At 38.0% G+C, this 72,089-nt stretch overlaps 1 protein-coding gene across 4 annotated transcripts; it reads left to right on the top strand.

The window, feature by feature from the left end:
* The first annotated feature begins 32,754 nt into the window (after nucleotides 1-32,754).
* Nucleotides 32,755-70,176, top strand: Cr2 (complement C3d receptor 2). 4 transcript variants are annotated; one of them, XM_076941655.1, is made up of 26 exons: nucleotides 32,755-32,981; nucleotides 38,332-38,511; nucleotides 39,895-39,994; nucleotides 40,569-40,654; nucleotides 41,180-41,578; nucleotides 43,489-43,665; nucleotides 43,743-43,845; nucleotides 44,478-44,563; nucleotides 46,020-46,409; nucleotides 48,182-48,370; nucleotides 48,457-48,556; nucleotides 48,801-48,883; nucleotides 49,453-49,860; nucleotides 50,793-50,969; nucleotides 51,043-51,133; nucleotides 51,418-51,494; nucleotides 52,025-52,432; nucleotides 53,375-53,456; nucleotides 53,766-53,848; nucleotides 54,217-54,609; nucleotides 55,436-55,621; nucleotides 59,069-59,254; nucleotides 60,411-60,434; nucleotides 61,104-61,176; nucleotides 64,323-64,431; nucleotides 67,851-70,176. In XM_076941655.1, the coding sequence occupies exons 1-25, from the start codon at nucleotides 32,924-32,926 to the stop codon at nucleotides 64,414-64,416; spliced, it is 4,233 nt and encodes a 1,410-aa protein (XP_076797770.1). In that variant the 5' UTR covers nucleotides 32,755-32,923; the 3' UTR covers nucleotides 64,417-64,431; nucleotides 67,851-70,176. The 4 variants fall into 4 exon arrangements, with proteins under 4 accessions (XP_076797770.1, XP_076797769.1, XP_076797772.1 ...); XM_076941654.1 differs by having other exon boundaries at nucleotides 32,756-32,981; nucleotides 64,323-64,427; XM_076941656.1 differs by lacking the exons at nucleotides 32,755-32,981; nucleotides 38,332-38,511; nucleotides 40,569-40,654 and having other exon boundaries at nucleotides 39,906-39,994; nucleotides 64,323-64,427.
* Nucleotides 70,177-72,089: the final 1,913 nt, after the last annotated feature.

Below are 72,089 nucleotides of genomic sequence, written 5' to 3'. Positions count from 1 at the left end.
GATAATTCCACCTCTAATAACAAAAATAACAAGAAGCAACAATCACTGTACCTTAATATCTGTTAACATTAATGGACTCAATTCCCCAATTAAAAGACATAGGCTGATAGACTGGATACATAAACAGGACCCAGCATTTTGCTGCATACAGAAAACCCACCTCAGTGACAAAGACAGACTCTGCCTTAGAGTAAAAGACTGGAAAACAGTTTTTCAAGCAAATTATTTGGTCCTAAGAAACAAGCTGGAGTAGGCATTCTAAAATCTCCAGCCCAAGAACACAAAGGGAAGGACTCATGGCTCCACCTGTATAGGTAATTGAGGGTGGCCTTGCCAGGCATCAGTGGAAGTGGACGGCCTCATTGTCTGAAAGTTTAGATTCCCTATTGTTGGGGAATTTCAAGAGCAGGGAGGCGGGAATGGGAGTATGGTGGGAGCACACCCTCATAGTAATTGGAGGAGGGAGATGGGGTAAGGGGTTAGGCATCAGTGGAAGTGGAGGGCCTTGGTGTCTGAAAGTTTGGATTCCCCAGTGTTGGGGAATTTGACAGCAGGGAGGCAGAAATGGGAGGATGGTGGGAGCACACCCTCATAGCAACTCCCAGAATTATATGGATTAGACATGACAGAGGCAGGCCGCCAGAAAACTAGATTCCAGAATTCAAACAAAAAATTATCTTGATACTAAAATTTGTTTTGAGAATTGTATATTGCAGAATACACAGCCTTGGTGTATCTACTCATCAAGCAAGCTGAGCAGACCTGCTCAAACCTCTGATGTCCTGGAATTCCATCCGGATGCAGTGAAGACTTAGAGTCTCATAGCCAATCCTGGCTATTTACTTTGAGAGAAAAGATTTGAGAGGATGGTTTTCAGCTGACATTCATTCTAAAGCCAAGAAAAAAGCCAGGTTCAGAACTAAGTTTTAGTTAGGAGAGATGACAGAGGTTCTAGTTAGTCAATGACGAACTGGGTATTATGTCTATCTTGTACCTTACTGACACAACTTGGTATAGTTATGCTCTAATTATATTTTGAGAAAAATTTTTATTTTAACAGGAAGGGTGATATGTAGGAAGAGCTAACGTTGGAGGAGTACAGAGAGGAAGAGGAGGAATAAGGAGAGGAGGAGGAGGAGAGGAGGAGCTAGGTGACGAGAGAGAGAGAGAGAGAGAGAGAGAGAGAGAGAGAGAGAGAGAGAGAGAGAGAGAAACATGGAGGTGGATGTTTGCATGTCTCTGCCAGTCAAAGATAGTTGATATATCTAGGTTGGGTATTGGGTTATACTTCTGATTGATATTGAGTATTACCAAACTTATAATGCCTTTGATTAACATTTAAAAAATTGTATAAAAGCAAAAAGGGGAAGGGGGCATGGGATAGGGGTTTTCTCGGGAGAGGAAATGGGGAATGGGGAATGGGGATGGCATCTGAAATGTAAATAAAATATCCAATAAAAAAAGTTAAATTTAAATGATCAATAGAATAGGAAAGAAAATAGGAAAATTACCAGAAAGAAGTCATTTATACTTCAAAATAATATTCAGATAAATAATCATAGTTAAAATAAAGATGAAAATAAAAAAGTGATACATGATTGGGGAGAAAAATATAAAAATTATAAAGAAGATAAATACAAATTACTCATAATCCCACCACAAAATAAATATTTTTTAGCATTTACTTATTTGTGTGTGTGTATGTGTGTGTGTCTGTGTGTGTGTCTGTATGTGTGTGTGTATGTGTGTGTGTCTGTGTGTGTGTGTGTGTGTGTGTGTGTGTGTGTGTAGGTCAGTTGGTTTAACTGTGTGGGTCCCAGAATCAAATTCAAGTCATCAGAATTATTGATAAAGTGCCTCAACATGCTATTCTGTCTCATAGTCCCTGAAGGTAGTATTTTGACATGTGTTTTTTATAATCTTTTCTTATAAACACAGGCTATTCTTTCCAACTTTAAATTAATATAACATGTATGCGATTTGACTTTCAGTATTTCAGAGTTATTTTTTCTTACATAAGTGAGGTAAAGATTTTTAAGTTCATTTAATAGATCTTTAAAAAGCTTAGTGCTCTGTTTACAAGTTCTGAGTATTGTGACCATGACAGATCATGCTTGCCTCTGAGAGGCTCTGCCAGCAGCTGACTGAGACAGAGGCAGAAACACCCAATCATTAGACTGAAGTCAGGGATCCCTATGGTTGAATTAAGAGGACTGAAGAAGATGAAGGGGAGGGCAACCTCATAGGAAGACCAGCAGTCTCAACTAACCCGTACCCCAGGGAGCTCCTAGAGACTGAGCCACCATCCAGGCAGCATACATGGGCTGAGTGGTGCACCCCCACCCCCAAACATATATAGCAGAGGACTGCCTGGTCTGGTCTCAGTGTGAGAAAATGTGCCTAATCCTCCAGAGACTTGAGGATCCGGGAAGGGAGAGGCCTGGGAGTGGGAATCACCCTCTGGGAGGCAAGGAGTAATAGGATAAAGAACTGTGAGAAGGGGGACTGGGAATGGGGGCAATAGCTGGAACATAAATAAATAAAATGATTTAAAAAGAAAAAACAACCCAACAAACAAAAAATTGCCCAATCTCAGGCTATAAGAGATGGAGGATGTCATTACTTTGGGGGAATATGGGAAACAAGATCTTGACCCCATAAAATTGTCACCAACTGTCTGGTGCTACCTTAGGTCCCCAAGATGTGATTAATTCAGTATTAGTGTATAGTCAATGTATAAAAGAAGTTATGAGACCTAAAAAGTCTACTGAGAGCCAATAGTTAATTTTATGGCAACCCACAGATTGTAGTATTTCCAGTTAAAAAAAAAATACATAATCTTACTCTGCATGCCGAAGATCCCTAAACATGATTACTAAACTGAAAGGAACCTAGAGACGAATGCAGAGATAGAGATTATTAGCTCAGGCAAAAGAGATAGTTTCTAAAAATGGAGTTAATTCCCATCATCTAAAAGAAATCTGTCTCTTTTTCTTTTTTAATTCCTAGAAGAGTCCTTTTAGGAGTCACATCAGATGAGTGGGAGCCACAGTACTTATGGCCTGATAGTAAGCTTACATTTTATCAATAGCAGAACAAAAAGAAATAGCATGCAGAATTGGGCAGACTTATTTAATAACTCTAGTATAAGAAAACAAACTAGCTTGTATTTTCATGAGCTGAAGTGTTCTCGTTTTCCCAATGAATCAGTGTTGTATTTGCAGCAATTGTCCTCTAAGACAACATTAGTTTGGCCAAATTTTAAACAAAATTTTGAATTTTCCATTGTTTTTGTGGGAAATAACTTACAAAATGAAAAATTATTGGCGTGGACATTATTGGGGAGAGTTCTGTATTAGTTATATTTCTGTTGTGATAAAACAACAATACCAAAGCAATTTATAAAAGAAAGAGTTTATTTGGGCTTACTGTTTTTCTAAGTCATTGTTCTATTACTGTAAACAGATATCATGTCTAAGGCAACTCTTACAAAGGAAAGCATCTAACTGGGGACTTACACACAGTATTAGAGGCTTGGTCCATTACAATCATGACATAAAACATGTTGGCACACATGAAACTGGAGCAATGGCTGAGAGCTACATCCTGATATGAAGACCACAGGAAGAGAGAAAAGTGTGACTGACATGGGCTCTTAAAACCACAAAGACCATCCCCAGAGACACACTTCCTCCAACAAGGACACACCAACTTCAACAATGCCTCACCTCCTAATTCTTCTAATCCTTTCCAATAGTGTCACACCCTAATAACTAAACATTCAAATATATGGGTCTATGAAGGTCATTCTTATTTAAGCCACCAGGTTCCACTCCCTGCCCCCCATAGGTTTAGAGCCATATCATAATGCGAAATACATTTAGTCCAACTTCAAAAATCCCCATAGGCTTTCAGTCTCAACCTCATCTAAAATTCCAAAGTTTAACGTGTCTTCTGAGACTCATAGCATTCTCTTAACTCTAAGACCCAGTGAAATCAAAATCTAAAAGCAAATGATATACTTTCAACATACAACAGCACAAAATATACATTACCATTCAAAAAGGAAAAAAAGAACATAGTGAGGAAATACTGGACCAGAACAAGTCAGAAACCTGGCAGGGCAAATCCCACATCCTGCATCTCCATTATCTGATAAAGTGCTCTTCAGATCTCCAACTCCATTCAGCTTTGCTGACTGCAACACACTTCTCTCTTGGGCCGGCTCCACCCCTAATCTGCAGCTCTCTTCGGCAAGCATCCCATGACTCTGGCATCTCCAACATCATGGAGTCTCTAGTGAAATTCTGGTTTCGCCTTCTTGTGATGGCCTCATTGGGCCTCCATGCAAGGTCACTCTGAATACATACCTGGCCTCAGTGGCTTTCCTTAGCAGCAGAGGGAAGTTTCACGGCCCCTTTCTTGTATCCCTGACTCTAAAGCCAGAATCATGTGGCTGAAGCTGCCAAGTTCTGCTGCTTGATGCGGCTGGAAACTGGCCTCCTCCTTCGATTATGTTTGCACCAACTTTCTGTTGTTGATGGTTTCCAGCACTGCTTAAGCTTCTCTTTAATGCCTTTCACAAGTTGGAAGCTTAGCTGGATGGTGGCCTTTCTCTGAGGTCACTACTTCATTAATTCCATTTAGCACCAGTCTTTCCTTTAAATTTATTTCTAAGTACTGGATGTACCTCCATTACATCTCCTAGTGCTCCCTTTCTCCTCAAACTGTATATGTGTATAGCTTTTTGTTCTACTTGTTCCTTTTCAATTATGTGACAGTCAATATTAGGCTGTCTTGAAATCTCCTATGCCAGTTCCATTAATCCCAAACACTTCAATTTAGCCTAGGCAGATTTTTAGAACAAGGGAAAAAAGCATCCACACCCCCCTTTTTTCTTAGACCCCTTATTCCCGTTTTCTTAGAAGCCCCTTTCCCCTTTTTCTTAGAGAGCTTTCATGGGAAACTTTTTAGAAAGTAGAAATAAAAGCTAAAATCACTTTTCAAAGTGTCCCTTTTTCTTCCTGCAACTTCAGCTAGCAGGGTGGAAGTTAGAACTGCCCAGTTCTATCTCTGTAGGAACTTAAGATAGGTAAATGTTTTATTATTAAACAGCAACGCTAAATGTTAGATGGGCATTTTATTGTCTGAGGGCTGTGCAGAACTGGTCTCACCCCTCACCTGGGCACTGTGGGAGAGCTGGCCTTGAAGGTATGAAAACAGAGAACTAGCCCTGTCCCTCACCAGCTGCACCACTTGAGAAAGTGGGCCCTGTCACTTGTTTGCTGTGCGGTGACATGGGCAAAAGAGAGATGGCCACACCTCCTACACACACCCCTTGCACCTATGGCAGGCAGAAGAGCTGCCCCAGAGGTCATCAGAGTGGGAGAGCTGGTCCTGCCCCTCACCTGCTGTAGCACTCGGGAGAGTAGACCCTGTACCTCACGTAGGCAATACAGTGAAGCTGACCCTGGATGAGGGGGTTGTGGATGAGCTTGCCCTGAGGGCATGAATGTGGGAGAGCTGGCCTTGACTCTTACTTGCTGTGCAGTCTAGTCAGCAAGGGAGAGATCTCCTCCCTTCCCTTATGCCCTTGCCATTGGCAGTGGACAGGAGAGTTTGCTCCAACGGGGTCATCAGAGTGGGAGAGCTGGTCCTGCCCCTCACCTACTGTAGCACTTGGGAGAGCAGGCCCTGTACCTCACCTGGGCAGCACAGTAGAGCTGACCCTGATGGGAGCTATGTAGGTGAACTGGGCTCAAGTGTGTGAGCATGTGAGAGCTGGCCCTGTAACTTGTCTGCTGTGTGGCAGTGTGAACAGGGGAGAGATGCTCTCCCTAACCCTTGTCCGTTGTCACCTATGGCAGGCAGTAGAGCTGGCCCTGGAGTCGTGAGAGCAGGAAAGCATGAGAGCATGAGAACATGAGAGCTGGCCCTGCACCTTGTCTAAGCAGCACATTAGAGTTGGACCTGGATGTGGGGGTTGTAGATGAGCTGGCCCCAAGGGTGTCAGTGAATGAGAGATGGCCCCACCTCTTGTCTGCTGGGCAGTGGTGCAGACAAAAGAGAAACACCTTATTGTAGGGCTGTGAAACGCAACCTGGTTGCTGGTCCAGCACTGGCTGGAAATCGCCAGAGACCCCAGCTGATCCTAAGGAATGGCATGTGCTTCACCACGCTCCCAGACTCCAGGCTCCTGACACCAGGCTGCAGCCTTCCATAGATTTGGGTCTTTCAGTCACATAAGACAATGCCCCCTAGCCCCTCCACATGTAGAAGGCGTGACTACAGGCCACAGAGCTTCAAGACAGGTCTCCATATTAATGAGGTAACTAAAGGCCAGACAGGCGTAGCCAATTAAACATTCCTTCCCAGAGGCTCCTTCCTACAAAAGGTATTTAACCTCAAGCCTGCCCTGAGGAAACTGGGGTACAGTTTTCATCTTCTTTCTGGCATGACAATAAACATCTTAAAACCATGGACCTTTTCTCTTCAGCATCCGCTGTGGGGAACAGTGGAGCAGGCCTTCGTCTACAGAGCTGCTGTCTAATCTGTAGAAGACCTCTTTGCGTTCCCACCCATGGAGACCACCAACCCAACCCAAGCAGCCAAGCGAGCAGCCTCGACCAAGTCAAGAACTCTCATTCCAGGGGGACACAACCAGAGCTTCTTATCCTCTCTCACCTTCGGCTGTGGGCCAATCCAGCCCGTATGTCCCCACGTTGTTCTCTTCCGTGGCTTCTAGCAGCACTTAGAGGCCCAAGAGTCGAGAACCAGCAAGTCCCTGGCAGCCTTTTGGCCCCGGGAACCCCCAGCCAACTCTAGCAGTCACCAGGGTCCTCAGACTGTGCTATCCCACCACCAAAGGGGGTGGGGGGAGGCTTGTGGCTTCACATAGCCCTATACCGCCAACTTGGGGAGAGCAAAGTCAAACTTCCCACACCTCTGTCTCCATGAATGGCCCTAGCCCCAGGGTGAGACAGACGTGGGACCCACACTACAACCTAACACCTTATCTGTTGCAGTCTACGGCAGGAAAGAGGGCTAACCCTATTGTTATGAGAGCGGGGAAACTGGCCACATCTTTGACGAGATGCAACACTCTGGAGAGCAGGTCCTGCAGCAGCAGGGTAAAGTTGGTCGTGGTTGCAGGGATTGCTGGTAAGCTGGCCCCGAGGACATTAGAATGGGAGAGTCGGTGGGCTTGGCCACTCAGGCCAAGATTCAGGACTTTGAATTGGCCCACCCCAACATCTACCCATCAATGAACTGCTGAAGTGCATGAAGGGGCCGGTCCTACAGGATCTACATGACACAGATCAACCACAGGATATCCGAGAGGAGTACCAGTGAGGTTCTAGTATTGACAGTGTAACAGAAACCAGAGGCCTCGTACCAGACCAAGGAATCATTGGAATGAACATTTGCAATCAAAGAATTATGGGCAAAAGGGTATACTATGGGACACAGTACACATTACAGCTGTCACAATGAAATTTGTCCCCTCTGTTAGGTGGGGAAGGTTGCAAGGGTGGAGGGCAGGTATGAGGGGAGAGGGAGATGAGTAGGATTGGGGTACATGATGTGAAAGTCACCAAGAACCAATCAATTTCTTTAAAGAAGGAACCACAAGCTCCTTCTGCTCCAACTTCGTAAGTCCCTGAGTAGTGGGATTAAAGGATTACACTGCTACACTAACTTTGCCATGTGACTTTAAAAGGTAGAACTCTAGAACATAGAAAGTAGAGAATACTGTTGAACTTGATTTGGGGTTTTCAAAACACTGGTGATAAGTCAACAGAGGCAAAGGACCTTCTGCTGTTGGGAGGAATCTCCTTGAACTTGTGGTTTCTAGTTTCTAAAATGGTTGAAGAAGTTACTGAAGAATAGGAAGGTGGATGAGAGGAGTGAGAAAGAGAGACTCAGAAGTTCCCACAGAAGTCAAATGGGAATTAAATGATTTGTCCTTTGAATACATGTACGATGTTTAGAGTAGACTGCAGATTAAAGAACAACACTTGAATTAGTGATTTTGGAAGTGGTACAAAATTACATCACGGTCAGATGTAGAGTATCATCAAGAAGGTAGTTTGCAGATAGTACTTTTTCGAAACCATGTGAAAGCTGCACCTCCATCTTTAAAGCTAGTATAATACCAATTATAATATTTAACTCTGGCATTGAGTTGTACCTTACTTTTAAAACAAATCAACAGGGATAAATTTACATGTTCAGTCTCTGAATCTATTTTCACTGACTTTATTTACATGTCTTCAACTGGTAGCAATGATAAAACCTTATATTTAGATTGCATACTTCCTCTCAGTTGCATTCAAATTTTAACAGTTTAAGAATTTCCTAACACTATGCTTCACAATCCTTTCTGATCACCAGAATTTCCTGGAAACTTTGTATCATATCTCTTCCCACAGCTCACCTGATTGAGTAGCTCTCAGGTAGGACATGGAAATTGTTGTATTAAACTGAAAAGTATTTCCTCAAGAAAGTACAAAAATCAGTCAAAAATGGCAACTACTGATTCAAGAAACAAGGAAGTGTTTCTCAGGTGATTTGTCTCTGGCCTCTCAGTTCTTCAACACAAACTTCTGCAGGCGGACACTTCAAAAGGGCTTGCTTGAAAACTGAAAGAGTGACTACTGGACAAGCCTAAACAATTAAAGCCTAAATTTTATATTTTATGGAACTACTTTATGAATTTTGAGTACTTTAGTTATTAACTCTTTAAAAAACATATATTTGTGATGTATAAGAATAATATACAATTTTATTAAACATTTTTATAATTTCATACTATACTGCTATAAAACAGTTGTGATATTAATTTCAAAATTTTTTATTCTCTTATATTCTCTTCATATTTGAATTTTGAAAAATGAAAAAATATAATTTATCTAGATACTGTAAAAACCTAGGTTGGATATGAAAACTATAAATATTACAAAAAGAATCTAAGGATATTACAAATTTTAGTGATTGATAACATTTGTATTTCTACAGGAAACTCTATTGCAGTATATATTTCTTTAAATTCATGGCCTGGGGTAAAACCCTGGCTATCTTACATGAAGCCCTAGGTTAGATCTGAGGCAACATACAAACAGGAGATCTAGTCTGTGATTAGAATTATGTGATTAGTGTAATAACATTAGCTTATTTTTTTTCTTTCTAAATTAATTTTACATCCTGACTACAGTTTCCTCTCCCTTCTCTCCTCATAGTCTGTCCCCAACTCCTCCTCCCTTTCTCATAAGTCTTGGCATATCAGTTTCGTGCATAGGTACATCTTCTCCTATTGAGGCTAGATGAAGCAGCCCAGTTAGGGAAAAGAGTCCTAAAGGCAACAAGAGTCAGAGACAGCTCCTACTTCCACTGTTAGGAGTCCCACATGCAAACCAAACTGTACAAATGCCAAATATGTGCAGAGGGCCTAGGTCAGGCCCATGCATGTTCTTTGATTAGTGAGCTCCTGTGGGGCTGGGTTAGTTGATTCTGTAGATTTTCCTGTGGTGTTCTTGACCTCTCCGGTTTCTGCAAGCCTTCTTCCCCCTCTTCCTCAAGATTCCCTAAGCTCAGCCTAATGTTCGGCTGTAGGTCTCCGCATCTGTGTCCATCAGTTGCTGAATGAAGCCTCTCTGATGACCATTGGTCAGCCATTCTCTCAATTTCTGCTCCCTCTTTACCCCGAACATCATCCTGTAGGTAAGACAAATTGTAAGTTGAAGATTTTGTGGCTTATTTTTCAACCAAAAACCAGAGAGTTAAAATTTTTTCAGTTTTTAAGAGCAAATTTCAAATTTGTTCTTGTCACATTTGCTCACCTAGGAAAGCACCAGAAAAAGAAGAATTGAAAAGCAAGTGCAATAGACCTTGTTTCCTACTTGCTATGGGAACTCTTATGAGAATTTAAAATGAAGCCCGTGGGAGAAGGAAGGAAGTGAATTTAATTATGTAACTCATGTCAACCAGAGAATGCTCAATTATAATAGTACTAAGACTTAATAACTGCTGGTGGCGTAAAATTAAACTTTTTAAAGTCCATACATTTAGAAATATAATTTAACCAAAAATTCTATTTTTGAAATATAACTGTAACTTATGAGTTTATGCCTAAGTTAAACTGGTTTTATTGAATTATTCGTTGTTTTGTTTTGCTGGCTTCATTTAGGTTTTTTCCTCCTTTGTTTGCTTATTTTTGTTTGTTTATATTTTTGATACAGGGTCTCACTACACAGTATAGGCTTACATCAAACTCACAACCCTGCTGCCTCAGTTTACCTAGTTTTGAGATCACAGTTGTATACCACTATAGCTGGCTTCACTTTAATTCTTGCAAATAATTATTCTTAGGAACTAATAATCCAAAGACAGAAACAACTTAGTCTTCTCAGAGACCTAGAAGAATTTTTTTTTGTGGCAGTTATATGGAATTTGTGGTGGATATAAGTCAGGACAAATAACCAAAGTTGGCTTTATTTATTTACATGTAAAACAAACAAGCAAACAAGCAAAAACTTTACAATGTTAATTTCTCTATGTGAATCAGTAATGCCATAGAACTGTCCAATTTGCTTCTCTTATCTTAGGACATCAATATAAGTACATTGTTCTGGAAAACTGAGGTGATAATTACAGGTTTCTCTTTGTTGATGACATTATACAATATTTAGATCATCTTTGTCTACTACTTTTAGAAGGAGCAGGAACAGAATTATTTGTACTTCAATAATTTTATCCATGATATAATTAATTTTAAAAGTAAAACAGTTGATTTATGGAATAAGACAGTATGGCTTGTGTCAAATATGTGAGAAAAAAAACTTTATTCATTCTGTATAGTTCCAAATGGCAGTTTTTAGTAAGGCCAGTGATTGGAAAGAACAGATGTGTGGGGAGAAGTTTGCTTCAGAGTTCTATTTTGATCCCCAGAACCAATAAGGAAGAGCAAAGGAAAGAGAGAACTAGAGGGATGGGAAGAGGAGCACTAGAGTGGAATAGCCAGAAACAAATTGTTAGAAGTGTGTGTGGGGGGGAACAGGCAGGGATTTAATTAGGTAGGAGGAAAGGAGGTTGATACAAAGGGGAGGAAGCAGCTAAGGTAAACCTGACATTAAGGGGGAGGGGCAATAAGGAAAGGAAAGAAAAATTAGTAACGAGAAAGAAAATGAAAGCAGATCAAATTTTGTCTTTATGCCAAAACAAGTAAAAAGCAAATGACTTAAGGGATTTTGAGACCAGAGAGAACTAGTCAGTCTCTTTGTGGATAAATGGAAAAGTATGTCTTACACAAGGTCCCCAGAAAAGCATAGGAATTTGCTTACACAGGCACATGAATATGTTGATACAAACACAAGAATGTGTTATCTTTAAAATACAGCTGTTTGAGTTACCAGCCATGTTTGGAAACCATCCAAATTATCTTTAAAATTGGATTCCAATTCTAGAGGCCCAAGCCATTGTAAAGATGATACTACTTGGGCTGGAAGATGGCTAAATTGGTAGCAGCCTTGCCAAGCAAGCATAAGAACCCAAGTTTGATCATAAGGACCCAAGTGAAAAACCCATGTGTGAGTAATTTCACTACTAGGGAGGGAGAGAAAAAAGGACCCCGGCTATGTGCCAGTCAGCCTAGTCAAATCAGTGTAAGCCAGGCCAGTGTGAGCCCTTGTCACAAAAACAAAAAAAAAACAAGATGGATAACCCCTGAGAAACAACTCCAAAGGTTGTTGTGTTGCCTCCATACACACTCGTGCACAGACGCATATGTAACTACATATATGAGCACATATAGACATCCACATATATCTACAAACACATAAAATCATGTTGTTTGACAAATTATCTGAGGTTACAGCTTTAGTATATTTATTAGTTTGTCATTATAGAGTTTGTAAAATATCTAAAATATATATAAAAACATCTAATCTGTAAAAGAATTTTAGAGTATTAAAAATGGAAGAAAAATTAGGCAGCGTGGTACATGCTTGTAATCCCAGCACTTGGGAGTCTGAGCTAAAAATATTGCAAATACTGAGCCCATATCTGGGAAAAGAAAGAAGGCTGGACTTAGCCTCTCACACATATGTAACAGATGTGAAGCTTGATCTTCATGTGGGTCCCCCAACTGGAGCGGGGACTTATCGTGACTCTGTTACCTGTCTGTGGATCCTGTTTCCCAAACTAGGCTGTATTGTCTGGCCTCAGTGGAAGAAGATGTACCTAGTTCTGCAGTGACTTGAGGTGCCAGGGTAAGTTAGTACCAAAGGGGGACCACCCCCTTCTCAGAGGTGAAGGGGATGGGGGTCTGGAAGGACAGGCCTGTAAGAAGGGGAGCGGAAGATGCTGCAATTGGGATGTAAAGTGAATAAGTAAATTAATGGAAAAAGTAAGAAACATGTTAAACCAAATATCACTCTGTTTATTGTATCATTATTCAACTAACTTAGCTAATACCCTGAATGTTTGCCAGTTGCTAAGAAAATCCCAGGATCAAGTATAATACTTCTTAACCATCCCACAGAAAGCACCAATGTTTCTTGATCTTATATAGGGATTTTCCAAAAAAGAGAAAGGAGCCTTTTATCCAATTATCCTTATGGGAATTCACTAAAAATCATTAGAAAGTTTAGATTATTAAAAGCTTCACAAAGTACAAATATCCTTTAGTAAGCATGAGCATAAGCCAGGAACACTCAAGAATTGTAATTGTTCTCTCTATTACCAGCCTCTGGATTCTACTTCCTCTGTGTATATTTTCATATGTGGCATCAGGACCTTGGAGAATAATTTATTTCTAATCCAGATCAAGGATTACTAAATTGAAGAGGCAGAAGTAAGGACAGGTGGGTTTTTTGTTTGTTTGTTTTGTTTTTTTGTTTTGTTTTGTTTTGTTTTGTTTTTACAGATGAAGTTTTTGGCCCACTTTTCAGTCTTGAAAGTGCTGAAGACTTAAAATTCACAAACTACAAGTCCATAAATAGTTAAGGACTATAGAATCAGAATCACCTTTTACAAATGATAAAAGTTCAGGGTTACATGGTCTGACCAAAGCCTCTCCTTAGATACTAATAGTGTAATATGGTTTGCACTGGAATCTGTGCCTTCATTTTTAGATATCATATTAGTAACTTTGTGTAACTGTGACCAAAATAAAATAATTTACAGAAATTACACAGGTCAGGAAAGATTCATTCTGGTTCATAGTTTCAGAATGTTTCAACCCATCTTAGTAGGGGATGTATGCTGGAGCATCTTAACTCATGGCAATGAGTGTATGAAGAGGCAGAGACTATGTCTGAACTGGAGGCCTCACAAATAATTTTTAAAGCCCATTTTTCGTTACTTTCCTCCAGCTAAACCTCTCTTCTAAAGGTTCCATGGCTTACTACAGCTAGAGAACAACTATTCAACACATGAACCTGTTGGGGATATTTCAGATTCAAACAATATCAGGAACAGAGGAAAATCAAAGATCATCAGCTTCAGACACCACTCTCAGGATGAGATGAAGGTGAATGGTGGTAATGGGAGATGTAGTTAACAGTCCACAAAGACTGTATCGACAAGACGTAGCAGGATAATGATATGCTCTACATGTACATAGGATGCCAGTGATGTAGATCAATGACTGGTAATTCAAGAACTAAAGAAAAGAGCTGGATGTAAAAGCATGGCTATTAGAATGGAAATATAGCTGGTATGACTTAACTAATATTTATTGAGTGATATTAAAATTACAAGTAAACTATAAGTATATAGAGCCAGAAAGTCAATTCACACAAAATGACAGTACTGCAAAGAGTAAAATTTAAATGCATAGAGCCTATGAGCTGTTAAGATGAACCTAAGTAGAGAGCACTGGTTTCTCCTCTACTACCACAGGTAAATCCATATTATTGTCACTGAGACAATTTAAAGTTAAGAAATTTTGGAAAGCCCTCAAATACACTTGTATCTAATAAGGAATATTACAGCAAACAGAAAGAAAATTAGAATCTTGATCCATTTATAAAAATTTTTAAATCAGATGTAAAATAAGACTTAAAAATGCTATAAAGCTTAAAATTTAACTAGACATTATTTTTTATATAAAGTATAATTTTCCTTATTCTTTAATTATAACGTTTCATTATGAATTTTTAGTATGTATCGTAATTTGATGAATATTTCCATCCTATTACCCTCCTTTGTTTCCTTTCTCCCCACTTCTGATTCATTCTCTCCCCTCCCATAGTTCCTGTTCTTTTATGCCATATGCATAGATTTTAATCTAAATCCAAAATACGGTATTTGTCTTCTTGAGTCTGGCTTATTTCCTTTAATAAAACTATGTCCAGTTCCATCTGTTCTCCTCAAAATAAACAACTATATTCTTTATAAATGAATAAACTCAGTTATGAGTGTATAATCTGAAGTAAGTGCAAGAAGTAAGAAAAATAATAAGAGGACCATGGTTAGGGTGGGGGATTACTAGAGAGAGCAAGGATTGAATACATGTTATTTGAAAGGAGCTGAGTAAAATAGAAAAGAGGACAAGGACAGAAGATCAATTTAGAAGGAGAAGGAGGGTAAAATAACACTAAGGATGTCTGAAGTAGCCATAAAGAAATAGATTAATATCTATCTATATAAAATTACACATATACATGTAATTGATGTGAATACATAAACATATACAGTTTAAGTTCCATGTGGACGGACAATTCTTCTCTCAAGACTATTTAACAAAATCCTCAATACCAGACATAAGAAATCGCTTTTCACATTGGAGTCCACTGTCATAGACATTGGTCACGGGAGTTCAAGAGACTCAAAACAATGCAGGCTATTCCTCTTGTCCTTGGTTACCTCCCAGAGGCTAAAGGTAAATTCCTATTGCTGGAGATGCCATGTACTTCAGACACAAGACCCAGAGGACCCAAGATGGATCTGACTTGAAAGCCTCATCTCTGAGGACTAGCTTTCATGCTACAGAATTGTGCTGTGTAAGCTTCTAAGGGAGAAAAATCAATGAATAAGCCTACCAATACATAATGGTATGAGCCATAATGACAACCAGCACAGCAAGATGTCTCTAAAAATGCACCAATAGCACTTATATCTTGGTAGTAATCATCAGTCCTCTAACTGGACTTAAGGCACACTCCACAGGAAGGAAATCATGCCTGGCTGGCACTGGAAATCCAACCAGTTACCCAGGACTAATGAGGTCATAGATCTTAAAAGAGAAACTACTGCCACAATAACCAGAATAATTTCTAACCATATTCTAAATATTTATCTTTATATCCACAGATAAATGCAGCTCTTGCACCCTTCCCCCATCAAAGAAACTTCTTTGCAACAGAAGGAGACCATTAAAGAAAACAGTGTGTTAAAATGCAGAGAACAAATGATTGTGTTTGATACAATTGATAGATCTACAATATAAGTCCTGCACCTAAGGCTCAAGGAAAATCATGGAAGAGAGGGCAGAAAGATTGTAAGAGCCAGAAGACCAGAAAATCTGAAGTGAGATTGTGCTTCCTTAAAGTGACAGATATTTCACTTATGATAGCTCAACAATATGGCTATTTAAATGAGACTTGAAAAAGTATAACACCAACAGACAGGCTAACATGGAAAGGGGAAATTTCATGGGGCCCCACCTACAGACAAAGAACTACAGGTAACTGGAATACTGAGAGCAAGAGAAATAATGTTCATCAGGGATGAGCCCCCAACTGGCTATTCAGTACCAAGTGGTCAACGCTGATATGTGTGTGTATGTGTGTGTGTGTGTGTGTGTGTGTGTGTGTGTGTGTGTGTGTAGGTAACATTAAATGGACTGAATAGATCAAATTTATATATTTAGGCTCTCTCTCTTTCTCTCTGTTTCTCTGTCTCTATCTCTGTCTCTCTCTGTCTCTGTCTGTCTGTCTGTCTGTCTGTCTCTCTCTCTCTCTCTCTCTCTCTCTCTCTCTCTCTCTGTGTGTGTGTGTGTGTGTGTGTGTGTGTGTGTGTGTGTGTGTGTGTGTGTGTGTGTAAAACAATAACAAAGATAAAAGAAGCCATAATTTCAGAAAGTGGTTGGGAGCGGGGCACAGTGGAGAGACTGGAGGAGAACAGAGAAGGGAGAAATGAAAAATTTAGCAATAGTAATTTTAAAACCCCATTGTATGTACACCACATTTTATTTGTTTATCAGTTAATGAGTCTCTAGATTGGTTCCACTTCTTAGCTACTATGAATTGTGAGGCAGAATGTGCAAGTTCCCTGATATGTTGACATCTGGAGTATGTGTGGCATAACTGGGTCAGATATTAGTTTTACTTCTAGATTTTTTTGTAGGAACCTGATACCAAGAGCCATGCCTGCAACAGCTTATGTTCCCATCACTAGTGTCTAAGAGTTTCTATTTATTTAGATATGTGCTAGCATTTGTTGTTGGTATTTTTGAAGTTAGCTATCCTAATTGATTGATATACAATAGAAATTCAAAATAAATAAATAAATAAAATAAAATAGAAATTCCATGTAGCTTTGATGAATATTTTTGATGATTAAAGATGTTAAGTTTCTTTTCTTGTGTTTACTGACCATTTTTACCTATTTTGAAAATTGTATATTCAGTTCATTTCATCCATACTTTCTGAATAAAAAAATAGAGTCATAGTTAAGTTGGGTGTTTAAGTAAGTTTTGAAATATGATTAGTGAAATTTTATCTGACTATTAAAATGATATACATATATGTAAATATTTTTAAAAGTTAAGACCAATAAAAAGATATACATATGTTACAGAAGCAATTTTAAACAAGAAATAATAAAAGGTTAAATATTATTATAACAATAGAAATTTTATTTTGCATTTTAATAATGCATTAAGTATATTGACCTATGACCTAATTCTTATATTAAAATAATGGATATTTTAAACGATAGTTAAGTAGAATCTTTAGCCAAAGTTAGAATCAATACATAATATAAAGTTTAGATGGTTGGTAGAAAGAAGTTAATGAGTAACATACATCTTTATCACATCATAATTTTTATAGAAAGAATTGACAATTCATGAATGGGAAACATACAAATGTACAGTAATATGTAGCTTATAAAAGTCACTCACCAAAAGTGAATGAATGACTATTTTATAGTGGCCCACTTATTAACATATGTAATAAAGTATGTAAGAGATCATTTGACTAAGCCAACAACAATTAATTTAAACTCTAATTTTAAAACTCTGAATTAATGTGAGAAAGCTACAAAAACTATAAGCTCTAGAATATGACTTTTGTGTGAGATAACTGGCAACTTCCAAAAACAGATATTGCCAGTAACCACAGGGAAAGACATTTATGTACATTCTCTGTTTTCTGAACCAATGAGTCCCTCATCTTCAGAAGGCATTGTCAATAACAAGCACTGAGGCAGAACTTTGGGGGCTGTCTTGATCCACCACAAAGTCCCCATGCAGTTCGGACATGACTAAAGACTGTTTTTTTATTATTATTATTTTAAAATGCATCTCTTAACCACAGACTTTTGGTGTTCCAACTTTATTCACCCTTTCTACATGCTTCTCTCATTAACAAACACTATTGTAATTTAGTTTTACACAGATATATGTGGAAATCATCTCGATGGGAGGCAATTCCAGGAAATATTATTAGGGGAATAAGTAAATGAGAGAAAGAAAGAAACCAGTAATGTGTGTGTCACCATATTACTAATATCTGAATGCAACTGGAAGTCAGCCTCACTGAGGCACTCTGGGGGCAGTAAAGAATTCACCTTAAGAGTATCACAGAAAAGGGACAGGGAGAGCCATGCTTTTCCACCAGTCACTACCTTAGTACATGACTCTAGCAGTTCTAACTTACTCTTTAGGGTCCAACATTCTCTCACTCTATTAACAGTTTTAGATTTGTATTCAGGAGAACCCACGGCTATAGCACCATCTGCCATAGACCCTTTCATACAGAAAAAAAGATAGTGCCTAAGATAGTCTGACTTGTTTTCTTCTTTTTATGTGTATTTTTAAAAACAGAAGCCATCTTCTTGCTCAGAGCTTCATTTATCTTTTAGGTACAAAATATTTTAGTTTACCTTTCACATTCTGTATCTTCTTCAAATTCTGAGTCATATTCTTGACTTTCTGTGGCAAAAGTTCACTTATATATCTCAAATGTCAACCTTCAAAATTTAAAATTTTTCTCATTGTTACAGTAAAATATCATTCTCTCCACAAATATTTGTTGAACCTTAAGTATGATGACAGGTACTATCTATGTAATGGGGCTATACCAATTAATAAACTAGAGTTGCCTTTAACACAGTATAAAGTGTGAAGACAGTTAAGGAATATGGATAAGAAAACAAGAGATTCTAAGCTAAGAATCCTTAGGATGTGGGCAGTCCAGAAATTTGTAAGAGACAACAGAGGATAGGATTTAACATTTAGCTAAGAAGAAAGTAAGTTCCCAACTACTGTTTTTCGAATTAGTGAATGAGAAATAAATCTTTTTTTAAATAAGTTTTTAAAAAAAAGAATACCCTAGATAAGTAAAACATTCATTTTAATTTCAGTGTTGGCCAGTTTCTGTTGCTATGAGAAAATATCTGAGAAAATGAGAAACAAAGAAATATTTATTTTCTCTAAGTTTCAGAAGTTTCAGTTCATAGTTGCTTAGTGCCATGTTCTTGTCCTGTGCTGAGACCATCATGGTGTGCTGAGACCATCACGGTGTGCTGAGACCACCATGGTGTGCTGAAACCATCCTGGTGTGCTGAGACCATCACAGTGTGCTGAGACCACCATGGTGTGCTGAGACCACCATGGTGTGCTGAGACCATCCTGGTGTGCTGAGACCATCACAGTGTGCTGAGACCACCATGGTGTGCTGAGACCACCATGGTGTGCTGAGACCATCCTGGTGTGCTGAGACCATCACAGTGTGCTGAGACCACCATGGTGTGCTGAGACCACCATGGTGTGCTGAGACCACCATGGTGTGCTGAGACCATCCTGGTGTGCTGAGACCACCATGGTGTGCTGAGATCATCAGGTATGCTGAGACCATCATCGTGTGCAGCAAAGCTGTTTACTTCATGTGAATAAAGAAGCAGGGGAAAAAAAAGGATAAGGCGGTTGGGATACTATCTAGTTCCCAAATATCTCTACTTCTATCATCTCCAAGTAGCTTATTCAGTTATGAACCCAATAGATTAATCTATTAATTAATGTCAGAGCTCTTGTGATCCAATCACTTCCCCCAATGCCCAGTCCACAAACACTGTTGTCTTAAAAACATGAGTTTTTAGGAAGCATTATAGATCCAAACTGCAACAGTAAAAGAATCTCAGAAACTAGCAAACAATCAGTATTTGAGAAGAGGGGAGTAAGAGGCTAAAAAATCCTTATGTTTGAACTATATTTTCTCTGTCTTTATAAAATATTCTAAGTATAAAAATGCAATAAAGAGCAATTGTCTACCCAACACCAAATCTAATAATATTTTGCCTCTGTGTTTCAATTTTTCTTCTCTTTTCAAAATAACAGGTAGACTATTTAATATAATTTCTTTCTTCTGTTTTAAAGTATGCATTTTCATTAAAGAGTATTTAATACTTTGCATGTTTTATATTTTCCCCAAATTGGATGCAAAAGGAATATTGTTTTGCATATTTGTGACCATATATAAATCATATCATACATGTATCCTGTAATTTTCCATATTTGCTCCAGTATGTTTTAAAGCATTATCTATATAAATACATATTGCTTTAATCTACCCATTTTCACTGATAAGTATTAAAAAAATTTGCATAGGTATAGCTTTCATACCAAAGTTTCCTCTAAATACACATCCAGAGGTGAGATAGTTGGGTCAATACATAAATACATTTTTGACTATTACAATCATTAATATGCCAATTTGTTAATAATAAAAAATAATGAGTTGTTCTGTTGTGACATTTCCACACATAAATGTATGGTATGTTGATCATCTACCATCTTAAACTATTTGTTCCATTGAAGGAGCAAGTAGCACAATACATGCTAAGATCAGGATAAAACAGTGGGAATGAAGACAGCTATTCTATCTCAACAGCAAAGCAGTATGACTTTCACTGCTTTTCCGAACTTCCCACCCTGTCAATTAGATAAAATTTGTCTCTTGAAATGGATTGGGTTATGACAGAGATGACTTGCACCATCCCCTGCCATTCTACAAGGTGCTTTCCAGAAAGAACGGGGTTTCCACAATGCTGAAATCTGCAGGGAACTGGGGCATACATGGAATACTTTAGAGGCTGGAGCCCTCTGTTAATGTTTAGTATCACATAATACACTAAAAGGAGACTTGCTTATTCCATCCAACTATGAGAATAGTCTCTGAGCCACATTATGCATTCAATATATTTACTGGACAGACAAAATAACCAATTGATACAATGTAAAACATCACTACCCTTCTGGTGACTTGTCAGAATATCAATCTTATCAAGGCCAAAATCTATGGGTAACAGCAGTTAAAACCATAACAGAAGTGAGTAGCAGGTGGTGGAATGGTATAGCAGCTCTCTTGAGGAGTCAGAATTTAAACTTCAGAGAGTCCTTTTGACTCTCAAAAGAGTCAAGAATGAGTATGGTATATAAAGTCTTTTAGGGAAGACTCTGTATGGGAGTGAACACTGTCTTCAAAAAAAACTGCAGCTTGGACTCTGGCAGCTTTACTCTCTACACTTGGAGAAACAAATGCTACAGAACTGTTTTCTGTTCATTTCCTCCCAGCTACAACATAAGTGCTGGGTGATGGATGACTCAACACTGAACAACACCTTCCATTCTAAAAATGTAAATACAGACAAAGAATACAGACTCTAGAAGGGGAGGTGAAAGGAAGCTGTGAAAAAAGTTGTTCTATTGCAGAGAAGCTCTATTGTATGTTCAAATTGACTTCTGATTCAAGTTGGCATTTCTTTCAAACAGACTTCAGTAAGGAGACATGAGAAAATCACAGCAAACTTTGATGACAGTGAGTGAACTTATAACAATTGTAGGGATGCTAATCTGAAAGAACGGAATGTGCAAGATTAGGATGGTTAAAAATTAATGTGTTCGTAGAGAGAAATAAAAAAATAGTATATAGCAGCTAGCCATGCTATACAGTAGTGTCTCTGTGGTTATCCAGGTTTGCTTGGCCTTAAAATAAAAGAAGAAACTGAAAGACAGTGGAAGCCAGGCTTCCCACCACAGGACAAAATGTCTATCAACCAATCTTCAGAACTGCTGCTAAGCTTTCAGACCTACCAGTCCAACTGGCACTGGTGTATTCAAAAAGTGAGCTTTAGGAAAAACTGTATGTCTAATCATTTTAAGCAAGTACACATTTTATAGCTTACATTATTTTTTATAAGACTTTTGGAGGAGCAGCATAATGGAGAACTACTACCTTGAACATCGTTATCAGAAAACATCCACAAGATAAAAAAATGACTAGTAATATAATAAGGAGTATGTTTAGACACAGCAGTTCACTAACATTCTTATGTTATTTAACTTTTATGTATAAGCTGCTTCTAAAATTTCTAAAAGAAGATTCCATAATTTGACTTGCCATGTAGTAAAAAAGAGAACTTGAAATGGCTACTGACTTCTACACAGTCATGTTTTAGCTAACAAGAACATGTAAGTTTACAGAATGATATATTGTTTGTCTATATTCCCTGTCTGCTTAACAGTTGTTTTTACATGTCCTTTTTATATAACACCAGTAGTTTAAAATAAAATAGAACATTTGTGAATGCATTTCATCAAACCAAGTCCTTACTATCTTGTGTTTTAAGTTATAGATCATGAATGAAGTTTTATATTTTATCTATATTTTGCATTTGTAAATTTTAGATATCATTACTCTACTTATACCATACATATATACAAATCACAAGTGCATATTAAAATAGTATAATCTCACACAATATTGCACGCCCAAAGATTTAAGAAAAAATTAAATGGGCCTTGAAAATTGTTTATAAAATATATTAAGTTTATTGTTACTATGTTTTATTGCTTTTGAGTTTACAGAAAAAGAGTTATTTTGATCTTTAAGTTCTATAAACTCAAAAGAGCATACTGATTTGGGGCTCTTACAGGAATGTTAAAAATGTAATAAGTTTAACAATTTTTAATAGAAATTATCACTCCTATAATGGAAAAGTTGAAGTTTTATGGCTAATTATCCTGGGGGTTTTTTGCTACCAGTTATTAATTTATAGCTTTTAAAATAGAACAAAATAAATTTATAGAAGTCACTGCACAGTGTAGTAAACTTGACAGTAATGGAAATCTATAATCTTCAACAGCTCTTAAAGATCAAATTAAAAACTAGTTCACTTGTTTTATCTCTAACTCTGAGAAACAATATAACTTCTCATTTTAATTTTTATTTTAAGGAGTAAAGTATTTTTGTTTTATGTGTATGAGTGTTTGCTTGCATGTATATATGCACATCATGACCCTGCCTGGTGTCCATGGAGGCAAGAACAGAATGGCAGATTCCCTGGAACTGGAGATATAGACAAAGTGAGCCATTATATGAGTGCTGAGAATGAAATCCAGGTCTTCTCCAAAAGAAGCAAGTGGTGTTTCGTCACCTTGTCAGCCCATCCCTAATTTCTCCTAATATGTGAACTGAATACCAACTTGCAAAAATATTTTTGCTTCCAATTAGAAGCAAATTGCTTTTTCCAAATCCCATTTCATTCATTTCTGTAATAGTAGATAGATAAGTAGGAGATAGGTAGATAAATACTTCAATAAATAATATGTATAACGTGTCCCTTTCTTTAGTCAATATTTAAATTCAGTAAGAACCTATTTGTTGTGATTCTTTTTTCTTTTAATTTATGTATTTGTTTAAGTATTTATTTATTTACATACAAACACTGCTCCTCCCGGTTTTCCCCTCACAGAAACCCTCCTTCAACCTGTCCCCTTCTTTTCAGAGAGGATGGCCACCCTGGATATCCCCCCACCCTGACACATAAAGTCTCTGCCAGATTAGGTGCATCCTCTCCCACTGAAGCCAGACAAGGCAGCCCTGTTAGGAAACAGATACAAGAGTCAGGCTACAGCTTTAGGGAGAGACTTTACTCCAATTGTTGGGGACCCACATGGAGACTGAGCGGCATGTCTGCTACGTATATGCTGAGGGCCTCATTCCAACCTGTGTGTGTTCTTATGTTAGTGGTTCGGTCTTTGAGAACTCCCAGAAGTCCAGGTTAGTTGACTGTTTGTCCTCCTGTGGGGTTCTCATCCCTTTCATGGCCTTCAATCCTTCCCCTAACTGTTCCATAAGAGTCCCCGACCTCTGTCCAATATTTGGCTGTGGATAACTGTCTGTTTCAGTCAGCTGCTGGATAAAGCCTCTCAGAGGACAGTTGTGCTAGGCTACTGTCTACAAGCATAACAGAATAATGTCATTAATAATGACAAGGATTGGTACTTGCCCTTGGGATGGGTTTCAAGTTGGGCCAGTTATTGGTTGGCCCTTCCTTCAGTCTCTGCTCCATCTTTGTCCCTGCATTTCTTTTAGATAGGATAAATTTTGTGTTGAAAGTTGTGCGTGTGCGTGTGTGTGTGCGTGTGCGTGTGCGTGTGTGTGTGTGTGGTGGGTGTTAGTGTTTTTATCCCTCCACATGGGGTCCTGCTTGGCTACAGGAGGTGCCCTCTCCGGGCTCCATGCCCCCACTGTTAGGTATCTAGGTTAAGATCACCAACATTGATTTCTGGGAGCCTTTCCCATCTCAGGTCTCTGGGATTTCCTAAAGATTTCCCCTACCCACACCCTTGACCCCGGTCCACTGCAGATTTCCATTCATTCTCCTAGCCCTCTGGGTCTCTCTCCTGTCTCTCCCCACATCTGCCTCCTCATCCCCCTTCCTCTCCCTTCTTGCACCTGCTTCCTCTCTCTGCCTCTTATGATTATTCGTTCCCCATTCTAAGCCTGATTCAAACACGCTAGCTTGGACCTTCCTTATTGTTTAACCTCTTTGGGTCAGTGAGATGTATTATGGGTATTCTGTGCTTTGTGTCTAATATCCACTCATCAGTGAGTACATACCATGCATGTCCTTCAGGTCTTTTGTAAGAACTTGATTTCTAACTACATTTTCATTTCTAATTTAAATTAGAGACTGATGAAAAATAAATCATTGTTTGGAATTTGACTGTCACCCATAATTTATATTACTTACCATTCTATTTATTTGAATTCTAGGTTGAGAAGAAGAATGAAGGATTTCTGCATGTGTGAGGAGGAGGATGAGACATGACTACCCAGCATCTTCTAGAAGCCAATAATCTCTGTTTAGACAAAATGTTGGATAAATATCAAGTTAAAGAAATAAAGAGCAAATAAGAAAGAATATTGAAATCTAGAGTGTGGGGACATCCTCTCTCATTACTTACTAGCCCCCAACTACTCTTCTGCATTATATTATGGTCAGGAGGCAGACATGGTTGCCATAACAACACCTATCTCCATTCCCGATGCACCAAGAGTTATTTGATTGAGTATTCTGCATACCCAGGAACACTGCATGGACAATACCTTGTTTTAGTATCCTATAAATAAAATATCTGAAAAAGGTTAAATATGGTCAAGTAGGACATAAACATCTATGAAGAAGAAGGAAGGTTTTGCAGGAAGGTTGTAGCAAATGACAGAAAAATATCCTTAGTTTTGATCTCAAAAGAATAAAAGCAGAACTACTCATGGAATGCCTATAGTGTTACGTACCAGACAGCCTCTATAAATGTCTTTGCCCCATTTTCTCTAGATCACCACAGCCATCATGACCACCATCACTGCCTTCTTGTCTTAAAGCTGCAGTGTTCATTAAAATGTGTTCATGTACAGTTCAGGTAGAACTATGCTGAGATAGGTAGGACAGGAGGTTCAGTAGTTAAGAGCACTTGATGTTCTCCCAGAATGCTCAAGTTTACTTCCTACATTTTCTGATGCACAAGTACCTTTAACTAAAGCTCTAGATCCCAGTCTTCTTTTCAGGCCTCCATGGGCACACACACACACACACACACACACACACACACACACAGTACACATTCACATGCACACACAAAAATAAAAATCAAAATTAAAGAAAGTAAGTATTCTTTGATAGTTTACTTAGAAGGTGTTGGTTTCAGTATCTACCCACTCTCATATTGAGATAGGCTAAGAGAAGAAAGAATTAATCTTAACCATGGTCTAGACCCTGATCATCTAATACTACATTAATTTTATTTTCCAAAAAGGAAAGAATGTTCTTTCTCATGAAATGAATGAACATCTTTCACTTTTAAGGGATCAGCATTCTGTACTCCAAATGTCAGCATGGAAATTCCCTAAAATAACAGTTCCCCTTTGTTCTTTAAACTAACTAAGCAGAATACTTTTATAATAAGTCTCTATAAGTTTATTTTTATTTGTGTATATATAACATTTGTGTTGTATGCAGTGTACCCACATTTACGAGTCACAGGCTTAGACTGTAAATTGGGAATATGACATTACACTAGTGACTTTCAAAATACCTTACTGGAGAAAATTAAGTATTAAAGAAACTGGTTTATTTGTTTTAAAGTAATTTGTGGGCTGTTGGCCAAGCAGTGTGCCCACCACCCCAACCTGTGTTCTTGGCAATATGTAGGCAGTTCCATCCCTTAAAAGAATGAGCATTAGTTTTCTTTAAGGGTATGACCACACTCCAGGGAACGGTCACATGCCCAGAATAGGGTGATACAAATTGTACCTGATGAAATTTAGGGTTCTTTTTTCTTTTCTTTTTAAATTTTTTTTTAATTTTAATTTTTAAAAATTTTTTCCCAATCTACTTTTATACCATTTTAATTAAATGCAAGTATTAAGGTCAGTTCTATATTGAGGAACTAGCAATACAATAGATGCCAATAGTCAAGGAACAAGGGGTTCTTTTTTCTTAAGGATCATGAAGTTGGGTGGATAGAGATATGGAGATGAACCATGGAAGAGTTGGAGGTAAACTGTGGAAGGGTTAGATATGATAAAATATATCAAATGAAATTCTCAATGAATTAGTAAAATATTTTTTTAAAGAAAGTGACATTAAGACTCAGCGGAAACAAGTGTTCATAAATATTCCTGGTAGAAAGATGTTATATGCAGGATTTTTTTCTTAGAGTGCCTATTTCTGTTTACCCTAGATAGGGTAACAGCAGACCAAAAGAAAAATTATTCCATCAAGTGTAGCTTCATGAATAATGTACTTAATTGGGGTTACTTGCAGCAAGTTAAAGAAGTATAAGCAACTTACAGGCAGCCACACTGTAAAGAATATGCTATAAAATGTATTTAGGAATTGTTATGTGCTGCTGGTGCTTGTTGAAAGCAGACTCTGAGCCTTAGAAGAACTCCCTTTTCCCAGATTGTAGTTGGTTTATTTCAAGTGTCCTCCAAAGTGTATTTTCCTTCATACAGGAATGAAGGAAAATAGCAAATATCCAAGGATATTAAAATCGCTGTGTCCTTTAGAGCAGCTAGAGGGTAAACCACATGATGTCTGTGCTCATTTGTACTGACATGGCCATCTTATCTGGTGCCCTTCACTGAACCATCAGTGCACCAAGCAATTATGAACATGACCAGAATTCCATACAGTACTTTGTGTGGTTTGGTTTTCAGTTCCATTAATTCAAGAAGGCTCAACAACTTGAAAAGACACTGATTCCAGCACAACCTGCATGGCATTGGTGGCAGAACTTGTGGACACCAAACTATATTTCTGTGAATATGAATGCCATTTTCAGAGTTTGATTCTGTGCTAGCACAGAAAGAGGCTGGGCTGAAGGCCTTAAGTCTAGTCCAGAACTGGATATGCTGTTTTAACTTTTACTGAAGTTGACTCTATAATGGATTCTGTCTGTTGATATGACTTGTATACTGTTAATAATTGCTGTTCTAGTGCTATATCCAAGCTTCTATCTCTTTCCATAACTGCAAACAATATTTTATGGGAGTTGTTTACTCGGTTTCTCTATTTCCGTCCTCATGGTAGCCTTTTGGGCTTCTATTAACTTCCAGCATAAATTTGGCATCAAAAGTATTGAGGCTCACAGATTAGCCTGTCTTCCAACTATCCTAGCTTGCTCAAAAGCCTCTTGAGATTTACTCTCTCAATCCCAGGTGGAACTTCTTTTTATCAAGTCATATAAAAGATGAACATTTTAAGCAAGATGGCTATGACAATGCAGCAGCCCCCCCCCCCCAGTAACTCCAAAAATACTTGTAGTAGTTTTTCATTCACCGACACAGGCTGATACAGAATTTTATCAGTAATCCTGACAGGTATTGTGCACATCTTACCTGACTACTATACTCTAAAGAATTTCACAGTAGTGCCTGACTCTCACAATTTGTATGGTTTGTCTTCCTACCCTCACTTCTTCTGTAGGTGCATTTGTGTATCTTCATGATACTTCTTTAAATCTTGAAGACTCTCAAAGGATGTCATTGTATAAACTATATAATTAAGCCTTTTCTGTGGGCTTGCAGGATAAGAAGACAATCTCCAAAGCTACAAATCACATAACAAACATATAACAAACTCTGAAGATGAAATTGAGGAAGGTAAACAGTTATCTATTCCAAGTCTTGGGATGTAGTAACTAAAGAAAGATTTTTTTAAAATGCTAGCATTGTCCAATGTAGCATGGACATGTCCCAGTTGGGTGTGTGTGTGTGTGTGTGTGTGTGTGTGTGTGTGTGTGTGTGTAATGAACAACATTTGGTACTAAGATGGATATAGGTACACTTCATTTAGCTCTCTACAGTGTTCATTTTCTACGAGTCATCTGTTTTATTTACCGGCCCCACAAGGCTTGTAAAATGGCAAGACAAACAATGTCTACATTTTCTAATTAGTTGATGATTTCTGTAACTTCATCATATTCCCAATTAACCTGGGTTATCTAATAGTCACCTCCCTTTGGGCACTAAATATACCCAATCACACATGAGTACTTTAAAATTCTTATCCCCAGGAGAAGCTTTCCAAATGTAGTATGCAAGAAGTGTATTATCAGTTCATCCATCTCCAGTATATTTTCTGTCAAGAGAAAAATGACCACAGTATACTCTCAGAAGAGATAATACCCTATCCTTAAGACAAACTAAGTCCTTTTTACCTTTATTATTCTATTCTATCTTTGTATCAGTCTAATGTTACTCATTGTTCAAAATCATAAATTATTGTACACTCAGTCTTTGTATCTGCTAAAGTACAAGTATTTCACACATTTATAGAGGACCTCAAAGTGCCTTGTCTAGCCCTAGTAGTCCTTGGCTAGTCCTTTAGGGGAATGGCTAAGGAGGTTCTCAATCTTAACCTCAGCAGAAAGTGTAGTAGAAAACACTCACACCTCTTTTACCCTTTTATTGAACTATTATTCAGATCTTAAAGTCTTCTGAAGGTTCAAAAGCATCAAATTTAGCTTTGTATCAATTTTCTTTCCTATAGGAATTCTACCTTGACCTATTTTTGCCAATTTTGTTTTATAGAGACCAAGAAAGATCTCACCATGTGCCTTGCCTTTCTTTATTCCCTCCTGAAAGGTTTAGCATCTTACAAACCCAACTTATATACTACTTGTTGTGTTGACTTTTCCTAGTAAGGTATGACAAATACTATTCATTCTATATAGAGTGCCAGTGCCATATCCATGAAAGATTCCATATATGTTTAGCTTGATGAACTAATGAGTTTAAATGAGATTCCCAACAAGAACACAGGCAACTTATAGTTGCTACACTACTGAGGAAAAGAAATCCCCCACTTTAGCAAACATTTACCACTTACATATTCTCACAGAGAAGTGGAACTTTGTATGCCTTATGAACCTCCTATGCATAACTGTACCTGTTATGATTTTTAAAAAGCAACAGTTATGTAACCATGTCATGTCTAGAGGACAGAATTCTACAACACAATGGATATTTACACAACTTTTTAAGGGAATTTGTCATTAGGTAACAAAACTAATTTGGCCAAGCAATTTCATTTATAAAATTTTTAATTGAATGTACACATCCAACAACAGAAAAAATAAAAGTAAAAAGAATCTTGTTTTTTAATCTCATCTGTTAGTCTGTGCCTCTTGATTGAGGACTGGAGAATACTAATATCAAGAGATTTTTATTGAACAACCTAATATGTTCATATAAAAAATGGTTGAATAAATCATGGTTCACCCATTCAGTGAAGTGCCATGCATCAATAAAGAGAGTAAAGAATATCTGTTACTCTATATGCAGTGAAGTCTGGCATATTTGTTAAGAAAAAAAAGTAAAGGAACACCTATTTATGGTACGCTTTCTTTTATGTGTGAAAGAGAGATAAGAACACAAATATGTATCTGCTCATTGGGGAAAAGGTTGACAGATAAACAAGAAAATACTAAATAGAACAAACAGAAGAGACATTTTTGTAATCATGTATTTTCATATAGTTATAATATTTAAAACTATAGGGCTTTTCTAAGTAAAAATGACAAAATACAAACTAAAATGCAATACAAAGGGAAATAAGTCCATCTAAATGACTGACACATCACACTAAAGGAGAATACTTAATCTAATCAGTATAGGCCACAAACAAAATAAAACTTTAAATTTTTCCAGGTTTCATTTTTGCCATGATAATTTTAGCAACCCTAAAACTTACTTATCTGTAGAATAGATAAGAATTATATTGTATAACTAAGTAACTTTTCTTTGGAGAACAGAGTTACAAATATAGATTTAAGATAACCTGGGGAAACATCTACGGTAATAGACTGAAACTGGAAGGCACAGTATGAATCAACGGCAGATTTCATAAAGGAAAAGGTTTACATAGACACGGGACTACTTGTCATGCTTCATGCGTACTTGCTCTAGTTCTGTTTGCTGAGAAGGTGAAGAAGCAATGGGGCTCCACTAGCAATGAATGTAGTGCTCAGAGTTTTGATTCTACCATCATGAGAAAAGCAAGATGAAAATGTGTACCTTGAGAAGAAGAAGGAGGAGGGACAGGAGGAAGAGGGGAAGGGGAAGGGAGAGGGAGAAGGGGAAAAAAGGAAGAGGAAGAAGGAGGAGAAGAAGAAAGAAGAGGAGGAGAAAGGAGGAGGAGAAAGAGGAGGAGGAAGGGAAGGAGGAAGAGGGGAGGCAGAGGAGGGGAGGAGGGGCAGTAGAAAAGAGAAGGAGGAAGAACCAGCTTTTCTTAAGGAAAGAAAGAATTCCAGTGGTGAGTCTAGAAATCTGAGTCTAGGGCATTTTGTTTTACCTGAACACAAGGAAATACTCAAAAATTTATAGGAACTGGACAAAAAAGTAAACAGGAACTACTTTGAGATCTTCTACAGAGCATATCAGGAACAATTTGGGAATTAAAATAAATAACTTTAGTAACAGCTCATGACTCATTGAATAAATAAGTTCACATTGATATAGACACTGATTTCATATAGAAAGATAAATGAATAAACAAACAGAAAAGAAAGCTTTTCTTTGTAGTGGAATACCAATCAATGAATATAAAAGTAATGGTTGAATGGCATTTGGGAGTCATAAATGTAGAAATAGAGTAAGACAAAAATCATTAATGATCCAAAATTAGCAGGAGAAAATTTGATTTTTTTAAATGAGGTTTTTATAAAGTTGTGAAATATCCCCAAAGTACTTGCTAATAATAAGGTAACTTTAATAATATCATAATAACTTTTGTTAATATGTTAATAAATAACACTTAATAAAAGTAATAATAATTACTAATAAAATAAATAATAGTCATTTATACTACAGAAACTTGACAGGAACCTGCTTATGTGATAAAAATGACTACTACCAATAAAAGGACCATCAAGCAAAATGTACCTCCAGATAAGCACACAGCATCTATCCCATAATATCTCTACCCAAAAATACAAAGTTTCAATTTAATTGTGAAGAAACATATGAAACCAAACTGAGTGATTCTGGTCGCCAGCCTCCATGATGGTGCTCCTTCATCGATGACTTCCAGTATTCCCATCCACTCATAGTCTCTCTGGCACTGAGAAGAGCTGATACTCGTTATCAGTAGATTGTTTTCCAAATACTATGGCTGCTAGGGATCAGGGAAGACATTCTGGCTTGTGTCTTTTTTGATCTAGAAGAAGCTGTCATGAGGGGGGAATTTTCAGCCCCTGCTACCCAGCAGCCCAATGACCACATGCACACGGTGAAGAAATGAGGAATCCCGTCAACAGTGACTGAGTGTGCATCTTCTGTGTGACTTTTCTTCTCCCAGTCAACTGGATGACTGTAGTTCACGCTATCATTTGGACCACGATATCAGGGGAGATGAAAAAATGCCAGTCTAGCTAAATTGCCTCAAAATTGTGATAGTACAAACTGGAAGGTACTAGTTAGTCTCACTAAAGCCACTACTAACCTTAGGGTAATCTGTTACTGTACTATATAGTAGACAAATGATTTAAGTGCCATGTTTAGCAAAAATCATTACTATGTGTGGTTCAAAGATATCAAAAGCTAACAATGAAAGAAACAACAAAATTCCAGATCCAGACGTTGAGAGGGCTCTGTCAGTAAAGTTACTTGTCAAACAAGCACAATGGCTTGAATTCAGATTTCTAGAATCCAGGTAAAAAAGCTGCACCCAATTTACCTGTAATTCTAGTGCAAGATAGACTGACACAGACAGATGGAACTCACTGACCAGCCAGCTCAGATAACCTGCAAGTTTAAGGGTCAGAGAGAGGCCTTGCCTCCAATAAGAGAGTAGAAAGCTGGTGAGAAAAACGTTGGCATAGTCTCCAGTCTCCATACACATCTTCAGGAACACATGCAAACCACATATAACACATACACACACCTCCTACTCCCAAAAATCTTTTTTTTAAATTAAAGAGAGAAACCTGAAAATCAAATATATGACCCTGAAGTGTGGATGGTTTTGTTAGTCTTGTCATGCCATAACAAAGATTATTGAGAGATTTATCAAAACTTGAAGACAGTAAAAAATTATGAAAAACTACTGTACCAATATTAGCATCTTGCAATTGATCATTTTACTATAGTTATAGAACACTGTCCTTATTTTTAAGGAATACACATTAAAATACTCGAAGGAGAGATAAATGCCTGTAATTTATTAAAAATATCAGAAATAAAAATTACATAACACAGTTGCATAGTCAAAATATATACTTTTATATATCTTTGTAACTGCAGAGAGATAACATTTCTAAAACATTAACATTTAGAAAACCCCTTCACAGATATACAGAAACTTAAAATTTCACCTTATACACTAGAGTAAAAAGATTGCAATGCCAGACAGTGTTATTCTCTAATTTCCACTTTAAGTAAACTAAGCTGATTTCTCAAACTGAGAGTTGATTATATTAATGGGGTTTGAAAATGAATTAACTGGAACAAAACCCCAAACAGGTTTAAAAACTACAATATTGTAAATTAGCATAGCATATGAACATTGTAGATCAGTAGGAATGAGTATTATTTTGTGAAATTCTTGTTTCAGATGTAAGGGGGACGAGGAAGTTAATGTACTTTGTTGCTCAATCAACAAAAAATAGAAAAGCCAGGCACTGAGCATAGCTCAGCCTGAACCAAAAGCAGATTTCCCGGGGACCGCCCCTCCCTGCCTCTTCCGCCCCTAGTCACCTGCAGATGTGCTCCACAAATCTTCAGTACCGGTGTAGCGCAGAGCCGATGCTATTTAAGGGTCCGCTCCCCACAGTTTACAGCCAGCCGGCAGCCAGCCACGTCCTCTTCCTTTCCTTGCTACAGGCTCAAAGCTCCACAGAACGCTGCTCAGCATGGGAGCCTTGGGTTCGCTCTGGGTTTTCTTCACTCTCATCACTCCAGGAGTTCTTGGTGAGCTGGGCGCGGGAGCTCAAATATGGTAATTCCACCGGGGCTGGGAAAACTTCTGTGCCTACACAAAGGCTAGAGGCCAAACCAGGGATGTGGGGACCATGCTGGATCTTGCCTGTTCCTGACAGCTTTGGAGACCCCTCTGTCTCCTGATGCAGAACGTCCCCACCTCTTCTGGGAGATGGACCACCACCATAGATGGCTGAGACTCGGTTGCTTTGGAATGTGACTGCTGCATTGGTTGGGGGATTCGCTCTCTCCTCCCTGGATCCCAGCCTCCTGGGAATTCAGCAAGTGCTCACACAGTACCACCAAAGGTCCCAGGCTGTGCTCAAGGATTACAGACCTGCATGTGTCTCCAGGCATACAGCCCCTGCTTCGTTTTTTAAAAAAGAATAACACCTGATTCTCCAATATGGGTCTCAGATTTTTTTTTATCTTTAATAGTATATTTTAAAAACTATCTCCAGTTAGTTTTTAAAGTTGAACATGAAGTAAAACTATGACTTCTGTAGTGGTGCGTGCTTCTGTAGGTTCTCCTTCAGTGTTCTCTATAAACGGTGTGTGAGTGTGTGTGTGTGTGTGTGTGTGTGTGTGTGTGTGGTGTGCGTGTGCGTGTGGGTGTGGGTGGTTGTTATCGTTTCACAGATTGGCTTGCTTTTAAAGTAGTAACATTTGTTCTGGTATGAAGGGATAAGGTATAAGACATGCACTGCAAAAACCTCAATAGCTGAGTGAACTTTGGCAAGTCGACGTGTAACTTGTTACCATTGTGAATAAGTTCATAGGTTACTTACAGCAAACCTCAGTGGCAAGTTGGTTAGAGCCCCGACCCTCAGGTTCACATATATAAAATGAAGTCAGGAATGAGCTGTGCTGTAGTCGTCCAGCGGCTTAAGGTCGGTCAGGGCTTACCTGAAAAAGGGGCTGGAAATGAAAAGGGCAAAGGGCGAGAGAAACATGGAGCCAATACAAACTTGTGATAAGGGCTCCAAGTTTAATATTCAGCACTATATGTGTATATATATACACATATATATACATATATATATATATACATATATATATACACACATATATATATGTGTGTATATATATATGTATATATATATATATTCACAAAACCTGTCCCCAGAACAGTTAACAGTTTCCTTATCCTGTCAGCTCGTAATTTCCAGTAACAGATCTCATAGCTGCAGCCAAGGCAGGTGTCTCTTATCAGGCCAATGAGGCCTGTCGTACAGTCTGTAAATCCTGCCTGTCATGGCATATATTCAAGGTCTGCTTGTCCAGCACAGGCTTGGGGGTGGGGGTAGGAGTGGGGGTGTCACACTGTGCTACCATCCCATAGAGGTGAGAGAAATCAGGAGCTGCCTGAAGAATTAAGTCAATTGGCACTTGACTGTTGACACTAAGTGTAGCTGTTAGCAACTAAGGACGCACCTGGTTGTTACAGGGTCTGATGGTTATGCATTAGTTCTGCCACAATTTCTACTGGGAAATAAATTCTAGGGATGGGTGGACCTAATTTCATGTTCACTGATGAATGTTTTGTGCTTTGGTTCACATACATGATTCTCATTTTTAAAAAACCATCCATGAGATAGCAAGGAGACCCAGTATTAAGGCATTTTTAATTCTCAATAATGATCTCCCCACTTACTTCCTGCTTTCTGACCAACTTTTCAGTTATTTTTATCCTACACATAGATCCTCCATCTACTTATAAATGATTTCTAAATCATCCCAGTAAAGCCTCTTACATCTAAATAGTTAGCTGCTCCCTGTCCTCCAGAGTAATTTTCACGTTAGTCACTACTCCGATCCTCACTCCAGACGCTAGCAAGATGTAAAGAGAGAAAAGAGACTCTCATGAAAATTTTTATCATGTAATGGCTTATAGACTAACCTTTCTTTTTCTTTGAAAAATCATTAAATGTGTTTATTTGTTTATCATGGGGGGAAGTGTGTATATTCAATGGCATGTGCTTGGAGGTCAGAAGACAGTTCATAGGAGTTGGTTCTCTCCTTCTCCTTCCACCATGTAGGGTCCAGGGATTACACTCAATGGTCATCAGGCTGGACAGCCGTGCCTTTGGCTGTGAAACATTTCACCTGCTCCCTTTCATTTTCTGACCGGAGGAGAAACCAGTCTCTGGAAATTCTGCACTGTGGCCTGGGAGGTGGGCAGTTTCAATACAGTGTGAGATCTTACTAGAGATGAGACTTCTGTTAACCCTCCTGAGGAAAGTGTGATTCTGGCTTCGCTTTGACATGGCAAGTCACATTATAAAGTTCCCTCCCTTCTGTAGTTTCCAGATCTTGCATCTCTCTTGGTCTGTATCGTTGAGTCTCTTGAATTTAAATGTTTTCCCATATTGTGGAAGGTAATTTAATTTTGTCCTTATTTACATTTGATAATCACAGATTTTTATCTGATTAAAATAACTGGTAGAAGCCTCATCATGCTGTGAAGTCTATCTTCACTCTTTTAAAAACTTCATTTTCCTTAGAGTCTTTTTTGCTGTTTTTCATGCAGTATGTAGTTGGGGACTTTGGTGGGGATTAATGGAAGAAACTAAAGAATTACAAAAGAGGAACCTACAGTAATATCTGGCTCCTAACAGTGGCGACTCTTTTTCAATTCCCCAGTAGAGTCATGGAGTTAGAGAAAGGCTGATCTGGTTGTGGCCTTGGGAACTTGGTGAATGTCTTTGAGTCAGCAGGCAATTACTGTTTAGCTTTCACCTGTACCTGCCTCACATTATTGTGGAAAAAAATTAAAATTTGTACATTTTCAGGTATATTTCTACTCTTGTAGGGTTTCACAAATTGGCGGGGTTTTTTTGTCTAGATTCCTATGATCTGAATAAGGGTGAACTTCTGGATCTCTGCAAATAAATTTAAGGAGGTAGAATGTGAGTCTTCACCCCTATATAAAATATTATTTTTCTAGAGGCATACTCAAGTGTACAGATGTTGTAATGGCCTTTATTTCATTGCTAATAAGTTCTTTTCTCTGATACATCAGAAAGCTTTTGCTAGCTATTTAGGGGTTTCATTACTCTAGTTTGTTAAAATAAGAAAACAAATATAACGAGAAATAAAGTACTAGAGAGGTTGAGACAGAAGGACTCCAAGTTCAAGGTCAGCCTAAGTTATATAGTGACACCTTATCTTACAAAACCATAAATAATAAATAAGCATGTTCAACGAAGGATGAATATGTTTTTCTCTATACAGTAAAGTTTAGTGATTAGGATTGTTATATAAATCAATTAAAGCAATTTTGATTTTTACAAGATCTTTGTGGTACTTTAGTTTCTTATGATAAATGCTTTTATTTATAAGATTTTTATTTGTAGGGCTGGAGAGATGGCTCAATAGTTAGAGCATTGTTGCTCTTGCAGAGGACCAGGGTTTGGTTCTCAGCATCCAGTTTGTGCCTCATAAGCACCTGTGGCTCCAGTTCCAGGGGATCTGTCACCCTAGTCAGGACTTTGCTGGCACTGAATACATAGAGTGGGCATACACATACATGTAGGCAAAACATTCTTAGATGTGAAATAAAGAATAAAATCTTCAAAAAAAATTAAAACTTTTAAAAGGCACTTTTTACTTGTATACTTCTGGTTTTTATTTTAAAACTGGAGAGGGTATTTTTTGTTTCTATTGTGTCCATTACTGTTTGTATGAAAAATGTCTCCCACATGCTCATGTATTTGAATATTTAGTCTACGACTGACTATATTCCTCTTCCCACTTCCAGCCAAGCCTTTTTGTTTCCAGTTAATGTCATGTAGCCAGCAGTTGCTGCAGGTCCTTTTTCCACAGACCAAGCTGGCCCAGTCATAAACCTTTCCTACTATGATGGATGGTGTACCCTGGAGTATGAGGCAACTAATCTCCCCTCCCTTAAGTCATTTCTATCACGTATATATGTGACAATGATCAGAAAAATAACTGGTACAAATAATGGACACAACTTTCTTTCCACCCCAATATATAGAATCATCATCATCATTATTATTTATTATAATTATTATACAAGGTTATATAAGTCCATTCTCATGCAACTATACAGTGTACTGTGGGCATATACAACCTACTACCCTCCCCCTCCATAATCTTTTCCCTTCCTATTAATCCCCTTTGTTCTCCAGACAGTTTACTGCTACTTTCAAATATATATGAGACAGAGAGATTGGCAATGCACTTGATGTTATCATCTCCATTTTCATCCATCTTCTAACAAAAAACATAACTTCATTCTTCTTAATAGCTGAAAAGAAAAACCATTGTGTATATATACCACAGTTCTTAATCTATTCTGTTGCTGGCCATGTAGGTTGGTTCCATAACTTATAAGTATTGATGTGCAAATATATCTGTGATATGTTGTCTTGGAGTCTTCTGGGTAAATATTGACAAATGCTATAGCTGATCATGTGGTAAATCTATAGTTTGTTGAGGATTCTCCAGAACTATGGTGGCCAGACTGATGTAAAATTATTCCCTTTTGTCTGTATTATTACCAGCATTTGTTGTTACTTATTTTCTTAACAAAAACGAGTGTGATGTGGAGTCTTCACATAGCTTTAATTTTCACTTTCCTGATGATTGGTGAGGTCGAATTTTTTTTAATATATATTGAACATTTGTATTTAGTTTGAGAAAAGAATGTTCATTCCACTAGGTCATTTATTGCTGAAAGGTTTGGGGTGTTCATTTCTTTATACAGTCTAGATATTAGTCAGATATATAGTGAGCAAAGATTTTTCTCCCATTCTGTAGAGTATCTTTCACATTCTTTTCTTTTGCTGTGCTCTGTAATTTCATGAAGTCTCATTCATCAATTGTGCTAGCTGCTGAGCACCTGGAGAAAGCAACTGTTTAGGAAGTGCTTTCCTATGCTGCTGTCTCACAGGGTTCTTTCTTCATTTTTCTCTATTACTTTCAGAGTTTTGTGTGTTGTATTAAGTTCTATATACTTATTCCTGAAGTTCTACATGTGTTTCTTATTTTTTTTTCTGACCACACTGTGGAAAAACAAAAACAAAAACAAGCCATCTACCCACAGTTTTTAGTTACAGAATTATAAAAGGATGGAATTTTATGAAAAAAAAAAAAAAAAAAAACGTTTCTCCATATCTTCCTCTGAAGTGTGTATTTACAACTGTTGGAATTTCTCCATGTGCCCATCCATACTAGAACGATTTTTTTCAGACAATATTTCTCCAAACAATATTACTTTTAATGATCAAATTTGTTAGACTGATTGGTGACAAGAGAGAAGCAGAGAAGCTTTAGCTTTTCTCAGCTTTGATATTTCTGTGGTCCTTGTTTCTAGGTCAGTGTAAGTTGCCGCCAAAGTATCCTTTTGCTAAGCCTTCTATTGTGAGTGATAAGTCTGAGTTTGCTGTTGGAACACATTGGGAACACAAATGCCTCCCTGGGTATATTAGGAGGTCATTTAATATCACCTGCTTAGAAACCTCCGAGTGGTCAGATGCTCAGCAGTTCTGTAAACGTGAGTACTTCTCCACGCTGTATTTGGCTTTATCACTTTATCTGTGTAGGATAGTTTGTCATTTTCCAGACAAAAGACCAGTCAATTAGTATGTCATGGCACATATACTTCTCCGTTTTCTTTAACTTCTAACTTTTCTGAGTACTAGCGTGTAAGTCACTACCAAGGTTTAGCCTACTGTCTTTATGACATCATTCTGTGATTTCTACATGGTGTTAGAGTGAGATTAGATGTTAGTATACAAAAGAATATTAGTTTTATCTCATTCTTACTACATTCAATTCAAGAAATAGTTTTTATTATCTAGAATGTGTGAAGAAGTAGAAAGTGCATCTTGTAAAGAACAACAAAAATCACACATATATAGCGCATAGCTGAGATTGGAACGCAAGAGACTGCACAGGTTAGCCCAGTCCTCTATCACTGAAGTATAGTCCCAGGCTTTATGATGTTTAGTGACAGAAGTAAACTGATACTCAACCATAGATGCCATTTGAAAGGATTAGGGAAACTGAGGTATTCTTGGCAGAGGGCAAAACTATGGAGAAAATACCTTTGGGAAAATGTAAATATGGTTTGAGCAAATATAACCCTAAGATTGTATACTTTCCCATGAATAATGGTAAATCATCATAGGTTTGTAACTGGGAAATATGACATGACCATATTTATGCTCTGAAAGGGAAACACATGCCATGCTATAGAGGAGGCACTAAACCAAGTCAGGAGAGCATTAGAAAGGTAAATTTTCTAATCCAGTAAAACTATAGAAATGCCAAAATAATGAGTTTGGAGAGGGATTCTGGAATTCAGGCACTAAAATTTTGTTGCTAACTGAACTAAATGAAGAATTAGAGGATGAGTTATAGGAAGAAATGAGGAGTGTAGGTTTTTTAATGCAGGAGTCTTAGTAGACAACTTTGCCCGTAGCTAATAGAATTTAATAAAGAGAAAATGGAGGCTTTTAAGTTAGAATTGACCAAAAATAACATTTTTCTCCACATACAGAAATATAATCAATAGGTTTTGAACAGTGTTCAAAAATAACTGCTTCTGGCCGGGCGGTAGTGGCACACACCTTTAATCCCAGCACTTGGGAGGCAGAGGCAGGCAGATTTCTGAGTTCGAGGCCAGCCTGGTCTACAGAGTGAGTTCCAGGACAGTCAGGCTATACAGAGAAACCCTGTCTCGAAAAGCCAAAAAAAAAAAAAAAAAAAAAAAAAAACCTGCTTCTTGAGAAAGTATACATTTTACAAATCATAAAAATTGCTTTGAGAAAAAAACATGTGCAGCTCCATCAGAAAATCTAGTGAGAGAATTTAATAGAAAACACATAAAGTCTTCTTAATCCCAGCCCCAAATCCTGTTTTGTTTCCCTTGTAGGTAAATCATGTTCGAATCCTCAAGAACCCCTCCATGGTTTTGTGCATGTAAACACGGGTATCACGTTTGGGTCAACAATTACATATTCTTGTAATGAAGGGTGAGTAGGCAGGATGCCATTGCAAGATTTGCGGGTACTGAAATAATAACCAGAAACCTTTTAATATGAGAGAATACAAACGCATGCTGTCTTTGACCTGCTTCAGAAATGACACTTCAGTCAAGAGGACCCTTAGAGAGAAAGAAGATAAAGCTACCCTTTTTAAAATTTTTAAGCCTCCAGTGCTATTAACTAGGAAGTCAGATCTTCTCTGGCTATACTGTTGAGTTTATTATATAAGCCCTTCTCAATCACTATTTCACTGTATTTTTTTTTAATTTTTTTAAGATTTATTTATTTATTATATATGAGTACACTGTAGCTGTCTTCAGACTCACCAGAGGAGGGCATCAGATCTCATTACAGATGGTTGTGAGCCACCATGTGGTTGCTGGGATTTGAACTCAGGACCTCTGGAAGAGCAGTCAGTGCTCTTAACCACTGAGCCATTTCTCCAGCCCCTATTTCACTGTATAGGTGTATCTTACAGAACATTCTACCTTTTCACATTCTTTAAGGCTTTTCTAAAGTGTAAGTGTAACTGGGATATGATGAGTCACCTCTTTGCTTCTAGATATCGACTCATTGGTGACCCATCTGCTACATGTATTATATCAGACAATACTGTAATATGGGATAATGATGGGCCTATTTGTGAATGTGAGTAAAATGACCTTTTTATATAGAATCCTACTAATTTCTCTTATCCCCTTCTAATGGGAAACTGGGCATCTGCACATAAAAATGAGTGCTTGGGAAGTTTTACTAGGTTTGACTTGTTGTGGACCCACTTTTGACTGATCTTCTTCCATGACTTCTAATTCTATCACACTTTTCAATGAATATTATTTTATGATGTTATTTAATAGTGAGTAGATTCTTAAGTTTAAAATATTCATTATGTTATACACCAACAAAAGTAACCACTCAAAAATAGTTCACCCCAAGAAGCCTATAGTGCCAGAGGCTCTGTATTTTGAACTCATAGCCTTTTGATTTCTTTTAAAAAGCTAGTTCCATTTATTTTTCTTTCCGGCTTATTCTTTAATTAGAGTACAGAATTTCAATATTATGTATAAGTTGTAGGTAAAGATTAAGCTCTGTTTATGGGAATGAAGACTACATTTTCAAAAAATGTAACATTCCAATGCCTTCTCTCTTTTCTTAACTACTTCCCTCCAAAAGCTATTCCTTGTGAGTCACCTCCAGCCATCTCCAATGGAGACTTCTACAGCAGCAGTAGAGACAGCTTTTTCTATGGGATGGTAGTAACTTATTATTGCCATACTGGAAAGAATAGGGAAAAACTGTTTGATATGGTGGGTGAGAAGTCAATATATTGTACCAGCGAAGACAATCAAGTTGGCATCTGGAACAGTCCACCTCCTCAGTGTATTCCTATAGTCAAGTGCCCAGTGCCAAAAATTGAAAATGGATATATAGAGTCTGGATTTAGACGCTCCTTCTTCTTAAATGATACAGTAATCTTTAAGTGCAAGTCTGGCTTTACCATGAAAGGCAACAGTATAGTGTGGTGCCAGCCAAACAGCAAATGGAGCCTTCCACTGCCAACATGCTTCAGGGGTAAGTTGGGCCTGAAACTTTGGGTTTCTATAAATAAAAATAGAGATTCTACAGAATAGATACATGGTACCTAGAGAAAAAAATAAAAGGAATATGTGACTGGACTTCTACAATCAAAAATTTGAAAGTAAACTTTAGAAGTAGTATCTATTAGCTTTACCAGGCCATGATCATGGGAGGTCTCTAACTGTTAAAGGAATGGGGATTTTATTTCATTCTGGAACAGTACTATAATTGTAAGAAAAAAGTATAACACACTTTTTAAAAAGCATTGGAATGTTTTAAAATAAAATTATGCGACACAAAACTCTTTGAAGAAGATAGCTATAATACTTGGGAACATTGGAATAGACAACAAGCTTTGGATAAGACCATTAAAAGCATAGAAAACAATGCCGAAATAGATTAATGGTATTACATAGAATAAAAAGTTTCTCTGCAACAAATGAAACAATGGAATAAAGAGAATAATACAGAGTGAAAGAAAATATTTCCAAACTATCCATCTGACAAGAAATTAGTATAAGGAACTGAAAGAACTTAATAGCACAAAAGAAATCCAACGTCAAAGTGGACATTAAAATTTTTCTCAAAAATAAAACAAACAATAAATATATGGCAAAGTGTTTAGGATTACTAATCATCAAGAAAATACAAATCAAACCACAATGATGTATGACTTTTTTTTTCAGTTAAAATGACTCATCAGTAAAAGTAGAACTAGAGAGATGGTTCTGTGCATAATGTGCTTGTTTTAAAGCATGAAGACTTGAATTTAATCACAGAACCTCTGTAAAAAGCCTAGTGGGGTGGCGAGTGCTTCTAATCCTAGAGTCAGAGGAGGCAGAGATGGACAGGTTCCTAAGGCTTGCTGAACAGCCATTCTAGCTTAGTTGGTAAGCCACAGTTCCCACTAATAACCTTTGTCTCATAAAACAAGATAATCTCCTCTATATGATATGTATTGACATACGCCCCCACATACACACACGTAAGCATGAGGACCTGACCCACTTCTACACATATAAAGACCCCTCCATTATACAATATTTCAAATGCTGTTAAATATGCAGATAAGTCAGATTAGATAAGAAATAAAACAGTAGAATTACTGCAGTTTGTATGTATATTTTGTTTGTATGGTATTTTAAATCGAGAATAAAGGAGTTTGAACGTTTGCAAAGGAAAAACAAGTTTTAGAAGACAGATATATTTACCCTTATTTTTATATTACACAGTACCACATGGCATCTCATAAATATGTATGATTACATCCTTTAAAGAATAAAAGTAATTTTAAAACATAGTACAAAAGTTGATCATTAGAGATTTTAATGATTTCATTTATATTTAAATAAGAGTCAAATAAACTCTCCATTTTATTAATCAGTTTGATAAAAGGAATTAGCTAAGATGAAATGATTCAAAATTTTGTAGATATCATCTTGATACTGAAAATGTAATTTTGTGGAAGAAAGTTGGTGGTATCTTGAGCCTGTGGCTCCCACTCTCTCCTTCTAGTCTTAATGTGTATTGTCTGCTTTCCTAAAAGCAACAAAGCTTCATTAACCTGGCTTTTTTGGAGCAAAAAAAAGGATATGGCAGATTTGGGTGGGGAAAGTATGTGTTTGATTCCTTATCTATACTATTGGTGAAAGGATATCTCAGAGTTTCTAGTTGAATAAAGTGAAAAAGGAGTTAAGAGTAGTGTTTTTCCTGGAATAGATCAAAACAGAAAAAGCAGATAGACACATGGCCTTCCAAGTTTGACACATTAGAGAAGAATACATTAATCTCACTCTCTGGCCTCCCTCACTGCCTTAGTGTGGGAGAGTAAATAGTTATAATTGTAAAGAATACAATTCTTATTGAAGAAATAAAAGGACATTTTGGTCCTGTTCTTTCCTCAGGATGTCTACCACCTCAAAATATCCTCCATGGTGATTATAACCAAAAGGATAAGGAATCCTTTTCTGTTGGCCAGAAAGTGTCCTATAGCTGTAAACCTGGCTATACTCTCGTTGGAACTAACCTTGTGGAGTGTACAACCTCGGGAACCTGGAGCCATGCAGTCCCGACATGTGAAGGTGCCTAGAGTTTTAGCTCTGAGACACTCAACGGTTTCCTGACCCTTCATGTGCAAGCATTCTCTTTTCTTTCCTAGTGAAATCATGTGATGCCATTCCAAACCAGCTTCTCAATGGCCACGTGTTTCTTCCCCCTAATCTCCAGCTTGGGGCGGAGGTTTCCTTTGTTTGTGACCTAGGGTGAGTGTGAAGTGGTAGGTCCTTCACTGGTTGAAGGACCATAATGATTGCAAAGTATGAGTTCTGAAGATAGTTAAATTTTTACTGTCTTATTATTTTCTTTACTTTTCTTGACCTTTTCTGACTAAGAACTCTGCCATCAACCACATTTTTTTTTTAAATTTTTTTCACGTGTATATATTTTGTGCTTGATCAGCAGAAGTAGGAACTGTCATTTCATCATCTGGAAATGCAAAGTTTTGGTTCACAAATTAAGGCTCCTATTATGGAAAATAAATATAAAATTTGGATTTAGTGAGACACATTGGAGTAAACGTGGGAACCAAGGTCTTCATTATTTTCTTTACACAAATTGAGACCACTTTGCTGAGGATGATCAGGACTGTCTTGACATTTGGGTGCCAAAAAGGAGAGGGAGAAGTCAAAAGGAAAGATGCATTTTTAGTACATTTTTATCCATTATTGATTCACTGCTTAGTGAATCAGATTTACAAGTAACCGTGAGCTTTTTCTTAAGCCAGAAGTATTTTTAAATGCCTTCCATTCGATGAATACATGGGAGAAGCGACTCACTCTGTGTAACTGAAAAGTGGTTTGCTCTAGTGATGATTTGCTGCTCCTTATTGTTTAAGGTTCCAGTTAAAGGGCAAATCTTCTAGTCAATGTGTCCCAGAAGGAGAGACAGTAATCTGGAATAATAAGTTTCCTGTCTGTGAACGTGAGTAGAATATAAAAATAATCAAATATGAATCTTGTCTCTTGTCTCTCTGTATTTCCATAGAGTTATTAAATATAATAACTCAGGGTTAGTGTTACCATAACCCAATTATGTACTTTAAACAAATAATTGCCATTGTCTTCTATTTAAGATGCAGAAAAAGCATTACATTTGTTCACTTGTTAACATACTATATTGTGACTTTTATAAATAAAATAATAAAGGCTCTGGAAAGGTACCTGTATCAAAACCAAGCATAACTCTTTCTAGTGTAGAAACACTGGTTATGCCTTCATATGTCATGTCTTGTACTGAAGAACTCTACCTACTACCAAGTGGACATTAATGAAATGCAGACATTGACAACTTCCTTTTCTTTTAAATTTATTTATTTTTATCTATTTGTTTATTTAGTTTTTACGTATTCACTTTACATCCCGCTTACTTCCTCCCTCCTAGTCACCCTCTCCCACAATCCTTCCCCCTTCCCTTCTTTTCTGAATGAGTGGAAGTCCCCCTGGGTATCTCCCCACCCTGGCACATCAAGGCACATCCTCTCCCATGGAAGCCAGACAAGGCAGCCCAGCTAGAACATATCCCACATACAGGCAACAGCTTTTGGGATAGCCCACACTCCAGGCCATCTTTCTTTATTTCCCAGAAAAGATGAGTATGTGTCATATTAGCTGCTAACAATTAATTTCTTTCATGCCACTAAAATATATAAAGAATATGAGATCTCTACTCAAAACATCATTTCAATGGTTTTCTCAAAGGAATCTGTCATGACTTGTAATGAGGCTGCAGAATCTTTGGTGATAGTATCTAATGTGACTATGCTACCTGCAAACTGGCTGTGTGTTTCAAACAGGCACTCAGTAACTAGTGTATTTCGGGTATTATGCCTGCTAATTCACATGCTCTTGTCTCACTGTATTCTCATCATATCTTATGGAACCTGAACTACACTATAGATTGGGACTTTGAGGCAGAATGAAGATATGACTTGCCTAAGCTTATACAGCTATTGAATGACAGCAAGGATTTAAAACCATGGGTATTGAACCCAAATGTCAACAGTCCAGGTTGACTTCCTACATGCAATTAGCATGTCATTAACATATTTTAAGTTTGTCTTTCGTTTATTAAAATTGTTTGGAGTAAAAAAAAAGCTATAAAAATAATCCCTGAAACTACAGGTTAGATAGATTTGAGATCAATTCTATTTCCTTGCGCTGTCTGATTAAGGTGATTTATATTCGTTTCTTTGCAAAGGATCAAGAGAGGTAAGAATCTAGACATTTGGAAATAATCAACAAACTAAAAGTAAAACCATAGCAAAGCATTTGATTCCCAAATATATTTCTGGAAATGTGATTTTATCTATACTTGAAATTTGTATTTATTTATTTTTAAATGATCAGTATGCTTACGTGGTTCCTTTTCTACTTTTCAGAGATTTCTTGTGAGCCTCCTCCTGAAGTCAAAAACGCTCGGAAACTCTATTATTCTCTTCCCATACTTCCGGGAACTGTTGTGATATACTCATGCTCATTCAATCACCGCCTCATTGGAGAAAAGGCTCTCTTTTGTATAAGTGAAGATCAAGTGACTGCCACCTGGGATAAAGCTGCTCCTATATGTGAACCTATGAATAAAAACCTTTTCTGCTCAATGCCCACGGTCCCAGGGGGATTCATGATTAAAGGATCTAGACCACAATTCAGACATGGTGACTCTGTGACATTTACCTGTAAAGCCAACTTCACCATGAAAGGAAGCAAAACTGTCTGGTGCCAGGCAAATAAAATGTGGGGACCAAGAGCACTGCCGGTCTGTGAGAGTGGTAAGTAGGAAATCAAAGCTAGTCTGGTTCCTGGGGTCTGCTAGCTTGTGAGAACATTGGGTGTGGTAGCAGAGCTCCAGCAAGGGCTGGGGTCTGCCAACCAGAGAGAGTGTTGAGAGGAAATAAAGCTTCACTGAGGACTATGGTCTTCCACTTATGGGCATGCTCCTGAAGGAAGAATTGTATGGGACTATGAGTTGCAGAGACATGAGCTGGGGTGAAATAGCAAGTGAAAGAGGGACATAATGGCTTTCTGCTTTTTCTTAGTTGTAGGGATTATAACTATTCCTTTGAAACAAATCAATCAAGTAAAAGCGTTTAAAATAAGTAAGGGAATTTTAACTGAACGTAACATCCTTGGGGAAGTCTTCCAAGGGTGAGGAGATAGTGGGAACTCTGGGAATCAGGTGACTGTGGGAAATTTGGAGTCTGGGAGCAAAAATATGCTCAATGGATTTAAGATCCATCAGTTAATATCTGTTCATTGAAGTCTGATGCAATGGCCTGCTCTGAGGCCTCTGCAAACATGTTCACAGTGATCTACTCTTTATTCAAACCATCTCCTAGGTTGTCGCATTTCAAATCAACTAACTTTAAAAACAGGGACTACTGTGAATGTTTATTCTCGTTTCATCTGCTTTATATTGCTAATGAATCTAAATGCAAAGTTTAATTCTGAAAGTATAGAAATTGTCAGTATTTGATAAAAATTATACTATAAAATTTTAATAGAGAAAATATTGATAGATTCTAAATAGATCAGAGAACTTAAGAATACTATATTGTTTATAAATATGATTCTCTCTGGCCTGGTATCACAGAGATGCAATCTCAACTTCTCAGTAGGCTGAAGTAAGAGTGTTATTAGTTCAAGGCCTAGCTGGGTACACTGTAATTTTAAAACTGTCTGGGCAATTTAGCAAGACCTTGTAGCAAAATAAAAACTTAAAAAAGGGATTGTGGATATAACTCAATGACATAGTTCTTGCCTAGTTCAATCCTAAGTAGCACAAATTATTTTTATTTCATATATATATATATATATATATATATATATATATATATCAGTAGATTAACTAACCAGTAGACAAATGGACAGTCAGAGGAAAGTGTTCTTTTTTTTTTTTTTTTTGAAAGTGTTCTTTAAGATAGTCTCAAAATGGATCATCTATGGAAAACAAATGTTAAAGATGTAGGTGACCCTATATATATTAAAATGAAAAACAAAGATATATTGTGCTATGTAATAAAATGGAGTTAAAATAGTATGTATGTTGAACATAATGTACATATTTACATATGTGTTATAAATAAGATACCAAATCTGTACTAGTAATGTCTGTCAGGATAATCCTCTGAATGATAGGCTTTAAACTGAACCTTTCTAGAAACTGAAATTTTTCTCAATGCAAAAGTAATCCATATAATGTAATTAAAAATGGAAATGACACAATAAAGCTAGGTATGGTGGTACACACCTTTAATCTTCACACTTGGGAGGCAGAAAGCAGGTGGATCTTTGTGAGTTAAAAGGTAGCCTGATTTACATAGAGAGTTACATGCCAAGCAGGGATAACTAGTAACCCCTTCCCTCCCACCCCCCAATTTATAATTGTTTTTGAATAAATGGAAATAATCAAGCCACATCTGCTTGAGAATGAATTGAAAGTTAGTGAAGACTGGTTACCACAGAATGCATGCTATATACTTAGCTAGATTTAGAAGCATATATCAACTGATTGATGGCTTTCTCCCTATGTGTATGTATAAAGATTTCCCTCTGGAGTGCCCATCACTTCCAGCGATTCATAATGGACACCACACAGGACAGCATGTTGACCAGTTTGTTGTGGGGTTGACTGTGACATACAGTTGTGAACCTGGCTATTTGCTTACTGGAAAAAAGACAATTAAGTGCTTATCTTCAGGAGACTGGGATGGTATCATCCCGACATGCAAAGGTATCTTAAATTTACTGTTTATTTGAGGATGACCTGATATAGACCACAGTTTATTTATTATTCTTGCCATTATTTTTTTTCCTTAGAAGCCAAGTGTGAACATCCGGGAGAGTTTCCCAATGGGCAGGTAAAAGAGCCTCTGAGTCTTCAGGTTGGCACAACTGTGTACTTCTCCTGCAATAAAGGGTGAGTAGCAGGAGGTTCTGTAAAAATTTAATGTTCTTGGATCATATTTGCCTGCTATGAACCATGATGCCTACAGAAAGAATGTGGATGAGCCTGGAATAATCTGGAATAAGGTGGCGAAAGAGAATACTGGTAAAGGAGTAACTGCACAGATTAAGTGGACTCTTCATAGATTTGAAGTCAAGCCTGCCAATTTTACAACACAAACTGCCTAATAGTACCAAATTCTAATCCCTGTCTTCAGGTACCAATTACAAGGACAACCCTCTAGTCAGTGTGTAATTGTTGAAGAGAAAGCCATCTGGACAAAGAAACCAGTATGTAAAGGTAGGTAAGACAATGGTGGTTTATAAGAAAATACAAAGGTCCACACATACTGCATTCTTGGCTTTCCTATAAGCATGTGCTTTTTTCTATAAGCATAGATAGATAGATAGATAGATAGATAGATAGATAGATAGATAGATAGAGATAGAGAGATAGATACATAGATAGGTGATAGATGATAGATAGATAGATAGATAGATAGATAGATAGATAGATAGATAGATATAAATAGATTAACAGCAAAAAAAATCAAAACTAAAAAAATAACCTAGAAATCTTAAGGATTTAAGGGTCTGGTCTGCACTGCAGCACCGTCAGTTACCTTTTTCTCTGTTTCCTTAACTAAAGTAAACTTAGTGACTTTTCTTTCTCCCAGAAATACATGATCTTGCTAAGGGGACTTGAGCCATGTATATAAAGAAGATTGTGTATTTGGTAATTAGAACTAAGAAATCAGCAAAGGAGATGTATTCAAAAATAAACTTTTAAAACCACAGTTGTAATTATATTGCATTAACTTACTGAATGACTCAGCAGTTTCAGAAATCACTGTCCTTTACCATCTCTAGAAATTCTCTGCCCACCACCTCCACCTGTTCTTAATGGAAGACACACAGGCAGCTCTTCAGGAAATGTAACATATGGAAGCACAGTTACCTACACGTGTGACCCAAGCCCCGAGAAAGGAGTGAACTTCACTCTTATTGGAGAGAAGACTATCCATTGTACCATTGGTAGTCAGAAGACTGGGATCTGGAGCGGCCCTGCTCCATATTGTGAGCTTTCAATTTCTGCAGTCCAGTGTCTACAACCCCAGATCAATAGAGGGCAAATGATACCTATTTTGAAAGAGAGTTATTCATATAATGACACTGTGGCATTTGTCTGTGATCCTGGCTTCACCTTGAAGGGCAGCAGGAGAATTCGATGCAATGCCCAGGGCACATGGGAGCCACCGGTACCAGTGTGTGAAAAGGGTAGGTGCCTAATATGCAGGGTTGAACCATTCTGATAAGTGAGAGGAAGGGTCTATGGGCTCTACACAGGGTCATTTTAGCACCTACACTTGACTCGTGGATACAAATTATAAAGAAGGCTTTCTTTAGCCCCCTCTCACCACTATGGAAAATTCACCAGAATTTACTAAGTTATCCATTTCTTTAAGAAATAGGAGCGTGTTCAATCAGACCTAACACTCAAGAGACTGGAGGCCCCAAGGAGTTTAAAGGTCCGGTGGGGTGAGGGTGGAGGGTGGGGACATACTTGTGGAGACAGGGGCGTTCGGAAAAGGTATGGGATGTGGAACAGTTGAAGGGTGGATGGGGTGGAATAAAATCTGGAGTGTAAAAAAATAAATAAATAAATTTTAAGAAAAGAATAAAAAAGAAATGTGAGAGCAAAAACTCTTGTTTGTCCTAACAATCATGTTTAAAAGGACAGCCAACAAGCTCTCACCCAGGGGAGGGGGAGGGTATTAAAATAGTCCATAAAGTCTTCTAAGATAGTTCCTTCAGAGGAGAAAATCTGGTGTAATGGCACATGCCAAGAATGCTATAACTGGGGAGAGTGATACAAGAAGATTGTGAATTTGAGATCAGCTTGGGGTACATAGTAAAATACTATCTTTTTTTTTTTTAAAAAAAAAAAAAAAAAAGAAAGAGTTGGGGGAACAGGAGGTGAGTTGTGGCAAGCAGGGACCAAACAGATTAGTAGCAGCCTGAATACAGAAAAGATGATTGAGAAAGGAGAACTGAAATCCCCATGAGAACTACGAAATACCCTGTTTCAGACAACTGCCATACACATGGTATTATCACATTAATTTTGACTACTTTGGCTCAGTTTCTGTTTTTTTTTTTTTTTTTTTTTTTATGCTAAAAACGTTTCATTGTATCTGTTTTTCATTTAGGATGTCAGGCTCCTCCTAAAATCATCAATGGGCAAAAAGAAGATAAATACTTCCTCAACTTTGACCCTGGCACATCCATAAGCTATAGCTGTGACCCTGGCTATTTACTGGTGGGAGAGGACACTATACATTGTACCCCTGAGGGGAAGTGGACACCAATTCCCCCCCAATGCAAAGGTACTATGCCACAATTACAGATATTTTGCTTAAGATTGTCTTGTGTTGTTACTCATTCTATCTTTTTTCGTAGCTGCAGAGTGTAAGCCAGTAGGACCACATCTCTTTAAGAGGCCTCAGAATCAGTTTATTAGGACAGCTGTTAACTCTTCTTGTGATGAAGGGTGAGTGAAACATGTCTCATTCTGAATATGTCTGTCTCAACAGTACCCACTGCAAACTGTGTAAGAGTTCATTTCACAGGTCTGCTTCTGTCATATGCTCACACAGTTTTTACAGTATTTTTTCATGCATGAGAACTATGCAACTGATAGATGACGCTGAGGTTGGTTATATTCTATTCCTGTTGCATTTTGTCCTAGAATTTGTCAGTCTGCCTCTAGAGCCCACAATGCTTCCTTACTTTATTATAACCATGTGGCCAAATGATATGACTCTTTGTCTCCAGGTTCCAGTTAAGTGAGAGTGCTTATCAGCTGTGTCAAGGCACAATTCCTTGGTTTATAGAGATTCGTCTCTGTAAAGGTGAGTAACAAAATCGGCAGAGGATTTAAAGTGATATAAGATTGACAAGTTTTCTACTTTAGACCTATGCTATGGAAATTACTACATTATTTTGTCAAGTTATACAGCTATCTATTTTGCCGCCTTTCTTTTGTCACCTCTTTCTCTAATCAGTCAAATTCCATGTACTTAGTTACCTGGTTTATGTTGTGGTTTAGGATATTCACAACATAGAGAGATCACTCTATCGGAACCACAATTCCTACTTTGGATTATACATCAAGGTTTAGTGAAGAAGTAGGAGATTGGTGTCAAATCTTAACTCAGATTCTGTTCCTGCTAATACTTCTATGACCTTTGGCAACATATATAACTTTAATTTAAATTTTATTTACAGTAAAATTTGTTTAAATCAAATTTTATATACACAATAAGATTTAATCACAGAATGAGAGTGTCACCCATACCCTCCAGAGAAATAAATAACATGGTAAGACAGCTGCACTTGTAACCCTTTATCAGATGTCTACAGTATCTTTTCATATCCCTAGAAATCACCTGCCCACCACCTCCTATAATCCACAATGGGACCCATACAGGGAGTTCCTCAGAAGATGTACCATATGGAACTGTGGTCACATACATGTGCTATCCTGGGACAGAGGAAGGAGTAAAATTCAAACTCATTGGGGAGCAAACCATCCACTGTACAAGTGACAGCAGAGGAAGAGGCTCCTGGAGTAGCCCTGCTCCTCTCTGTAAACTTTCCATCCCTGCTGTCCAGTGTGCAGATGTCCATGTTGAAAATGGAGTCAAGCTCACTGACAATGAAGCCCCATATTTCTACAATAGTAGTGTGACATTTAAGTGTCATGATGGATACATTTTGATTGGAAGCAGTCAGATCCGCTGTAAAGCCAATAACACCTGGGACCCTGAAAGACCACGTTGTGAAAAAGGTAAAAAGGCTAACCCAATGGAAAATTTAAAAGATATTTACTTATTTATATTTTTTTATGTTTTTATATTGAATTGAGAAGCCGGGTGGTGGTGGCGCACGCATTTAATCCCAGCACTTGGGAGGCAGAAGCAGGCAGATTTCTGAGTTCGAGGCCAGCCTGGTCTACAGAGTGAGTTCCAGGACAGCCAGGGCTATACAGAGAAACCCTGTCTCGGAAAACCAAAAAAAAAAAAAAAAAAAAAAAATTGAATTGAGGGGCTGGAGATCAAATTTGGTGCCTTGCACAAACTAGACATATATGGCCTATATCTCCAGCTTTAGTCTTCTTATCTCCCACTCAAAACAAGAGTCTTGAAGGCAAAAGGAAACAGATTACTTTTATACTTCTTTTATTTGAAAGAAAGCTATAAACCTGTTGTATTATGGTCTTGGCATAAATATACATATTTATAAAAAAAAAAAAACAACCCAGTAACTGAAGGAACATTCACATTGTGGTCGGGACCTCTCAGTCCTGAAGGCAGACAGTGGATAGGTTTGTTACTCAGCATGTATCCAGGATCATAAGTATAATCACATAACAGAACCATTCTATGACAGATGAGAGCTTCCTGAGCCATGCCTTCAAGGTTTCAAATTGGCACCATCTGTTGTGTTCTTACAGTTCTCAAGTAGAATGCTTGTCATTGGTGGTTATATGTGATGTTTGTTCTCCAGGCCACCACCCTCTTAGGCCCCTCTAAACTTGGCATATATATAGAAATATGGTCCTCTGAATCTGGGATGACTGTGACCTGTGCTACAAGCTATGGAAACAAATCCACCCATTGCCTTCAGGACAATAGATTCTTGGACATAATGTGAAGGTTCTTTTGGTTCCTGGGTCACATTTCTTTTTGTTATGAGGAATCTAAAAGCAATCTCAACTTTGTCTCTCCAGAAGGATGTGAGCCTATGCAAGAACTTCATGACCTTCCAGATGATTCACATATAAAATTAGTGAATAGAACCTGTCAAAATGGGTGAGTGTGAAGTTGTCCATTTTAAGAAAGAATGCTCACCTTATATTGTGTATTAATTCTACCCACAGCTTGTGTTCATAAAAAACCTCTTACCCACAATGGTCAAACTAGCAGCTCCTGCCTGCTTTTCTGACATGGGAAGGGCTTTTCTGAGTGCTTCTTATGTAGAAATAGTTTTCTGATTTGGATGACTGAAAGTTTAAGTTTCTTTGTGCCAAGGGTCTGATTTAGAAATATCTTTATAGTTGTACTGTTTATGATGAAGAAGTAAAATATTGAGAAGAAACGTATTATAACATCTTTTTCTAGGTACCAGCTGACTGGATATACTTATGAGAAGTGTCAAAATGCTGAGAATGGGACTTGGTTTCAAAAGATTGCAGTTTGTACAGGTAAATTATGGACATAGGAGAAGCCAACCAGAGACTAGGGCATTAGAAATGGAAAATGAATGAATGGAGAGCAAGTTTACAATTACTTTAATAGTTTATACTGCTACTTGCTATGTATAAGACATGGTAAATCTTTTAGTTTTGATCAAAACTGTATTTCTGTCTTTATACTTCATTTTATTTTCTGAAATTTTTGGAATGAACATGTATTACTTATATAAGCATAAAATTTGATAAAGTTGTTTAACCAAAAGCATGTTCTAGTTTCCAAACCTTAAACAGTTTTCTATTTATATAAAATATAAGGCACTTGTATAGTGTTGTTTATACGGTGATGAATTCTCACATTCTCTGACTCTCTTCTGCAGCTATTCTCTGCCAACCTCCACCAACAGTTGCAAATGGTCGTCACACAGGCATGGCAGCAGAGCGCTTCCTGTATGGAAATGAAGTTTCCTATGAATGTGATAAAGGGTTCTATCTTGTGGGTCAGAAAAGTTTGAGGTGCAGAAGTGATTCCAGAGGTGGTGGGTCGTGGAGTGCACCTCCCCCACAGTGCCTGCAATCCTCTCCCCCAACCCATTGTCCAGATCCACAAGTCAAGCATGGATACAAACTCAATAAAACTCATTCTGCATATTCTCATAACGACATAGTACATTTTGTCTGCAATCAAGGCTTCATCATGAATGGCAGTCACTTGATAAGGTGTCATACTAATAACACATGGTTACCAAGTGTACCAACTTGTATCAGAAAGGGTAAGCCATTTTCATGATAAAAAGTGAGATGTTTTACAAAATAAAAAGGCTTTTGAGTTTGCCCTCTCCCTAAAAGTAAAGCATGTAAAAGCTAAAGCAGTTAGTGTTTTTATAAGATTATCTGCCTTTTCCTGTCTTCTCATTTGATTTTTTCTCTTTCCTTTCTATAGAGCAAGAGTACCTGGAATGGTGATTGACATATAGATTAATCTCTAATTTATTCACTCTTATGACTTTAGAATTGGGAAAGTGGACATACTTTTTGGCAAATACTTGACAAAAACGTTCTTTGAAATGTTGATATTTAAGGCCATTGTGTCACCCAGAAGGAGAATGTGCTATGTAATGAAGAACCACGCTGACCCTCAAGCCCACTACATTGTCTCATAATTTTAGCTGTTACTTGACAGCTTGTTCCTGCTAGTGAGGTGCAGCCTCACTAAATTAAGCTCCTCACTAAATTAAACCACAGAGGTGTGGTTTCACTTACTTGTTCCTGGGCATTTGTATGGGTCATGCATAGATTATAGCCCAGTTTCTAGGTAGAGGGAAGATAATAGCTTAATTAGTTGAAAACACTCCTTCACTTTGGGACCAACAAAGGGAAGATCCTAGAATACCATTGGCTGATAAGTTAGAATACTTTTGACTCTTTTCTTTTAATCATATACGGTGTTGAAGAGGAAAAGCACACATTTGTCCAAACTTGAGAATTAACTAATGGGCTTGTTTCTCATTGCTTTTCTGTGTTACTGTTTTCCAAAGATGGTGTTGTCTATGTGTTACTCTGTGCCCAATTAAAATTCTTTTCTTGTTGATATCTAAGCTTCTTTAGGGTGTCAGTCTCCACCCACAATCCCCAATGGGAATCATACTGGTGGGAATATAGCTCGATTTCCCCCTGGAATGTCAGTCATGTACAGTTGCTACCAAGGCTACCTTATGGCTGGAGAGGCACGTCTTATCTGTACTCAAGAGGGTTCCTGGAGCCACCCTGCCCCTTATTGCAAAGGTACTTTTTCTGCTTGGTTTTTGTTATTTTTTTTCTAGCAAAGTAATTTGTCCTAGATATATATGTTCTTTTAAGCATTTTCAGACTAAAATTATCAGAGATCAACTGTATGATAATTAAGTGTATTTAATCAATTAATACAAACTTGAAGTGTTTATTTGTAATTTAAGCAACTAAGCAAGATTATATTGCTATAGTCACACTACTGTTAAAAGTTATAAGAGTGGATTTGACAAATATCCCTATCCCTTCAGTCATATGACTGTGGATATACATTATAAAGAAGGCTTTTGTACCACTCATGACTATGTAAAAAATACTAGAATTTACTGTTTTTCATTTATTTAGAAAATATGAAAGCAAGAACTCTTGTTTGTCTTAAAAAATGTTTTTAGATTCATTCTTTTATTTATTTACATCCTAAATGTTGCCACACTTCCCCGAGTTTTTCACCCCCCTCCTCTCTCCTCTTCACCTCTGAGAGGCTGCATCCACACTCCATATCCCCCTTTTCTGGGTCATCAAGTCTTTACTGTATTAGGCCCTCTTCCACTAGGGCCAGACAAGGCAGTCCTCTACTACATATGTACCAGGGCCTCAGACCAGCCTGTGTATGCTTTGGCTGGTGTCTTAGTCTCTAGGAGCTTCCCAGGGTGCAGGACAGTTGACAATGTTGGATTTCCTGTGGGGTTGTCATCCCCTTCAGCTCCTTCAGTCCTTCCTCTGGCTCTTTCATAGGGGTCACTGACCTCAGTCCAAAGGTTGGCTGGAAATGTCTGCATCTATCTCAGTCAACTCCTGGTAGAGCCTCTCAGAGGACAGCCATACTAGACTACTGTCTGCAAGCACAAGACAGCATGAGGAATAGTGTCAGGGTTTGGTAGCTGCCCATGGGATAGATCCCAAGTTCAATTGGTCAGCCATTCCTTCAGCCTCTGCTTAATTTTTGTCACTGCATTTCTTTTAGATGGGAACAATTCTGGGTCAAAAATTTGAAGGTAGGTTGGTGTCCTCCTCCCTCCACAGGGGCCCCTGTCTAACTCCTGGAGGTGGGGGTCTACAGGTTCCATCTCCTCACTGTTGGGCAATTCAGCTAAGGTCACCCACACTGAGTCCTGGGGGCCTTGTACATTTCAGGTCTCTGGGATTTTCTAAAGGTTGAAAAGTGTTTGTTTGTTTGTTTGTTTGTTTTAAGGAAAGTTATCAAAGCTTTCACCTGGGGGTATAATAAAATATTCTATAAAGTTTTCTAAGATGATCCCTTCAGAAGGGAAATGTTGGTGTAATGGCACATGCTTAAAATGCTACAACTGGGGAGACTGATACAAGATTGTGGATTTGATTAGATTCCTATAACAAAAAGAAAGATGACTCAGGAACCAAAAGAACCTTCACATTATGTCCAAGAATCTATTGCCCTAAAGGCAGTGGGTGGATTTGTTTCTATAACTCTTAGCACAGGTCACCAGTCATCCCAGAGTCAGAGGACCATATTTCTATATATATATGCCAAGTTTAGAGGGGCCTAAGAGGGTGGTGGTCTGGAGAACAAACATCACATATAACCACCAATGACAAGCATTCTACTTGAGAGCTGTAAGAACACAACAGATGGTGCCAATTTGAAACCTTGAAGGCATGGCTCAGGAAGCTCTCATCTGTCATAGAATGGTTTCTGTTATGTGATTATACTTATGATCCTGGATACATGCTGAGTAACAAACCTATTCACTGTCTGCCTTCAGGACTGTGAATGAAAATCACAATGTTCTTTTGATTTTGTTTCCCTATTTGGTACTGAGATTATGGGCAATTTTTGCAAATTTTATAATTATCAACAATGTGCATAAAATAAGCATGATGAGTGAGTATAGAATATTGCTGAGGATTCTACTATATGTCAGATGCTCTAATTATGATCTCACGTAATGTTCGTGAGCCCCAAAGGAGAGTGCTGCTGTTATTATTCTGCCATTTAGATAAGGTTCCAACATCTCAGAAAGATTTGTGGCTTACCCAATGTCACACAACTAGCAGTGAGTATTCAAGTCCAAGCTCTCGCCAGGCATGTTTCTAATTTTCATATTGTGAAACAATGTTATCATACATAAAATTCATGTTCAAGGACTGTGCGTGCAATTGGGGCAAAAGATAGCCCAATGGTTACGCGTGCATGCTGTTCTTCCATAGAACCCATGTTCAGTTCCTATCACCCACATAGGTTAGACCACAGGCACCTATAACTCCAGACGTGGAACATCCAATGCAGAAAAATAGGACTTTCTGGCCTCTGAGGGTACCCATATATATGCTGTCATTGTGTACACACACACACACACACACACACACACACAGGGGTAGGGAGGAGATTGAGGAGAAGTAAATATTTTAAAAAGAAATGAACAAATAAGTTACCAAAATATCACTATATTTTAAATATGTTTAAGATTTTGGGTTAGGTCACATTCACAAGTACCGTAGTCTGCATATGGCCACCTGTGGTGTTTAGTTGATTTTATAAGTAGTCTTTTGTTTATCCTTGCTAGCTACCAAATAAATGGGACAGACTATAAGATGTATTTAATCAACCTTCATGGCACAATATATGACCAGTATTGATCTATTATTAATCCTCTAAAATAATATGGCTATCTCCCAGCCAACAATCCCTGAGATACTTGTATTTTAGTATTGATCAGGCTCTCTCTGCTCCAGGTGTCTTCTCATGGTGTCTCCTCCACCCTCTCCTCATAGCGAATCTTCCCCTCTTCTATCTCTCTCTCCCTCCCCTGGCTGGGATCAGAAATCCAGCCCTATTCTCTCCTTTGCTCAGCCATTGGATGATCAGCTTTCATAGAGAAATCAGAGAACAAATGAGGAACAATGTTTGTACAACTCTGAGACCAGAGAGTCTTAGAATAAGCATTACAGTGCCATGTCCAGTTTATAATCAAATATGTGGGGTCAGAGAAATCAGCATTTGAATACCATAAGGATAACCTTTACACAGTGCACAATAACAGTGTGCCTACACTGCAGCCTGCACTCTTGGTTTATATGCTCAAAATATAAAAGAAGAAATGAGAATGCATGTGCGTGTATAAGAATTGGAGAGTGAGACTAGAAATCAAGAAAGAACAGTAATTTGAAACATTTAATATTTTACATTCATCCCTTAGTATTTCTCCAAGAAGGCATTAGAATTATTTAAATATTATTAGTATAGACATATAAATAAGCAACAACCCAGCTTAATTTGCTAGGTAGTTGTAAAATGGTTGACAATAAAGACTGCTCTGTTGCCTTCTGCTATTCAATGAAGCTTTGCTTACGACAATGAAATAAATGGATTTCATAACCTTTCTAGTAAGAACAGATTCTGTTTTCCAGGTAAATCATGACAAATCATGACTCTGTATTAGTAAGATTTTTTTTTTTTAATTGCAGAGGTAAACTGTAGCTTCCCTGAAGATACAAATGGAATCCAGAAGGGAGTTCAGCCTGGGAAAACCTATCGGTTTGGGGCTACTGTGACTCTGGAATGTGAGGATGGGTATACCTTGGAGGGAAGTCCACAGAGCCAGTGCCAGGATGACAACCAATGGAACCCTCCTCTGGCTATCTGCAAATACAGTAAGTGCAAGTGCCTTATTACTGTGGGAAAGAAACCTTGTGCTCAGGGAAGGGGGGGGGTGGCGGGGAGGGTGTCCCAGGCAGGCTTTCCATGCCACCGGCGGAGAGTCCCACATTCATGTAGCTGCCATGGGCAGGCCGGTGGCTGTATAGGGAAGGCTCAGGGTTCCAAGGGTAGGGAACCTAGCAGCGGCAGGCCCAGAAGACATGTGGAGTCCAAGAGTTTTCCAAAGCTTTTATTGTTCATGGTGTGGTGAATGGGTGTAGATGGTTCACACTCCCCCCCCCCCCAAAAGCCAGGGGAGCCTGACTTTTATAAGGAGGGGGAAGAGGGAAGGGAATAACTTAATTAGCTACGCCCCCCACCTCGCCTTTAGATAACTCATTAATATTTTAATCTCTGAAGGTAGAAACCTGTTAATCACGCCCTCTACCTATGGCCTATGCCCTCTACCTGTGCCCTAGGTGACTAAAGGGTGTACGTTGAATGGAGATTAGCCTCCCCTCAGCGGCCTGGGTTCTGGTAGCGTGGCTGAATACCCACAACCAAGAACCAGGATACCCTTCCAAGGCCCGACATATTGCTGTTTGCATAATGCCCATGAAGGAGGGGAATGGACTCTTTATCAGTGTAGAAGATTCCTGGGGCTTTGACATGGTGAACAGTTATATGACAAGACACTAACTAAAAGTCAATACAAAGCAGTAATCAATACAAAGAAAAGTATAGTTGAGTATGGGGCATAATAATCTAAAAGGAGCAAAAATGTAAAACACTGCTTTCTGTTTTGGAAAAAAAAAAACTACTAAGACTTCTCTCTTGGCTAATTTTAAGTACTTACCAACTTGAGAGGTACTCCAAAAACATGTCAACTAACCTGTTATAACAGTTCATATTTTCATTTGATCCTTAAAATCACTGTCTAGAAAGCTGAGTGTATTCATAAACTTACAACTTATCTAATCAAAGTAAGAAGATATCCACTGAGTTTTGACATAATAAAAGAGTGGGTGTAACTTGAGGAACCAATATCTATATCATAAGTAGACTAAGTGAGAGCTGAGTGTTGATTTCTAGGACATTATCAGATGATACTAATATGACATTATCTTGTACTTCTAGACTGATGTTTTGTGATTTTTTTATTCCCCTTAGGGTCAACTGTTCCTCTTATTTGTGGTGAGTTTTCTTAAATACTTGGAGAATTCTTATATTTTTTGTTAATATACAATTAAAGGTTTTACATTCTACACATTAATATGTTTCCTTTTAGTATATTGGATCTGATGTTCTTTCATTTTTTTAAAGGTATTTTAATGTTCATGACACATTCTAAAATGTCCCTTTAGGTTAGAGTTAAAAATATATTCAGGGAAAAAATATATTCAATGTTTTTAAATTGAAAGTCTCATTTTATTTGCTATTGGTATTTGGTACAATTTAAATAAGTAAACTTATTCTGCTATAAAAAAAAGTATACATCACAACAAATATTGATATGCAAAATTGGGATTCTGGTATTCTATGTTCCTAATTATACCCCAGGGTCAAAATTGTTCACCAATAAAACTGAAAAGAACAACAACAACAACAAAAACTTGAGGGAAAGTTGACTAGAGCATTGGTCCATGTGCCTGATTCTGCAAATAAAACACGGATTAGATACAATTTTTAAAAAGTAAAACTTAATTATGATTGTTCAGTAATTCACTGTTTATGGTTAAGAAAAGTGTATTAGAAAAATCACACCAACAACTTCTGTGCCACTATGAGTAGGCCTTCCCATCAGTTCCTAGCAATACATGTCACATTTTTTTCTAGCATTAAATATTCATTTTCTCCCTTCAGGTGTTTCTGCAGGCTCAGCATTTATCGTTTTGATTACTGTCAGCTTCTGTATGATATTAAAACACAGAGAACGGTAAGTCCAAATGGATGTTTGACCAACATACATAACAGCTTTTGGGTTCTTGTCTCCAATCAAACAAAACACACTTATATGAACTGAAATTACAATGTGATTTCTAGAATAAAGTGCTCTGTTGTTATAGAGGGCAGATTTTCTTTAGGAACTTAAAAGATACCCCATACATACCTTAATTTGTAAAAATCAAGTTAAAAAAAACCTAAGAAATAGCACAAAACCAAATACCAACGATAACACCTGAAGACATTTTGAAATGTTCTGTTTAATGCTTCTCTTGCATCCTTTCTCTCTTTTGTTTTGTAAACTGTCATATAACTGTTTGTCTGATTTCCTTTAGTTTATATAAAGCTTTTTAATAATTATTGTCTTTCTAAAATACAAAAGTAAATATATTGGTTCTAAAAATGAAATGCTCTATATAGGAACCACATCGTTTGTTCTTCTATACTCAGATTGACACCTTTAAAGCCCGATGTTAAAGAATGCCAACAATTTGCTAAGAATGTATCATGTGTTGCTCTGTAGAGCAAATATACATGTGTTTTAGTAAAAATGTTTGCAAGTGATGCTATATAAATAGAATGCATATGAAAACATGATGATCATGTCTGTTCATTGTTTGGTGACAGTAACTACTGATTGCATTCTTATCTTAGTACCACACTAGATCAACAGGACATAGACTTTGACATCAAGGTCACAATCTGGTAAAAGAGGTTAAGCTTGTAACTCAACAAGCACCAGGATGTTGCTATACTTAATTATATGGTATTTGGGACACAAAGTAGTGATTAATATTTAATAGTTTTTTATCTTCTTAAAAGTATTTATTTATGTATATGAATACTTTGTCTGCAAGTACATCTCACACCAAAAGACAGGATCAGATAGTTGTCGTGTGGGTGCTGGGAAATAAACTCAGGATCTTTGGAAGAGCAGTGAGTGCTCTTAACCACTGAGCCATCTCTCCAGGTGCCAATATTTAATAGTTTTAACCATAAAAAATATTAAATAGTAGAAAAACTATTTCATGTGAACCCAAAGATAGTAAAAACAAAGAGAGGAAAGATACTCAGATGAATATTTGCCAAGTATCAGGTAACTTTGAGTTGGGGAAGCCCAAGTCATGCTATCCCAAACATCACACACACACACACACACACACACACACACACACACACACACACACCCAAAACACCTGACAACAAAAAAACTTCTAGAAAAAATACTTTAGCATACTAAGCCACTTGAACCTATCAATTTCCATGCCACCAGTACATGTGACACCATTGCTCATAGTTTCCTGTTTAATCTTGGCATCAGACATGACGGGGTTACACTACCATCACATAATGATGGTGTCATTGAATCTAAATTTCACACATTTAGTCATGTTCTGTGACAAGTGTGCACTAGTAATTACCAGGGTGGGCACCATACAGCCTTAGATTTGAGTAAGACCTGAGTTCTATACCTCAATAGAACTAAGAAATACTACAAACTCCTAGTTTTTTCTCACACAGATTCATAATAACCACAAGAATAAAATATGGCAAAAAGAAGTCTGTTTTTATTTTTATTTGAGTTTTTCAAATGAGTTAGACTACACTACTTAAAAATTTTTTTTTGAACCTTTTTTTTTTTTAAGCATTTATGGAACTAACAATGTTCCACTCAGCAGATGTTGAGGGATATCTAGCGAGGTCAGGAGGTGTTGAATCATGAAAAGCCTCTACACTATGACAAGAAACTGTGTGACCTGTAAGATCATTGCAAGAAACTAAGGTCTTCAGATTTGCATTTCCAGAAGCAGGGCAGGGATCAGGATGCTGTAGCACTGGTTAGGGGTACCTTTGCTATGAAGGGTGACCTTAGCTGAATTGCCCAACAGTGAGGAGATGGAACCTGTAGACCCCACCTCCAGGAGTTAGACAGGGGCCCCTGTGGAGGGAGGAGGACACCAACCTACCTTCAAATTTTTGACCCAGAATTGTTCCCATCTAAAAGAAATGCAGCGACAAAGAAAAGTGGAAAGAAAGGACACATAGAAAGACCCCAGGGAAAAGGATCCACTGAGGGGAGAGAGGCAGAATGTGGGGCAGTATTACGAAGATCTGTGATGTAGGATTTAAAGGGGTCTGGACTCAGGTAGGTAACAGATAGTGGAAGTCTTGAGATCATCACAAAGAACAAAAAGGGTGGAAGTAAGAATATGAACAGATTGCAATGAGATGTAATATTTATTTAAAGGTGGGAGGAGAAAACACAGTCAGAGAAGGGGGAAAGCTAGAAGAATGATACTTAAGGAATTCAAATGAGAATATCTAAAAGAAAACTTGGGCTGTCATTTATATGGCTTTTCTCACAGGAAGTTAGGAGATAAATTTAGCCAAGAGTAATTAAAATTTAAATAAGTAGAAAATGTAGTTTCTAAGTTTGCTATCCAGACACAACATATATAGAAAATTTTGAAAAAAAAAATGGATATCTAAAAATAATTCATAATGTTCTGTCTGCTTATTATCACTTATTAACATGTTATAACATGGGACACTATATTCTAGAGTCTCAATTGATATGCACCAAACAGTTATGTTTTTGTTGTTTATTGTTAGTTTGTTTCTTGTTTGAGACAGGGTTTCTCTGTGTAGCATCCCTGGCTAACCTGGAACTTGCTTTGTAGAACAGGTTGACCTTGAACTCACATCGATCTGCCTGCCTCTCCCAAGTACTGGGATTAAAGTTGTGCACCACCACACCAGCAACAAGCATGTTTTTAAAAGTTCCTAACACTGATTTCAATTCCATTTTCTAATTTACTTAAATTTATTTTCTACTAATTGAAATGCATTTAAAGCTTTTATTGTTTTGTAGATGAGAACAATAGTAAGTTATCGACTGTCAGCTTCTAACTTGAATACCAAACAATTGCCAAAAAAAAAAAAAATTACAAAAAGTTATTTATTTGTATGTGGCCTTAAAATTGGTGCCTATGCTGTTAAATATTTAAGAAAATGAGATGAAATCACACGTGAAAATATAATTTCTGGGAGTGATAGAAAGCAGACAACTAATGAATCCTCACTATAATCACAATTAATGAGTAAATATTTGACTTGTTTTTCATGTCTCCTTTTTAGCAATTATTATACAAAGACAAGGCCCAAGGAAGGAACTCTTCATTTGGAAACACGAGAAGTATATTCTGTTGATCCATACAACCCAGCAAGCTGATCACGTGACAAGTTGGTATATGATGAAATTGAAATACAGTTACTTATACATAGGTCAAGATTTTCTTTAATATTTTCTCATAGCCTTTTTAAAGCACGGTCTTAAGTAAATATTGTCCTATTTCAGTCTTTATATCCATGCACAATATTATTAGCTTACCTACTTCATATTCCAACCGATGATCTTAGTTTAAAAAAAAAAGCATTTGTCTATTCAGCAAATATGTAACAAACGTAGTTAATAAAATGATTAAGAATAATTTAAAATTATTAAAAATATAATAAAGTCAGATAGGGAGGTACATGACTATAATTCTAGCACTTAGGAAGTGGAAGAAAGATCAGGAATGAAGGCTGACATTTGAATTTAGCTACATATCGAATTGGAGGACAGAGTGGGCTATACGAGGCTCTGCCTCCGAAAACCAAAACAAACAATCAAAAACAAAACCAAAAATAATGAGAGACAAGGAATAAGAATAAATATTATTAAAGAGAAATAAGCAAGGAAAAGAGGGTAGAGAGAAGAAAGTGATTACATAAAAAGTATTCACCATGGAAATGGCATTTACACAAAGACAGTAGAGAGTCAGCCAAGCAACTACATGGACGAGGATTCAAGGAATATGCAAACAATGGCTTGTTCAAAGGCTAAGAGGTCTTCCTATGATGGCGTAGCATGCTGGCTTGTGTAGCTGAGAGTGGCTTTACTAAATAGGGAAACCATGCTCAGAGTGTTATGTGGAATCCAGCTAGATGATTAGATAGGGTGGGTAGGTCATTGTAATAAGTTTTATTTTGAGATGGGAGGCGCCACCTGAGTTTTAAGCAGAAGACATCATCACCTTAACTGTTGTGTTAAGAACAAGCTATAGGGAGCTAAGCATAGGGGAAGGGAATTAGCAAGGAGGCTGATACAATAATCCAGGCAAGAAACAACAGCCTGGCAAAGAAGAGACCATGTTTTGCATACATTCTAAAGACAAGGGAGATAAATGACTTAAAGGATAAAGAAAGATACCAATAATGATACCAGGGATTGGGACCTAAGCCACAGGAAGAATATAGTTGTTATTAAGATAACTCACACTGGGCAGTGGTGGTGCACACCTTTAATCCCAGTACTTGGGAGGCAGAGGCAGGCAGATTTCTGAGTTGCAGCATCAGTGAAATTATTTTAGAAGCTGTAAATTTTTTTTACATGCAATTTATTCTTAAGCAGAGCAGAGATGGTTTGTTTGATGTTAAAATTGGGTTCATAGCCATGGTACAGTGAGGCTTCCTGTATGAATCCCTATTTATGATCTGACTGAGGTCAGGCTGTGGTATGGAGTTATAAATGACCCTTACTGCAAGTATACTTCTTAAGGAAAACCCAGCCTCCTATGTAGCACCATCCTTTTGAAAGCAGCTACTCACTGTTACCATATGCTCTGGATTATCATGGAGCTTTCAACATCTACCAGGAGTGTCCAAACTGTGGCCTGGAGGCCACATGAAGCCCAGGAGAAATATGAATGTAGTCTAACACAAAATCAAAAACTTACTTAAGATATCATGAGATTTCCTTTTGTACCTTTTATTCTGTAACTTGGCTTGAACAGTCCTCAAGTGTAATGGTTTTAGATGACAATGCATGTTGGAGAAACAAAAACGCTGGACACTCCTACATCTGAAATATTCCAGTGGTTGTGATAAGTGCACCTAACTGGAAACACAGACTTTAATAGAAACTTCGTTCTCTGGTCTGGTTAAGCATGCTCATTTAGGGTAATATTTTTCTCATAATACTGTATACTCTTTGCCTATCCACAATCATTCTGTAATTCTAATTTGCACAAGATTTGGGAACTGTAAGAGCTGGGTTTTAATTTAAGCTTTAATTATTTCTTTAAAAGTTGTCCCATAAGCTTCAGCTCTTTATAAAATGCCATTTAGTAATAGACACATTCATCATTCAAATAAACTGTATTTTTTAAAAACCTTACATGATTTTTGTCTTTCTGAAGTCAGTGATTTCCTAAATAGTATATACGGTTCTAGGATCTTAAGAGTTTGTAATTTAATAGCAATTCATTCTAGAACACACGTTTGGTTATTTTAGCCAGTCTCTTGATCCACAAATTTAGCTCCCTCAACCCCAAAACTTCCATATTATCCAGGGAACAACTTCCCACCGCTCACCCAAGCTCCCCACTATGCCTTAGAGCTAACCTTTAGACTATTAAGAAAAAAAAAAAAAAAAGACAAACATAAAACCCTTCCCACTGAGAACCAGCTTTCTGTCTCATCTATTATGCTATTAATCAGCCTGTGTGTGTGTGTGTGTGTGTGTGTCTGTGTCTGTGTGTGTGTGTCTCTGTGTGTGTGTGTGTCTCTGTGTGTGTGTGTGTGTCTGTGTGTATGTGTCTGTGTGTGTCTCTGTGTGCATGTGTCTTTGTGTGTGTGTGTGTCTGTGTACGTGTGTGTGTCTGTGTGTGTGTGTCTCTGTGTGTGTGTGTCTGTGTGTGTCTCTGTGTGTGTGTCTCTGTGTGTGTGTCTCTGTGTGTGTGTGTCTCTGTGTGTGTGTGTCTCTGTGTGCGTGTGTCTCTGTGTGCGTGTGTCTTTGTGTGTGTGTGTGTCTGTGTACATGTGTGTGTCTGTGTGTGTGTGTCTCTGTGTGTGTGTGTCTGTGTGTGTGTCTGTGTGTGTCTCTGTGTGCATGTGTCTTTGTGTGTGTGTGTGTCTGTGTACATGTGTGTGTGTCTGTGTACATGTGTGTGTGTCTCTGTGTGTCTCTGTGTGCATGTGTGTGTGTGTCTGTGTGTGTGTCTCTGTGTGTGTGTCTCTGTGTGTGTGTCTCTGTGTGTGTGTCTCTGTGTGTGTGTGTCTCTGTGTGCATGTGTGTGTGTCTGTGTGTCTCTGTGTGTGTGTGTCTCTGTGTGTGTGTGTCTCTGTGTGTGTCTCTGTGTGCATGTGTGTGTGTCTGTGTGTCTCTGTGTGTGTGTGTGTCTCTGTGTGTGTGTCTCTCTGTGTGTGTGTGTCTCTGTGTGTGTGTGTGTGTGTGTGTGTGTGTGTGTGTGTGTGTGTGTGTGTGTGTGCTGAAACAGTTAAAACTGTGGCTTTAAAAATCATATGGAGGGATGGAGAGATGACTCAGCAGTTAGGAACACCTGCTGATCTCCCAGAAGACCTTGGGCTGGGTTTAATTCTCAGCACCTATATGACAGGTTACAACTATATAAAACTCCAATTCCAGGGAATTAGCCTCCTCTGGTGACTAAGGGTACCAGGCACACATCAGGTGCACAAACATACGTGAATTCAGAACAGCCTGTGGTTGTCTGAATAAAAATTAGGCCCATAGGGAGTAGTACTTGAAGCATTAAAAGGTTGGTGTAGTAGTTATGGTCTTGTTGGAGGAAGTGTGTCTCATTCTCTCTTTTTTGTTGCCAGCGGATCAAGATGTAGAACTCTCAGCTACCTCTTCAGCACCATACCTGCCTCCATGCCATCAAGCTACCCTCCATGACAACAGTGGACTAAACCTCCAATCTGTAAGCCAGACCCAATGAAATGTTTTTCTCTATAAGAGTTGTCAAGGTTATGGTGTCTCTTCACAGCAATAAAAACCCAAAATAAGACAGAAGTTGATACTAGGGACTGAGGTATCATTGTGATAGGCCTGATCGTGCTTTAGTTTGGAAAAACTGTGGACTTTGGGACTCTGGGTTAGGAAAGCTGTGGAATGCTTTAAGCACAGCTTAAAGACTGCCCTAGAAGGAACGCAGAAGACAGTGATGCTGACGGTGATTTGAACTGTGAGGGCCTAGCTCAGGAGGTTTCAGTTAAGAAGAATTTTATTCTGTGGCCTAGAGACTGTTCTTGTAATATTTTAGTGAGGATTGTGGCTGCTCTCTCCCCTTGTCCAAAGAAAAGAAAATCTGCCTGTGGCTAAATCGAAGAGTTTTGGAATAATTAAGTTGGCAAAGGAAATCTCAAAACAGTGTAGTATTGACTCAGCCGTGTAGTCACTAGTGGTCACTTTTGTGCAGGCCTGTAAAGAACAGGAGCAAGCTGAGCCAGGCATGGTAGTGTACGTTTTTAATCCCAGAGTTTAAGGCCAGCCTGGCCTGCAAAGCAAGTTGCAGGACAGCCAAGCTTATGCAATGAAGGAAAGCATCTAAAACAGAAAGATTGTGAAAAATTATTTGAATGAGAGACCATGTGGAATGAGGGCCCCACCAAGCAACATAACATGGCGGCTTTGGCCATGTGGGTCTGGCTGTAGAGTCAAGGATACAAGAGAAGGCTTATGTAATCTCCTGTTGTGACTAGGGAAAGCTAAGGAGGCCAGGTATGTGTCAGGAGTGTCCTTAAATGAAGGCCTAGAGAGGCCATTGTGCCAAGCTATGAAGGTGAGGCCTGGATTGCCTTGGAGACCCCAAAATGTTGGAGATGCCAGAGCTGTGGGATACTTTCAAAGGAGAGCTCCTAGTAGAAAGACAAATCAGCCCGTGAGAAAGAGGTGTATTACCGTCAACAAAGATGAAAGGAGTTGGAGGTCTGAAGAATATTTTGACATCAGACATGGAGATACAGAGCTTGGAGTTTGCTCAGCTGGTTTTCAGTCCAGTATTTCTTCTCTATGCTCCCCTTTTGAATTATAATGTACATCCTATGCCATTATGTTGATGCCCATGGTGAAGAACAACAAACAACTTTAGAACTCATGGACTGTGGCCTACCAGTTAGCACAATCATGACAGGCGTGCCTCAGAGAGGCCGAGCTCCGAGTACTGTATGTCCTGAGGACTTCAGGCTCCATTGACCTCTCAGTCATCAGCTGTTCCTAATCTATGAATTGTATAAAAACTCTAAGGGGTCTTCCAGTCCCTGACTGGGTAGTATCATCAGCACTTACAATAATTGTGATTGATCTTTTTCAAGCGTTGCTGCTGGAGCAGATCAATGATTCATCTATAACCCTCAGTAAGACTTAAAGATATAGATGTTTAGTAACATGCATCACTCTTAGAATTTAGAGATATAGGTTGTTAGTAAAGTTAAGAAGTTTTTGCTAGTCTATTTGATATAGAAAATTTTAGAGAACAATCTGAAGTTTAGAAAGGAACATTCTTAATAGTTGGGCTAGGAATTTTTGAGGTCAGGGAACAAGAACAATGGCAGCCCAACATTAGCTGACGTGACTCTCTTGATAAATCTGGACTAATGATCAAGGTGATGATTAATTTCCTGTACCCATTTTTGCCCTCAGCTTCCTGGTACTGATTTAATAAAAAAAAAATGTTAACAAGTAGGTGTGTACCCTAAGGATTTAAAGTAGAAATGACTCATTGTTTTTTATATAAAAATTTAGATTTGTGATTCCTTTACGATTTTTATAAGATTACCTTTTAAGGTAAATAATAAAAATATTCTTTCATTGTCACTGCAAAGTGCTGCCTGCCAGTAAAAAATCTGGTTGAGAAAATTAGCTTGCTTGCTTACACTTTGTTAATATATAACAAGTTGCTTGGTTACAAATGCATGTGGATTTTTGAAAATATTTTTTTCATATATAATATGTAACGCATTTGATCATGAGATGATATTGGGGGAACATGTTTTCTTTCCTTTTTTTTCTATGTATACTCACTGTAATTGTTCACTTAAAGAAAAATAGAATGTAGTCACATTGTAATTTTTATACTGCTCAAGAGATTTTGGTGAGTGATACAAGCTTTGGGGGGAAAATAAAGTTAAGAGAACTTGTGTAACTATCAAGAAGATTCTGTGTCCCTGTGTTCTGCTGATTCCATGCCCCCTACTTCAGATCCTGATGTGTCAAAGCTGGACTTTAACATCCTTATATGTTGCAAGTATATGATCTGCTTTTTGATTTTGCAGGGATTAAAGTTAAAAGATTGGATGAGTCTCAGAAGAAGCTTTGAACTTTTAAGAAAGTTTGAGATTGTTATAGACTATGGGGATTTTTGAGGTTGGAGTAGATGCATTTTGCATTATGATATGGCTAAAAGCCTATGAGGTCCAGGAAGTAGAATGTGGTAGTTTGAATAAAATGCCCCCCCCATAGGCCGATAGGGAGTTAGGCTATTAGGAGACTTGCCCCTGTTGGAGTAAATATGGCCTTGTTGGAGGAAGTGTGTTTCATTTGCTTCTCCTGCTACCTGAGGATCAAGAGGTAGGACTCTCAGCTACCTCTCTAGCACCATGTCTGACTGACTGTACGCTGCTAACTTTCCTCCCATGGCAATAATGGCCTAGACCTCTGAACTGTAAGCTAGCCACAATCAGGTGTTTTTCTTTATAAGAGTTGCCATGGTCAAAGTGTCTCTTCATAGCAATAGAAACCAAAATTAAGACACAGCCAGATACAGAAAATAATTTAAAAGAAAAAAACCTGTACAGGAACTGAAGACTTATATTACATCCCAAAAAAAATCTGTCCTATCTACTAGTGTCCTTTCTCTTTCTGGCTTCACCCTCTGGAAAACACTCCCTAAACACTGATGAAAATATTTGCTGACAATGCCAAACCTACAACTCTAGCATTCCAGTGCGAGCTACATGTCTGGGGTCATCAGTATGCCACTCAGGGGAGACAGAACACAGTCCACATTTCCTGGTGTGAGAAACAGATGGGACTCTCAGCTGTGCACTAAGGTGCTGCCAGCACCACTGGGAATTCAGGACAGGGGTCTGAAGGTCTGAGCTTTCCCTCTCCAGGCAGGAAGGGGAGCCTGAGACCCTGATGGAAGCAAAATTAGATTTGGTTCCAAGTAAGTGCCAAGAGCAGGGAGGGGTTGGAAGAAAAAAGTCCTTCTCCAGTAGATTTAGGATCTTTATGCTGAAGTCCCTCCCCCCCCCCCAGGTGATCCTTGATGAAGGAGCTGGTCCTTGTTTGTCCCAACTGTTTAATTTGATGGTGGATGTGAATGCATACACCTTACTCAGGGTAAATCAGGATTAAATACCTTTTTTTTTTTTTTTTTTTTTTTTTTTTTTTTTTTGGAAAGGCATTTATTATTCCCAGGAAGGGAAGCTCATTTGGCTAAACGTTTGGGGCCAATCTAGATACCTCATTAGCACGGGGAACTCCAGGTTTTCATGCTATGTGGCCAATTGTCATGGTCTTGGGGGTGGGGGGTCATGGTTACATGTTCCAAATCAGGTTGTTTGGCAGGGAGTGGGCTCCACACTTTTCATTCTCAATTTTGAGATTCCCTGGAGTTTGAGCCTTACCAGTTCTTCTGTCTGGTGGCATAGTCCACGTGCCTCACATTCCAGTACAAATTGCTGCTGTGGTCAACACTTCCTTCAAACAGCTCATTTAATAGTTCTGCCTTATCACCTTAGTGCAAAAGCATGCAAACAAACCAGGGGAAATAGGCAAGGAAATGAGAAGATGGTAAAACCTGCAGTGTCTGCCTAGTTTTGAGCTTTGGATAGGAATAATCTACCTCAGTGTGTCTTAGATGGGATGGTTTGGTCTAGAGTCATTGTGGTCCTTAAAACTAGAGTAGGGAAATACTCCTGGCATCCAGTGGGTAGAGGCCGAAGCTGCAGCCAACACACTACAATTCACATGGAAGTCATTAATAGTGAAATATTAAATTTATTAAAGGTCAGCTGGGACATCAAGCAGAATTACACATGTTGCTATAACTGAAG

This window comes from Arvicanthis niloticus, chromosome 10 (genome assembly GCF_011762505.2).
Source record: "Arvicanthis niloticus isolate mArvNil1 chromosome 10, mArvNil1.pat.X, whole genome shotgun sequence".
Lineage (NCBI taxonomy): Eukaryota > Metazoa > Chordata > Mammalia > Rodentia > Muridae > Arvicanthis > Arvicanthis niloticus.
This window is presented reverse-complemented; position numbering and strand designations above follow the sequence as displayed.

Coding starts and splice junctions, on each gene's coding strand:
- Cr2 (XM_076941655.1), top strand. CDS start 32,924: ATGGGAGCCTTGGGTTCGCTCTGGGTTTTCTTCACTCTCATCACTCCA. Junction 50,970..51,042: donor AATTCCCCCCCAATGCAAAG/GTACTATGCCAC, acceptor CTTTTTTCGTAG/CTGCAGAGTGTAAGCCAGTA. Junction 53,457..53,765: donor AATAGAACCTGTCAAAATGG/GTGAGTGTGAAG, acceptor ATCTTTTTCTAG/GTACCAGCTGACTGGATATA.